Below are 72,089 nucleotides of genomic sequence, written 5' to 3' on the forward strand. Positions count from 1 at the left end.
TTAAAAAATTTGTCAATTAACGTTACCAATGGTATGTGTATGTGTGTGTATATATATATATATATATAATATTTCTTTTTTACATATATAATATTTACATATTATTTTTAATTGGATTTGTGTTATTAACAGCTAATTGCAATTATTTGTAATTATACTTTCTTTCTTTATAATTTTTAAATAGTTAAACAGTAATTCATAATAATGGTATGTCAAAATTCTGTCTCTAAACAGATTTTGGCTATTAATGTTTACCTTGTAACAAGCATTTTATGGAGCACTCTTATTTGTATACTTGTTGCCTATGCCTGTAAAAATATCTACTAAAATGCTGCAGCTCTGTCTAATCATAACTATTTAATCCAGACCCTTCCAGAGCCTGTAAAACTCTCTGTGAATCAAAACATGATTTTTCTAGTGTGATCATGTGATTGATTATATGGAACAATTTAAACCTTCTTCCTGTTAGAGTTCCTCCTTTTACCTAAAGTAAGGTCTCCATCCAGGAAGAGTCATGGCAATTCTTGTAACAGGAGTATCATATTTCTGCGAGTCAATAAGTATTCAGTATATTTCTGCTTAGTTGCTTTATCACAACCTGGATACCATGATACCATGTGTCTTAGGGAAAATACATTCCCACTTAAATTTCTTCCAATACTTTTGCTGAAGGACAGATAAAGCGCACATTACCATAAGGCCAGGGATTTTTGAAAACAGTTCGTTTCAGTGTCTTGTCAGAAACAACTCATTTAGCAATACTTCTGGCATGTGGCATTTATTCAGCCAGATGATTTTATACTCATGAGGAAAGAGAATTTATCAGTATTTACAATTTGATTTTTTTTGCTCTTGCCTCATTTAACTCTTGGCAAAATAGTTGTATTTCTCTACAAACAAAACATCATTATATACTTATAGCAAATCTTTTCTAACTCAACATTCTTCCCTCCACTTTTTTGATACCCACTGAATTAAACAATGATCCTCTCCCTTATCTGGCCCAGTCTCTTCACAACAGTGACATTTCTTCTGGTGAACCCTGTCCTTAAGGACTTGGAACTGACTTGAGAACCAGCATAAGATTTATCACACCCGCCTTCCTTGCCATCTAGAATCTGTGAAAAACAGACCTTGAACAGTGCCTGGAAGACAGTAGATGTACAACCACTATTTGTTAAATAAATAAATGTTTCTTTAACACTCATAAAATTTAGCAAGTAAGTTTAACTTTTAATAGAAACAAACTTAACTTCTTTTAAAAAATTCAAAACCTAGTATTAACTAGATTTAAAAGGTGCTTGCAATCTTGTTATAAGGTTGTTTTCTCTCAAAATACCTCTAGTCTAAACTAATCACTGACTCATAAAAACAAACATTTTATCATTGTCTTGACAATCCTTCTCTACCATATTAATACACTACATAAGAAGATACAATATTTGCAAATCTCCAGCCATTCAGAGTCTGTGTAAAATGTTTTCTACCTTCTATATTGGAATCTCTCCAACTTTTCTTAACTATCCAGTCGTAGCTCAGCATCGCATACCTGAATTCTAGTTTTTGCGGCAAGAACTACAGGACTGATACTTTTGTTGGATGGTTGGCGTGGTTCTTGATTTCCATTTCCCCCTGAATACTGTCTCTCCTTATTCACTTCAGTTACCAACTCTGCCAGGATGGGGCATTTTGTGCCTGAAGAGTTTTAGTCTGTGACTTTCACTCCAGGCTCTCACTCGACTTCAATAGGGCAGCTATAACTTTCAACTAATATTAGATCTACTTGATTTTCATGCAATCGTTTATTTATATATTAATTTATAAATTATTTATTTCCAAAAAGGATTTGAAGTACTTTATAGAAAATACCTACAGAAGTCCATTAAACAATAAAGGCTTGAGAGAGGATCAGAGTGTGCTATATTCCTCTTAAATTTATTTAACATTAAAAATAAACTGAATTCCTGTCTCCCACATGGAAATTCCAAAATCAACACTGCATGTTGTTGGCTGGAAAAGAGGAAAATTGGCATTAAAGAAAAACATTATCTAGTGATAATCATAACACACTTTAAATGTGTCTCTGTTTTTTATGTTTAATATTTTAATAGCATTTATAGGGAAAAATTAGAAGCATATTAGATGTGTTATTTCTGGGTTTAAAATTGTAGCAATCCTTCCGTCATAAAACATGCACTGTTCTTGGCACTGGCCATGAAAATATTGCCTAGCTACACAAAGTTACACCATTTTGAAAGCATAATGTTCATTTTAGTATGCCAATTTCAAGTTCAGAAGTTAAGATAATTTCATCAATTTCAGAACACATGTAAAATTCAGTTGGGTTGCATCCATACTTCCCACAACATTTGCAAAATAGTTCAAATACTGAAACTGAAATAACTTGACATTCCATTTAAATTTGGGTAAATTAATAACAGCAGAAGATTAAGGAGAGATAAACACATTGGCCAAATGCTATTACTCTGCTGTAGTTTTGCTTTAACTATATATTTATTTTCCTACTGGAAGACTATGTGGGATCTACGGTTTTAATCTGAGACCCCAAAAATGAGTTACCTCACAAAGTAATTTGCTTTAATTTTGAGTCTCAGCTGTATATTTTTAAGTGTGCAGAAAATAAATGCCTACTTCATGGAATGTTGTAATGATTAAATAAAATGTTACACAAAGTGGTTTTTCTAAATAATATAAAATATTAGTTGTAATAGTATTGTTCCAAGATTTTATTTTATTGTCATCTAATCTGATGTTTCCGGGGAATGGACTGCTATGGTTTGAATGTCCCTGCTAAAACTCATGTTGAAATTTAATTGCCATTGTAACAGTAATGAGAGGTGAGGCCTTTAAGAAGTGATTAGGTCTTTGAGGTGTCTAACCTCGTGGATGGATTCATGCTGTTATCCTGGAGTGAGTTACTTATCTCTGGAGTAGGCTTCTGTTGAAAGGATAAGTTCTGGCTCCCACATTCTCTCACTTGTGCAAGTACATGCGTACTTGCCCTCCCACCATGTTATGAAGGCCCTCACAAGATGGAGTCACTCAGTCTTGGACATGTCAGCCTCCAGAGCCATGAGCCAAATGTCTTTTGTTTCTAAATTATCCAGTCTGTGGTATTGTGTGTTATAGCAACAGAAAATGGACTAAGACAGGTAGTTATAAAAACTGTTTCTAAAAAGAAATCAAGATATTTACAAATAAGCAGAGAGAAAAATAATGTGAAAATCTTGAAAAGGTAAAATGGCATGGTATTTTTAAGAAACACATGTAAATTGGTGAGGCTAAAGAGAAGAGATTATAAGAGGAAGTAGTCTGAAACACAAATAGGAAGGTAAGCACCTTCATCCCATGCCCATTTATGAATGTTTCCCACATAAACACTGCATTTATCAACCCAGGAAACTGTTTGTTTTTCCCCTGCTCCTGGACTGCCACTGGAATATCTTTTCACCTCTAAGCCTGGGACTGGGTCAACCAAAATGTATTCATTGCCTACCTTTTCACTGAATGTCCACAGAAGAAAATGCCCTTTCCTATCTCTGCATAACTGCTGCGTTTTACTTTTAACTTCATCATATCACTTAACATACTCTATGTGTATAATTCTTAGGTGTGTGTCTATGGTCACTGTATTAATCATCTTCGGTTACTTATAATAAAATACCTGAAACTGGGTAGTTTGTAGAGAAATAATACTGTTTACAGTTTTGGAGGCTGGGAAGTCCAAAGTCCAGGGAACACATCTGGTGACGTGACTATAGCAATGCAGGGTGTCACACGGCAAGAATGGCAGAGCAGAAAGAGAGAGAGAGACACTAACCTCCTCACTGGTTCTTCTTTTTAAAGCCCTCAGACCATGACCATGACCACCATTAAACCATAAATGGATTTATCCATTTACTGGGGCATGGTCCTTGCAATCTAATCACCTCTTCAAGGCCCTGCTTTTCATTTACCATAACAGGATTTCCCACCCTCACCAGTTACAGTGGGGATTAAGCTTCAATGGGTTTGAGGGGACATTCAGCCCACTAGTCACCTTGTAAGTTTACACTTTTCTAGTATAAAGATGTAATTCCTAATTATCTTATCATTCTCACAACGTGGAATAGATCACCTTGCATGTAGGAGCTACACAAGGTATGTTTTTAAACTGACATTAAAATTTATAATGTGCATTATTGTTTTTGTTATATTTATTTAGTACATTTTATCAGTGCTGCATTATCCATAGGTATGCAGAATTACTATTCATCACTTAAAATCAGTGAGAGTGAATGGGGACTTTGCGAGGTATATTTGCTAATGTTCAGTAATATAGAGATTTTACAAGGTAATTTAGATATAGATAAATTATAAATATTCACATTAGTTACAGAGCAAAAGGTCTGACTTGTGGAGTGGGGCTACAAATCTGTAGAGGAACATTAGCAAGCTCACTTGCTTACACAACAAACCACATTCATAACTTTATTCACTGCAGTCTTGATATTTTTGACTTCTCTATCTTTCAATGAGTTTTGAACTCAGAAAGGGTAAAATAGGTGCTACAGTGACTGCCTTGAACCACAACAAGGACAACTTAGGTCCATACAACAGCTTCTAATTAGTAATTTAGGCTCTAAATCAACAACAATAAATAAATGAAATAGTACTTGTAGTTAGTTATTTTCAGAAACATGGAGATTCTTAATATATCCCATCTGATGCTATACTTATTAGTGGCACTGAGGGCTGTTTATAGGGGCATATTCATACTCCAAGAGGAATATTAGACAAAACTGCATGCTTACTAGTACCTAATAATATTTTATTATTGCAAGAAAGAAAAAATATTTGGGGTTTTATGAGTATATTTTCTGCGCGTGTATTAAATCTATTTATCTAACTTTTACATTTTAGTGCTGTAAAAAAATTAGATACTTATATTTATAAGGAAGTATTTTGTGGCCAAACATATGTAGATGCAAAATTCAATTTAGCCATTCAGTATCTTTTTAATACTGGGCAAATTAAAACCATCTCTCAGTTTTCTACTATGTAAATTATGTATAAGGGACTATTCATTGTGTCTACTTCATAATAAATAAATAGATAACTCATGGAAGTGAAATAAAGGCACCCTTTGGCACATAATAAATACTACATAAAATATTATTATTATTCTTGGGATTGTGGAAATTACAAATATATGAATACTGAAATAATAATGTTAGGTAAACAAAAAGAAATAAACACCAGATAATTACACATGGCATGTTACCTTTTTCTGTAATATCCAAAACAATTAATGCTAAACAAGAAATTGTTTAAATAATTTAAAAATCTGATTCAACTCCTGAAATTAAAGCAAGTGAATAAAGGATATAGCCAATTCAGAATTGTGTTTATGTGTGGATAGATGGGGACAGAACAGGAAAGGAGAGTACAGAATGCATAAATAATTGCCAATATTTTAGCCCTTGGAGGAGAGGACTAGAATATTGACAGAAATTGTGATTCATTTTGTTCTGTTTACCTGAGTTCCATGAAACTACAAAAAAAATATATGATTAAATTGCTATGAGGTAAAGTATATGAAAGGTGATTGGAAGGAGAATTTATAAACATGTTTTTAAAAATCTGTTTTACAAAGGGACAGACTCAACATTATATCTAAGTTATAGGTATGGACAAAGCCTCTTCAAAAGTCTCTAACAAGAGTATTGCAGCTGATTGTGCATAGTTAAAAAAAAAATTATAGATCAGTTACATGGATATTCAGGATCTGACCTGCTCCAGATTAATGATATTTTTGGAATTTGGATGCCTATCTCTGAAAAACTTAAAAACAGCATAATGTTCAACTGAAGCTACTTTGTCACAAAATAAATATATTTGAGCAATTGCAGTTCATTGCTTTGAAACAGTTCTTGCTTAACAAATCATATGGATAACTCTGAGCCAAAGGATTCTTTCTAAGAACAACATGATTTTACTGAACTTCTTTATTACAATCTGTGTTATACTTTCCAAACTATTTGAATCAGGACACTGTAGCATTACAAATAGAGACGTTGTAGCCTAGGGAATTCTTTTTTAATTGTTAAATGGCATATACATTTAAAATGAATAATCACAAAAATTATTTTTGAAGGTTTCCATTTTTTTTAGATGCTTATTGTACAGGATTTTCAAACTTGGCACTGCTGATACTTCTAACCAGAAATTCTTTGTTGTAAAAGGCCATCTCAAGCATTTAAGATGTTTACCAGTATCCCTGACCTCAATCCACAAGGAAGGCAAAATTGTTGGAACTACTGGAATGGACAGTGTACAGGTGAGTATAGTAAATGATTAGATTACAAGGTGACTCTGGTTCTGAGAAAGTTATTATAAGAAGGTTTATTGTGAGTGAGATGGGAAGAAAAGGAAGGTTTTAAGCAGAGGTTGGGGGGTTTATGTTGTACAGGCCCATGCTGGCTGCTGCTCTGTTGGTAATGGTTGGATGAGGGATCAAGGTCAAAAACAGGATACTTAGGAAGTATTGCAATAATCAGATCAAGCATTGAGGAGGCTTAAACCTGAGTTATACCAGTGGAGGTAATAAGAAAATTTTGGATTATGGATATATTTTTTAAATGAAACCATTTTATTTGCTGATGGGTTCGATAAAGCATATAAAAAAGGTTGACAAGTAAAACTCCAAAGTTTTACTATAGTAACTAATAGGGGCAGTTGACATTGTGGCGGTGGGGAATATCGTAAGTGGACCGCATTGTAGGAAGAAGATGAGGTGTCCAGCCTTGGATATATGTTAGAAGCGCTTGCTAAACTTCCAAATGGAGTTTTCAAGGAGGTTCAACATGAGTCTGAATGTCAGCATATAAACTGCATTAAAGCCAGGGTCTGGATGGTATAATCAACAGATGGGAAAGTTTGTAGATGGAAAAAAGGGTTGGGAATTGAATCCTGGGACTCTCAACCTTTAAAGGGAGGACGGGAAGAAGGACAAGAGCCAGAACATGTAGCATCTTAGAAATCAAGGAATAAAGTGTTTCAATGTCATACACTGCTTGAAATGTTTGTGACAGTTCATATAAGATAAGGAATGAAAATTCAACTTTAGATTTAGCATTGGAAGTCTTTGTCAAGAGCAACATTAACAGATTCTGTATTGATGCAAGTGAAAGCCTAATTAAAGTAAGTTTATGAGAGAATAGGAGCCAAAAATTTGAACACAGTGAGCACATGTCATTAATTTGAGGATTTTATTCTAAAGGAGGGGCAGAGAAATGGACTAGTTTACTTAAGGGGAAGTAGAATGATGAGAGAAGTAGAATGACCTTCCTGGAAGGTCAGACCACAACCTAAGTGACAGGTTCTGGACATGACCGGTGCCATCTTGGACGTGATCGGCACCATTTTACACACACTCAGCACAAACTGGCCACCAGCCTTTCCCTTACGAGAAACTCATGGTTTCTGAGAAATAGAAAGTCCTCCACACCAGCACCAACCCCTCCCTGATTGCGTCGGCCTTCCTTACAGTCAGATTTTCTTCTTTTAATAAAGCTTGATTGGTACCCGGCATTTCGGCTCACTTTCTTTCATTTTGGTGTTGAAACCCAGGAAGGGTCCTGGCCGGGACCTTCAGATGATCCCCTGTCTTGGTTTGATTGGCCCTCCTGGCTGCCCTTCCTGGACCTGCCAAACCAGATGCCTCCAGGACTCTCTCCTTTTTCTGTTTCAGACCAATGCATCCAACATTGGCCTCAATTCAGGGTGAGTCAGTGCATCTGTCCTACTGCTATAGTTTCCCCCGACTACTCTCTGTGACTACTGTCTACTCACTACAAAGCCCAGGTGCCTGGCCAAGGGAACCCCTCTCGTGCCCCTCCAGCTATTGGAGGACACTCCTCTAGCCGGTCGGTGGCCCCTCTCACTACTGCAATTGCAAAAGAAGGAGTACAACAACAAGGATGCTCCTTGGTGGCATTCTTCTACTATGACTGCCCGTTTCCTTTCTCACCCTTCTCATGGGATCCTCACAATCCAAATCTCCGTTCTCTACACCCTTGGGCTGTCTCCTAGCCAATTTACCCCTTGGCCTCCATGGAAAAATTAAACCTAAGCATCTCATTTCCTACTGTAGTCCATGCTCTATGCCTCTGGGCTGACTCCTGGACAATCTCTCAGCTTCCAAGGAGACATTAAAACTCAAACACCTCATTACAATGGATCCCAGTGGCCACAAGACGGCACTTTTGATTTAGATACTCTCAGAGATTTAGACTGCTTTTGTCACCAAAACAGCAAAATCGGAGAGATTCCTTATGTCCAAGCCTTCTTCTATCTCTGAACACGTTCTTCTCTCTTTCAGAATTGTCCTATGTCTCAAATTCTCCGAGCTCCAACTTGACCTCCCCTTCCAGACTTGGATCAATCTTTTGATCCATGAGACCACCTCCTTATGCTCCAGATCCTCTACCAGCCCCTTCAACTTTTCCCTCTCTTCCCCCTACCTGGTCTCAAGATGCTTGTCCTCAGCCACCTAACCCCTCTCCTTCTCCCTCTTCATCAGGTAACAGCCCCACCTCAGCTCTGGCTCCATTAAATCCCCTCTGTGAAGTGGTTTGGATGGAGGGAATTATTCAGGTCCGTATCCCCTTTTCTCTTTCCAATCTCTCCCAAATCGAAAAACAACAGGGATCTTTCCAGTCTGACCCAGACACATATCTTAAGGAATTCAGATATCTCACCCAGTCTTATAATCTCACCTGGCATGATATTTTTATGATTCTCACTACTACTCTGTCCCCTGAGGACAAGGAGCAGGTCTGGATAACAGCCCAACAACAGGCAGACGAGGTACATGCTCAAAATAACAGATGGCCCGTGGGAGCCATTGCCATCTCTTGCATGGACCAAAATTGGGACTACCAGGCCAGTCACAGGGATTGGAATCTCTGGGATAACATGATCACACACTTGATTTATGGCCTCCAAAAGTCTACTCACAGGTCAGTCAATTATGACAAGCTTGGAGAAATCACACAGAGATCCACTGAAAATCCCAGCAAGTTCCCAACCTGCCTTTCTGAGGCCCTACACATGTATAGACCCAAGCTCCCCAACAGGCAGGGCCCTCTTACATTCTCTCTCTCTTACATTTCATTACCCAATCAGCCCGACATTTGAAAAAAACTAAAAAACTTGAGGATGGTCCAAATATAACCCAACGAGACCTCCTCAATGCAGCTTTCAAGGTTGTTAACAATAGGGAGGAGGAGGAGAAAAAAGATCATTACAAAAGAGATCAGGCCAAATACCAACTCCTGGCATTAGCTCACATACCCCTAAGCCGGCTGCCTCTAGGGGCAAGCCACCCAAGAACTGCTTCAAATGCAGTCAACCAGGCCACCGGGCATGGGCCTATTCTAACATCAGACTCCTCCTGAGCCCTGTCCTCACTGCAGTCAGCCAGGTTACTGGGGGGGTTGACTGTTCCACTCACCAGAGAGGGAGTGGCCCAGTCCCCAACCCACAGCCTTTGGCTTCATGACCATCCTTACCAGAACTTCTTGGATTTGCCCAAGAGGAGGACTGATGATGCTCAGGGCCCAAGGCCCCCATGGAAATCACCACATATGAGCCCAGGGTGATTCTCCTCACAGCAGGTAAGCCGATCTCTTTTGTCATCAATACAGGGGCCACTTACTCTACCCTTCCTGAATATGCAGGACCAACAACCCCATCCTCTATCAGAAGAGTAGGGGTCATGGGATCAGAATACTGCCCACGGATTACTCAACCCGTTCCTGCACCCTACATCACACCCAATTCATACACAAATTTTTAATAATGCCTCAATGCCCAACCCCCTTACTGGGATGGGAGATTCTTTTCAAATTCAAAGCTACCCTTACCCTAAACACTCTAAATCCAGCTACAATACTCCTGCTACATGCCACCCCAGACCTGGGCCCTGAGGCTTCCACCTTCCCCTTCTCCTCGGATAAGGTTTATCCCATAGTATGAGACACTTCTTCTCCCTCCATTGCTAGGCACCATTCCCTTATCCTTGTTAAATTGTGGAACACCTCTTTGTTCCCTAATGTCCCACAATACCCCATCTCTAATAAACACCTAATAGGCTTAAAACCCGTCATACACAAACTCCTTTCCTATCATCACTTACAGCCTACCCACTCACCTCTTAATACATCTATACTTCCAGTTATAAAGTCTAATGGCTCATACCATTTAGTTCAAGACCTCAGGGCCATTAATGCAGCCATTTTACCCATAACACCAATCATTTCTAACCCCTATACTCTTCTATCCACAATCCCAACAACAACATGTTTCTTCCCTGTACTTGACCTCAAAGATGCCTTTTTTTTCTATCACCTTACACCCTTCCTGTCAAAACCTGTTTGCCTTCTTTTGCACTGATCCTGATACATGTCGTTCCCAACAACTCACCTGGACAGTACTACCTCAGGGGTTTTGGGACAGCCCCCACTTCTTCGGCCAGGCCTTAGCTCAAGACTTACTTGAACTTCCTCCAACTTCTAGCACTTTAATACAATATGTGGATGGCCTCCTCCTTTGTAGCCCCTCCTATGAGGATTCACAGGCCAACACTGTTGCTCTCCTTAATTTCCTGGCCTCCAGGGGATATCGAGTGTCCCCCAGCAAGGCCCAAATTTCTTCTCCTTCAGTTTCCCATTTGGGAGTCCACCTCACCCCCAGCAACACCAGAGAAATAATGGTGGATCTCAAGGGTCTAATTTCTGAACTCCCTCCTCCTACCACGAAGAGTGAAATCCTTTCTTTCTTGGGGCTTGCAGGGCATCTTTGCCTGTGGATTCCTAACTTTGGTGTGCTATAAAAACCACTTTATGAGGCACCCAAAGGGTATCCTGCCATTCCTTTAGATCCCACAAAGCCCATTCATTCTCCTTTCCAGAGATTGAAAGCCTCTCTCCTCGCAGCCCCAGCTCTATCCCTCCCAAACCTATCTCATCCTTTCATCCTATACATCACCAAAACCCAAGGGTTGGCAGTTGGGGTTTTGGGACAAGAGGCAGGAGATATTCTCTCCTCAGTTACATACCTCTCTAAACAACTAGACACCACAGCCCAGGGATAGGCGCCCTGTTTACGGGCCTTGGAGGCAGCTGCCCTTTTAGCACAAGAAAGCACTAAATGAACTTTTGGACAACAAACAGTGAAGACCTCCTCAGCCATAAGGCCAAGTCAATTCTCTCCGTTTCCTGCCTACAATTATTCACCTTACTTTCATTGAGAATTCCCAGTTTTCCTTCAAACCTTGCCCTCCCCTAAATCCAGCCACTCTCATCCCAAAACATTCACGACCCTTAGAACATAATTGTATGGAGGCTTTAGACCTCTTTCTCAATCCCTTTCCACACATTTCCCCAAACCCTATCACGTGGCCTAACCTACATTGGCCTCAGTCATCAGGCAAAGCGGAAAAAGCCAATCACCTCATAAAAACATACCTCACCAAGCTGTCCATGGAACTTCACCTCCCTTGGACCCAACTTCTCCCTCTAGCACTCACTCGCTTGTGAGCTGACCCCCTGCAAGCCCACAGGCCTCAGCCACTTCGAACTTATGTATGGTAGACCCATCACCCTCACACCTCTCCCTTCCATCTCATTGCCTTTAAGCCAGTATCTCCCTACTCTTTCACTTCTTAGGGAACAGGCCAACCTCCTGTTACCTCATCCTTCCCCTACCACCCCCTCAGACTTTAAACTGAGCCTGGGACAGCAAGTGTATATTAAGACCCAAATCCCAAAGCCCCTTTCACCATGTTGGGAAGGGCCTTATACAGCACTTCCCACCACCTGCACAGCAGTAAAAGTACTAGGAAAGGCCCCGTTGGTATCACTTATCCTTGGTAAAACTAGCATCTGAGACTTTACCAAAGAATCTGTTAACACCAAGCCAGAGGGGTCCCTCTGCTCAACCCCCAACCCAACATCTCCATACACTTCATCCATTTTAGGACCCACAAAATTGAAAATCTCCAGGACCTCCACTCTTCCCCCAATCTCAGAAGGATGATCTTTCCCCGGGCAATTATCCTCTCACACTTGCAGGCCCACTTCACGTCCTTCGCCCAGGAGCTGCTCTAAGACTGGTCCCGATTTGCCACCTCCAGTGTTGAAGACATCCTTGAGTGGGTACCTGAATTAGCCTGGCAGGGCACCCTCTGCAATTACACCTGCTGATAAGGTTACCCTCTACTCCTTTTTCCTACAATGCACCCTCTCAACCTCTCAGCCCCTGAATGCTTGCCTTTTCTCTTCCTCTTGCTTCTTTTCCTAACAGAGACATATGCCACACCCTGCTCACAATGTATAACCAAGGTCTTGGTGGGTGGAAGGAAACTTTCCAACCTCTCAGGTCTGCTACCCAGAATCCTCAGGGGAACCCTACAAGACACATTCACATCCCTGACATACGTTCCCACAACATGCTATGACCAGGCAACTGTCCTATCATGTCAGGGGGTAAAAACTACTGGATAGCTCTTTCCAAAGGGGATTCTTCTGGAGTCCAGTACCCCCCCCCCCGATAAAAATATTTCTGCTTCTCCCAAACCACTCACCTAGGCTATAGTGATAGGAAAGGACTTCAGGACAAACCGCATCGGACCCCTGACCATGATGGAACTTATCCTTCGTGGTCCCTGCCTCTTTTGGTGTTTCTCTAGTTTCTTACAGGAACGTATGCAGGCCTTCACCACTCAAAAGGTCACTGAATTCTTCATGGGAGGAAGATATCAGCCTCTCAGAATCAGCAACCCTCCCCTGGAAGAATACAGCCTCCCCACATGAAACCAATACCCCGCCAACTAATTGTTTTACCCGCCAACATAAATTTTTTATTTTTTCATGTCTTCGCCCATTTGCAGCAGGAAGTAGCTTCAGAAGAATGAGACTTCCACCCCTTTTCCCTTCTCCCTGTACTTAAAAGGTGGGAATGACAGGTTCCAGACTGACCGGCACCATCTTGGATGTGAGCGGCACCATATTACACACACTCGGCACAAACCGGCCGCCAGCCTTTCCCTTACGAGAAACCTCGTGGTTTCTGAGAAACAGAAAGTCCTCCACACCAGCACCAAACCGCTCCATGATTACATCAGCCTTCCTTACAGTCAGATTTGCTTCCTTCAGAAAAGCTTGATTGGTACCCAGCATTTCTGCTCACTTTCTTTCACAAGTAACTTGAACTTAGCAGGGGTAACTCCCTTTTGATTTTAAGTCTGGTCGTTGTGGACTAGTGCTGGAACTTACTCCAAAATAACGGCCTCCTATAACTTTTATTTAACAAGATTTTATAAAGAAGGTATGAATTTGCCCAAAAATGCAGGGTTAAAACATAATTTTATTGTTTAAGTATGCATATGGATATTATCAATAATAACCGAATATTTCTGTAACATTGTGACCAATAACTACTTTGCCATCAAGTTAATCATAAAAAATGAACATACAATCTCTAGACTTAGAAAAATAAAGATAGTTCATCCTTAATTTTGGTTCTCTGTGGCCATAACTTGTATTCATCCATGGAAGTTTTAGATATCACAAAGCAGCCTCTCTCGATAAGTCTATGATTCCCAAACCACGGCATCATTGACATGAGAAGCCCTTGGGTTTTCTTATCAACTTTATACTGTTAGAATTGAGTTTTCATAATCCTCACTTTTATTACTAATTAAAGCAGTATCTAGCAAGTCAAACAGAAGATAGTATTTGTCTCCCTTCTCTTCTCTCCTCCCTTTCTTTCTCTGGTTTCCCTTTTTTCCCCCCTTTTCTTTTCTTTCTTGTTTTCCATCTGCTTCAAGGAAGTTGACTTTCACTTTGCAGGGAAAGTAAAGGACTCTTGGATTCATCTGTGTTCCTATAAAAAGCCCAAGGTTCCTAAGGCTCTTGCCATATCAGGAGACTTAGATCTATAGCTATTTGTCTAGCTAATTACTTTGATCGTAAAAGATAATAGAATTTATCTCCTCCCAAGAAGAGCAAATGGTTACAGCCTGGGAATAAATTTCTTCATTAAAACCCCACGGTGTCAGGAAGACTGGAGGAGGCTGTCCTCCTAGGTATTTACATTTGAAGAAAGAAAGAGGTCTTGGACCCTGGAGACATCTCTAGGTCCTAAAAGCCCAGACCCTTGGGCCTATCTGGTTTCCATCAATACCTAGATTTCATTTATATACAAAAGGGCTGATTAAGGAGGAGATTTTTTTCAGGAGGGAAGAGGGATGGTCACCTGCTTTTCTTTTATAAACAGAAAAAAGACAATTTTGTTTCTCGTCCCTCACCTACAGGTTGTCCAGCTACGTAGGTAAGACAATTAACTTGGCTTTTATTGTATCACTCTAGGGGTAAAATCTAGGAGAAAAGAGATCAGCCTACTTATTTACTGTGAGATATTTAATAAGACATCTTTCTCTCATTCAGAACATCTCATGTATACATTCAGGAAAATTAATAAAAACTCAACACTCATGATTATATAGACAGGCTAAAATTTCTTAAGGACACTGATGGACTTTGGATGTGTTGTCCTCCCCAAAACTCATGTGGAAATTTGATTCCCAATGTGGCAGTGTTGGAAACTGACTGAGTCATGGGGGCGGATCCTTTATGAAGGGATTAATGCTCTCCTTAGGATAAATGAGTGAGATCTTGCTCTATTAGTTCCCGCGAGAGCTCGTTGTTTAAAAAGATCCTGGCACTTTCTCTCTTTCTCTTGCTTCCTGTCTCTCTTGCTTCCTCTTGCCATGTGATCTGCTTGTACCCGCCAACTGCCTCCCATTTCCACCCTGAGTAGAAGCAGCCTGAGGCCTGTGCCAGATGCAGCTGTCCCAGAATCATAAGCCAAATAAAACTCTGTTCTTTATAAATTACCCAGTCTCAGTAATTCTGTTATAGCAACACAAACAGACTAATACAGACACACTGAGTCATTGTTTCCTTTTATGTCTTAATCTTACACATTCAAAGGGGAGATTGCTAGAAAGGGCTTTGAATCTGTAATCTCATCTTGTAGCAGAATCTAAGCCTGATTCTGATTTTCCTTAGTGCACTATCTTCAGCTCAACATCCAGCAAATCTTTACGAAAGTGTTCATTACTTATTAAATATTATGATAAATTCTGAGTTTATATGAAAAAAAATCATGGCTGTTGACCCTAAGCTTTTGTAATAAATTAGGTTAGACAGATAAGGACCTAATTAGAAATTATGCAAAGTGACAAAAGCTAAGAATATGGATTTATGAAGAAACAATATGTTTTACTATGTGTTGGCATGGATTAATGAGTAACATTATCCTTAACAGAGAACATTGAAAATATCTCATCCAAAATCAGGTCTGTTTTCTTAACCCTCACCTGGCTGCCAAGGAAACTTCACTCCAGATTCTGTAGGTTAATATTTCTTTCCTATTTTGCTATACTGAAAGCTAAAGTAACAACCATAAATCTTTTCACTAAAATAAGGCATGTATTGGAAAGTCACAAAGATTTTAGGGTAGCCAAGATGCAATCCATTATTAACTGTAGACAGTAGTCAGAGCTCTGTCATCTTGGATATAGAATCACCCCACTCTTTTTTTCTGTCAATGTTGAGGAATCACCCTAGGTTTGGGATTTGGATAGAGAAGAGAATCAAACACTATTACCACTGATTATTTTTTGACAAGCACACTTGACTCCCCAGCATTCTTATTCCAACAGCTTTTGCTTTAGCTCAGTTGTAAAGGTTCTGATAATCTAAAGGACTGTAAATCAAAATGTCCACCAACCTTAAATCAATTTTTGACAGATCATGTAATTCAACTATTTCTTCCATCTCTAACAAATGAAAATTGGGATATTGAAGTCACCTAAAGTTCTGAAGCTGGCAGAACTTTAAGCTATATAGGGAAGCTGCTACCCACTCAGGCAACATCAAATTATGGGATTGATAATATGTGTCAACATAAGTTATGACAACAATTCTACAACAGATGGGCAGGCAAATGAAGAACATTATACTGTGAAGTGTGAAATATTAGGTTGAAAGTGCAAAGATGTACAATATTAAATGCAGTTAGATTCTGATTTATAAAGGATATGCATTGTTAGCCCAAGATTAGTCACCAAAAATAACTTTTAAAAGGCATAGCTCTGCCAGTTAGCTCAGTTAGTTGGAGCATAGTGCTGAGACCACCAAGGTCAAGGGTTTGGATCCCCAAACCAGCTAGCTGCCAAAACAATAATAATAATAAAAATAAATAAATAAAAGGCATAACTATGAAGATAATAGAGGAAATAAAATGGTATTCTAAAAACTAATAATTCACTCTTTACATAGCAAATCAGTCAATGTACTTTTTTTTTAAAGTCAATATCAAATGGAAAATGCTGCAGCCAAAAGGTGAATTTACTGAGCGTATATAGATGAATCCTTAGTAATTTCACAAAAGGTTGAATTATCTAGCAGCAATAAGGGCAGGGATGCAAATGAGACTCAAGAACAATAGGAACCAAGAGATTAATCAGGTCTAGCAATCTCTCTACCTGTCTTTGTCCCAGTTCCCCTGAATGTCAACTTTACTTTCATGATGAGGAAAGTTGTTGGAAAAAATTACCACTTCTCAAAGCAGCCATTCATGAAAGAAAGACCCTTTCCCAGAACAATGTGACAAATCATGAGGAAGTAATTGTAAGCACTTAGTTTGGATTGATGCTCACCCATGGACAAATTAGCAATGACCATTAAGATGGTGCCATGTAAAAGATGTGAAATTTCTAATGGGAACTGAAAAGCTGAAGTAGCAATAGGAGCAGTTCACAAAAATAAAGAAAAGGAAAAAGTGAGAGAGTATTATTCCATTCCTAGCGGGAAGATTGAGGTGAGTGAACCATCTGACAAAACAACAGTTATCTAGTACATGTACTAAAATGGAACAAACCACCAGTAAGACCCCTATTCAAGATCAGACTCTGTTACTTAATAGATGAGAGATTTTAATCAAGTCAAATTAACCATACTGGGTCTCACTTTAATAAACTGTAAAAAAGTATATTAAGACTTTCTCCCTACAAACCTTATTTGGTTATCAAGAAGATAAAATGAGAAAATGTTAGTAAAGGTTTTTTTTTTTTTTTAATAAAGAACCATAAATTTGGGATATCTTGATGTCATATTTTTATTATTATTTATATTAATTTTATTACTACTAGTATGCCACATGATTATTTATTGATGAATTGTCTTCTAAACACTAAAGTATAAGTTAAGAAAAATATTGCCCTCTTTAATTAAAAATTTGCTTGATCTCCCTTTAGTAGAAAAGTGGAGAAAATTAATCATGAAGTATTCACTTAAGCCATCAGAGAGACTTGGTCTGCACTTAAAATCACTTGGGCAATTGCAGTCATTGAAAAAAGGAAGAGGAGGAGGAGACTGAGGAGGAGCAGGGGGAACAGGAGAAGAAACTTACCCACAAATGCAATCATCAGGCTAAGAAAGAACTCTACAATTAAATGGAGGAAACTACAAGCTTCAACACTATGATAAACTTGAAGATGAGCTTAAAAGATGACATAAAAAACCATCTTCGAACTGATAAGCCAAATGCATTTTCAAATGGAGTAAAAAGACTAATTAAATCAGCTTCAGTTGTAGAACACTGTTAAATGTATTAAAACCATTCATACTTATGAGACACATTCATGACATTCTTCAAGCAAATTAACATTCCGAGAAAACAAAACCCAGGTTCAAATTTCAAAGGTCACATTAGCAGTTCTAGCTAATGGATTAGCAAAACAATTTCATAAAACAAAAAGGTATCATAAAACAATTGATATTTGAGTCAAATATGCTTTCTGATGAGGGAAAATTTTAAATTGGCTGATATGTAACTCGTTTGCAGATAAGAATTTAAAAAGGGTTCTGGTAATGAAGCAGAATAGTTCTTGGGAAACAATGTGATTCAAAAATATAAACTGACATGTTTTTTCGTGAGATACCATTTTGCCTGCCATGACAGTATGTTAACACAAAGTACAGAAAACATATTTATAAGCAAAGCTAACATTACATCCAGAGGGCATTCTTGACTCTTGGTACCTAAAAAGTGCTTCCTGAAAACAGTGAGTGTCAGTGGTCATGGATGGCAAATCTGTGAAGCAAAATGCTGCACTGCACCACCAGGACCTGCCATCAACAATTGAAGTCACAGAACAAAAAGCCAATGAATATGCATCAGTAGCAGTGTTAATCAAACAGAATATCCAGATGTATATTATGGCAAGTACAAAGATTGCTGATTAGCCAAACGTTTACCAAAATAGAGGCAAAGGCATCATGATTAGATTTGCACACACTCAGAAAACTTGGTTTTAGTCTAAATATGTTTCTCTTAATAAAATTCTGTGCAACTTTAAAATTTTTTTTGTCTTCCTCAAATGCTATTATGCCATGGTTGATATAATATGTATTATTTACACATTTTTTTTGGTACTTCATCCTCTTTCTTAAATTTTTGCACTAAAAGTGTTATAAGAATTAATTCCACAATGCAACCAATCAGTTATACATGAAGTAAAAAGGGATACCGAAAATTTCTTTTATTAAAGATATGTAACATTTTATAATGTTTTAATTAGAGATGTATTTCCAAAACTGTAGATTTGTATTTTAAATTTATTTTTAGTATCTGGTTTCTGTTTAAAAGATTAAAATTCCACGATTATTGTTAAAATTAGTATTTGTCGACTAATTATAATGTATCATGTTTTTGAGGTTTTAATATCATAATTACACCTGCTAATTTTAAACAAATCTATGATTGATGTGAAAAACATACAAAGAGTTACATACAAAGAAAGTAAAAGTATAAAGAAATGTATGGGAAGATGAATAAATTTAGAGACCTCAGTGTAAGGGAAGGACAAAGCAATTAGACAAAATATATAAAGAAAAAAGAATAATATACACCTTCACATTTTTTAATGTGTATACGTTTCTGATATACTCTACAATTAAAATTTTAAAAAGAAAACAATTGCTAAAAACTTCTCCTCTTCCACGTTTTTTTTTAAATATAAATGGTTTTTTTTGGGAGGGGGGTTGGTGTTTTTTTTTTTTTTTTTTAATTGGAGCTTTCTCTACCTAGCTATCCAATTTTAAATAGGATGGCCGGCTGGTTAGCTCAGTTGATTAGAGTTTGGAGCTGATAACACCAGGGTCCACGCAGCTTGATCCCTGTACAGTCCAGCCACCAAAAAGCAAAAACAAAAACAAACAAAAATACTAGAATCTCCACTTAAGACACATTGGACACACACACACACACACCCCTCATAGCCCCCTTTCTTGCTGTTTTCTCTATAGCTCTTAATAACATCTTAACAGACTAGAAACTCTATTTGTTTATTTAGTTTTTTGGATTAACCATCACTAGACTGTGACCTCTTATTGTATAATAAAAAATTTGTTTGGCTTTTGTCCCTGGTTCCCATCTAAGCCTTTGTAATTTCCTAACTAATGGGAGTGTGTTTATAATTTATGAGACCTTTGGATCACACCTGAGTTTATGCTAAGTAGAAGACTGAGAATGGGGACTGGTCACCAGAATGAACAACCATGTAATGTAATTAGAAGACTGGGGTTTTGAGCCAGTCCAACGCCATCCCTCCTCTGGGGAAGGGGCGGGGGGCTGGAGATTAAGTTCAATCGTGTAGCTAAGTATACAAACAGTTGTAACTAAACCCCAGTAGAATCTTGGGAGGCCAAAACTTGGTGAAGCTTCCTGGTTGGTGAACATGTCAATATGCCAGGAGCATGACACATTTTCTGCAGATAAGCCATACAAGCTATTACAATGTATAGCATTATAAAGCAGACTTTACAATACAAAAACTGTATGATGCCTTGGAATTACAAGGCTTTCTCTGAGCCGCCAAACTATGTTAATGACCAGCCTTGTGCTTTCCTAGAGATCCATGCTCTTCCTCTTTTACTAGCTTTCACAATATTGGTAATTATTTGTGTAATTTTTTATCCAGTCAAAATTATAAACTCTAAGAGGACAGACACCATGTCTATTGCATGTATAATTCAAACCACATCAACTATGGTACTGCTTACTGCATTTTGGACATTCAATAAATATGTTCAAGGGTATTTCAAAACGTTCATGGAAAGATTCCTATTATCTTTTAATTTTATTTTTCCATAAACTTTCTAAGGTACTCTCATATTTAAGTAAACTAGTAAAAATGATATACAGCTCACATCTCTCTTAGATTTACATAGGAGTCCACGTGGAATATTTGTCATTTAGAATGAGCCCTGTGAACTTCAAACAATTTTCCCTAAATATGATTCATCTTAACTGACCTTGTTGTAAAATTGTTTATCAGTATTTAAAAGTGTCCTTTTCTAACAAATATTCTTAGTGCTAGGTAGTTAAATACAAATTGTATGTTAAGAAACTACTTTCACACCAATCATTCCGGCATATACTGCCAATGGTGTCTAGGCTGAACCAATACTTTAATAACTTGTAATAAGTAAATTGCCTGAAATCTACGTAAGGTAGATGTATCACACATTTCTAAGACCTAATATTAAGACTAAGTGCTCAGTAAAGATATTCATTTAACATTTTTAATATTTATATCCATGTTGTTACAGTTGCAGTTCCAAAAATAATGTAGAAAAACTGAAGAAGTTATAATATAGCGTGGAAAGAGACAAAATTAATACTCAAATATTTTCATTGTCTTCTCCTATAAAAGTGTCAGGTTTTGAGGATGTAATCAACTAGAATGCAAATATGACCCAAATAGCATCTGGTCTAATGAGAAGGTCAAAGAAGCACAGTCCTCAGTCTTAACATTCCAAACATGAAGCATTTGGGAAATTTGACAAATTGGACTTCACATGCTCTCTGTTCATGACAACATTATCAATGAGGGAAGAAAATGGAAACATAATATTATATTATACTAACGAAGATTGTAACTGCGGTAAAAAAGGGAACATTTCCTATTCCAGTTTATTCTGGTTATTTTAAAATTTTTGTTCAGAAATGACAGAGCACCAATGAAAAGTAGAGGCCAACATACTTTATTTATATTAAATTGTAGTTAGTATGTTAGGCATAAACACATTTATGAGCATGAAAAGCATTTTTTTCAACTTTTTATTCTGATACAATTTTAGATTTATAGAAGAATTACAAAAATAGCATAGAGATTTCCTGTGTACCATTCATCCAGCTTCCCCTTATGTTAGCATTTTACATAATGACAGAAAATTTACTGTAACTAAGAAATTAATTTTAGTAAAATACTACTAATTAAAGTACAGAACTTATTTTAATTTCTCCAGTTTCTTCATTAATCTCCCTTTGTATTCCAGGATACAATCCAGGACACACATTACATTTTGTTGTCATCTTCCCTCAGTTGACTACAATCTATAACTGCTTTTACTTGTCTTTCACTACTTTTACTCTTTTGAAGATAACTTGTAAGATATTTTGTAGAATGCCACTCAATTTTTGTTGGACTCTTGTTTTCTCATAGTTAAATTGAGATCATGCATTATCAGGAAGGCTATCAGAGAGGTGATATACCCTTCTCAATATTTAACATTAGAGGGTACTATGATGTCAATATCCATTACTCATAACATTAACCATGACCACTTTGCTAAGATGACATCTTCCAAAAATCTCCAATTATAAAGTTACTATTTTTCCCTTTGTAATTACCAAATGTTTTGAGGAGGATATGTTGAGGTTATGTAAATATCGTCTTCCTGCTTAAATTTTTACCCTCTACTTCAGCATCCATAATTGCTCTTCTAAGGCCGGCCCGTGGCTCACTCGGTAGAGTGCGGTGCTGATAACACCAAGGCCACGGGTTCAGATCTTATATAGGGATGGCCAGTTTGCTCACTGGCTGAGCGTGGTGCTGACATAATTGCTCTTCTGGTGGGTTTTTCTCTATCCTTCATTCCTTCGTACATTGGAATCTATTTATAAAGAAAAGTTATTACTTATTCCTGTTTATTTATTCATAAAGTATTTATTTAAACAGGTATTCATTCATGAATATTTATTTGATTGGGAGGAATTATAATCTAATAGTATTGTTACTTATTTTGTTGCTCGCATTATTCCAAATTTGGCCATTGGGAATTCTTTCATGTTGGTGCCTGTATGCCTTTTCAACACTTTTTTTTTTTTTCCTTTTAGAACTTTCTTACTTTCTGGCACCACAGAATGTTCCAGGCTCACCTTGTATTTTTTTCTGTTCTTGCCCTGGAGCTCTTTTACTGCAGTATGTCATACAGAAACCAAGACCTGAGAAATAGGTTTGCTCATCGCTACAGCAGTGTCACTGCTTCTCAACTTTCTTAGTGGATAGAGCCGAGAAATACATGTCTATATGCTAACTTATCCACATATGCACACACACACACACACACACACACACACACACACACACACACACACACGCACGCACACACACACGTCCTGTATTTATTTCTCTATCTGCACATATATTTTTGAAATATGTGCATAAGTTTGTAATAACACATCTACCTGAAATTCAGCACTGCACTGTTCATTCTAGACTTCCCCCTTCCCCTTACTTATAACTTCTTTTTCTTTTAGTGAGAAACCTGTCTATTCTTGTCTATTTCGCATTTACTTATTATTTTCATCCTATGATACAAATAAAGTAGTTTCAAAATCCCTAAACCATACTCCTGTTTGAAAGAAACTTACCAACTAGATTACACTGTTTTTGTAGTTTCAGCTTCCTTCTTTCCCATCCTTGTTAGTTTAATTCTGCGATTTATTGTAATGCAGTTAGATTCATTTGTCACAGTCCCCATTCCATCTTTTTCCCCACAACCTAGTTGATTTTCAAAAATTAATATTAGATACAAAAAAAAAAATTATTCTGTCAGTTCGGACAAATGTAGCCATGAGCACTGTCTTGCACTGAACAGCATGTTCAGCCCCAAATCCTCTGTACTCTCTTTCTGTGAACAATTCTTCACGCTTACTTCCCAACTCTTGGCAATTTCTGATATACTCCTCTCCTCGATTTTCTTTTCCCAGAGTGTTACATAGATGGGATCACACAATATGAATCTTTAGATATTCTTTCATTTAGAAAAATACACTTAAGATTGTTCTATATTATTGTATGTACCAACAGCTTGTCTTTGGTTGTTCAAGTAGCATTCCATCGCATGGATGTGCCATACTTTGTTTGACTAGTTAGGGAACACTTGAGTTGTTCTCAGTTTGGAGAGCTATTCAATTTAGTCATATTTGAATCTACACTTTCCTTAAATATTGACTTATGTTGTGATGGTAAAATTGCAACCTAAAAGTATATATTCATAAAATGAAAGATAAAACTTCTAAGGAGTTATTTTCACTTATTTTATTAAAATATGATCCTGACCTGGCTTCAGAGCTACTCTGATCAAAGTTTAGGGGCAAACTTTCTGTGTTATTTCCCATTTTTTTGTGATAAGATAATTTAAGAACAAATTAAGATTCGCCCCTATGTAGTGGGAAATAGTTTAATTTTCTCAAGAAATATTGAACATGTTATAAAGACTATTGAAATTAATATTTATCATTATTTTATTATCTTTAATAATAAGGATTAGTTTTAATTATGTGGCTCATGTCTAAAAGTCAAATTCTCTATAAAATTCTGAATTGGTATTAAAAAATGTTCCGGTTCCTTTTGTGTGCTTTGAACTAAATATCTCAAATATTTAAATTCCTCTGTAAACCTATTTTATTCCAATTTCTTCAAACTATTTTGGGACTAGATAAGATAAGCTTTGTTCTCAAAACCTTAGCCGTTATCTGTCCTTTTCCTTCTAAGATTGCACTTCAGAAAATAAAAAGGATTTTTTAAAAGCTGGCTACTATTTTATAATGGAGCTGTTTAAAAACTTTAAAAATTACACTAATTGAATGGTTACAAGACCAAGAACTAAGGAAAGATTATTTTAATAATCCTTCCTTTATCTAGACATGCTGACATTTTTCATTCCATAAATAAAATTTTTAACTCATCATCATTATAATAAGGAAAAAAACTGCCTTTGTTAGAGGTTAGCTTTTCCCAACTTCAATTAAACTTCAGCCTGACTTTTGTGCATAAAGACATATACCAAAAAGATAACCCAATCACGTATTTTTCACCAACTTTGTAAGATTCCATGTTACTATTATACATTTTTTATGTGTAGTAAAAAGAAATTTGTTAAATTTTGCTTTTTTTGCACTTCCACTTTTAAAATGGATTTAAATCTATTATTAGTTTTATTTCCAGTTAATATTACTTAAAAATGATTAATCATGGTGTGTCAATTTTGTTAGACATAAACTTGAAATCAAGTAATACAGTTCTCAGGTTATACCAAGTGACCTATAGATGTTTCTAGCTCTGTATAAAGTGAAATGATAGCACATTATCTACTGGAGACTTACTGAACATTGCAGAATTTCTAAATTTATATGCTTTTTCAAAACTAGACATTTTTTTCCTTTGAAGATCCATTATAATCAAATTGTCTTTGGGTGTTGAGGGTAATATTACAGAAATTTTATTAGTGCCCCAAAGATTTATAATGCAATTATCTAAACTTTTACAATAAATTTAGATATATTGAATATCACTTAGCCTACAAGTTCCCTTAGGAAAATGCATTCTATTTTAGCTAAAATTAAACAATATGCAAAACCCCCTGAAATCTGAGAATTAGAGTTTATGGCATGTCTATTTTTGTATAACTGACATGAAATGGTATTGAGAAAAATAATTGACCATAGACAAGGAAGAATAATTAGATTTACTGTAAAATACTATTCATTCATCATGAGCTGAATAGTGAAAAACTCACTTTAAATTTCAAGCTGTTCATCTCTCATTTTTTTCTTTTTAAATGATATTGTAAATATTTAAACCAAACATTTTTAATACTATTGCTCTTCATAAGTTATTTACAATCAGTAACAATCTCCTAACATAATTTATTATTATCCACAATGAGTCTGAGAAATTATAATCAGCAATTACATGCTGATATAACCTGTGCTTAATTTCACTGGATACTCAACATGAACAATAAAGGTAATTATAAAAACTCTTCTTGATTGTAAGTTCTACCAAATTTTGTAGTGTTCACATTACTGTTTTCTGTACTCAGTAATTGAGCAAAATAAAGATAGAAAATAATTTCTGCTACCTAAAAATGATACTTTTCTGTTAAATCACTAAAAATATTGTAAGACAAGCCAATGTACTATAGATTGAATTTCAAGATTTATAAACTTTCTTAATATTCTTTTCAAAATACCATAAGTTGAGAATAATGCCATAAAAAAAATAACATTTTCCTTTTTACTTTATTTTATTTAACCTCAGAGTTCTGTTCTTTGGTATTATTTTCTGCTTATTTAATTTTGGTATTTGAAGGCCACTGTTTTTTCAATTGCTTTCAAATAAGTAATACCAAATCACAATTGTCAAATTATTGTTATAATTACAGAAATTTCCTGAAGCAACATCTCGGATCTCCTGTTTTTAGTCCAAATAATTTATAACTTGAGTGTTCTTATTCCTCCCATCTTAATGTTTGGGAATTTCTTGATAACTGGCAAATATTATCTCAGATTTATATATTCTTTCTCTGATGTTCTCTTTCAGCTCTATTATTCTGTTTTCAAAATCATCTTTTCTTATTTCTAAGCATCTTAAGCCTCCATTTCTTAAAGTTAAAAATATTATTCTAGATTCTTATATCAGGTAAGAAAAACATATATTTTGGGATGCAGATGATAGTTTTAAGTTGTTTTTGTATTTCCTGAGTTTCACAGAACAAGCAAAAGTGACCTTTTTTACACTGTAATATTGTTCCCCAAATCAGTGATTATGTGTTTCTATACTGAGAAACTTTATTATATGACTAGTCACTTTCCTAAATAAAGACAACATCACATGCTTAACCATAAAAAAATGACAAGAACACAACCCCCCCAAAATCAACCTTGCTCTTCAACTCTAGAAATCATTTGACTGTATTTCTGAGTTTCAAGTCTTTGTTATTTGACTTTCAATCTTAAATTTATTGTATTGTAATGAAATTCCAGTTTTCCTGCCTTTTCTGTGACTTCCATTGCCAACACACTAATACTCATGATCATTCCCCCTTCCCCTCTGGAGCAGAAAAGGAATATAGTTATTTCTCTTCCCCAAGAAGTTGTTCTTCAGTAGAAAGATATCCATAGTGGCAGCCTCAGGGCAGTTATGAATTACATAAAGAGTTCCTTTTGTACAAGAATAAAAGTTAGGATACAAATGATATACATTTAAGTATCTGAAAGTATAGGATCCAGGCTGGCTGTTAGCTCAGTTGATTAGAGCATGGTGCTGATAACCCCAAGGTCCAGGATTTGATTCTTGTACCAGCCAGCTGCCAAAAAAAAGGAAGGAAAAAAAAATCAGAATGAAAGTACCTGATGTTACTCTAAAGTTCAGATTCAAAATTGCTTTCACTTTGCTTCTACCTTAAATCATGCAAGCTTGCCTCAGTCCCACTCTCTGTGGAATAAGCAGTGACTATGTCACAGTTTCAAGGCAAATCATGAAGGAGCAAATTGCTTGAATTTCATCTAAATATGAGGAACCATCATCTAAATATGAAGAATTCCTGCAACTTGGTCATTTTTCTTTATGCCTTTGCTTCATATTCTTTTATCTCTTCCTCACTGAGTTCCTTCAGGTCAAGTGTGTATTCATCTATGATGTAAATCTTCTAAAGAGCTAAAGAGTGCAACTTTCAGAATGAACGCGTGCAAATATGAAGATATTGCTATTTAGATGGTGATGTATGATCTTCATAATTATAGACTATATTAATAAAGTGTTCAAGGATGTAATTTTCTTCATTTTCTTTCTTTTTTTTTAACTGAGACTTGAGTCCACCAAGGTAGCAAAGACTTAGCATTAATCAACTGAGTGACTTGACCCTCTCCTGTAGTGTTGTATCTGTATTCTTGGATTTTTAAAAAATAAATTGGCATTAAGAGGAATGGGCATTAAGGTCAGGACCTGGCACCAGCTGTGATTTATACAGTTCCATCTTCTCTTTGATCAGAATCTAGTCAGGTTACTGTTGAGTCTTCTCTCCTTATTCAAAGTCTCCTTTACATTCTCTCTCTTTCACTCTCTCTCTCTCTCCCCCCCAACCCCTCTCCCTCATGCTATTTTAAGTGCAAATAAATATCCTGTTGTTCTCACATACAGAGGCATCAGAAATCTCAGAGGCTCTCTGAGGCTCTCAGTCATAGTGAATGACCATTATGGTTAGGGTTTTTTAAAATTTATTTATTATTATTATTATTATTATTATTATCTTACATTATAATATGTTGTGGAGCAGTTGGGGGAGGGGAAGATAGGGTGGGCGGAGGTGGAAGGGTCAGGTGCGGTCAGGGCCCGTGGCAACCTGCTCATTCCAGCAGGGGAGCCCCGGTGGCTTCCAGTGGCCACTCCTTCCTGGCTGGGCTGGATGCCAACTTTGGGGGGTTGTCTGAGGCCCTTGGCACACCCCACCCTGGCTCAGGAGTCCAATGTGCTTCCAGCAGTGGCTCAATCGTTGCTGGGCTGGATACGGACATCAGGCATGGCTGAGGCCCTTGGTCCCCCACTGCTCTGTCTTGGGAGTCTGGGGCACTTCTGGCAGCATTGGAGACAAGGGCTGGCCACCTCTAGTCAGTCATTTTGCTGAAAAACATTTTTTATAATTTCATACAATGGAAAACTATAGAGCAATAAATACGATTAAAGAGCAACTACAATAAACCACATGAATGTATTTCAGAAACATAATACAGAACAATAGAAGCCGGGCACAAAAGACCGTATACTGCATGATTCCGTTTACAAAATTTTCAACAATAGGCAGAAGTAACCTGTGGCGTGTCAGAAGCCAAAGTACTGGTTAACTCCAGGAGAGGATATTAACAGGGAGAGAGAATCGGGAGTGTTTCTGAGATAATGATGCCTATTTAATATGGATTCAGGCCACCTAGGTTTGTTTACTTTTTGAAATTCACTTAAATGTCCAGATGCATATTCACAATTTGTACACATACACATATATACAAGTTAAACCGTATCAAAATTATTCATATTTTGTACCTAGCAGTTGGTGATCTTCAACATAGTTAGTTCTCCACATTTTTGACAAAGCATTTAAATCTACATGGGTGGAATAGAAAGAGTTCTATTCTATATTACAGTCAGAAATCTAGTGCTTGTTCCCTACATAAACAACTCACTCTTGCTATGTTTAGATGAATTTACTGAGGTGTGAAACCCTGTATCTAACACTCCTACCATCTCTCATCTTCATCTCTAAAATCTATCTTTTGCTTAATTTCCCCATACCTACTGTCACTTAATACTAGACGTAGGAACTGAAAATGAACTAATGAACTAATTTTATCACACACTGTTAGCTGAATCATGTCTTTTTACATGCTCTATTCCATGTCCTTTTCCTCTTCATTTCAGTGTTCCAAGTGATAGATCTTCCATATGATCCAGCAATCCCACTCCCGGGGAAATATCCAGAGAATTGGAAAACATCTGGTATAAGGCGTACCTGCACTCCCATGTTTATTGCAGCTCTATTACAATAGCTAGTCAATGGATCCGACATAAATGTCCACTAATGGATGACTGGATAAGGAAATTGTGGTATAAATACACAATGGAACACTACTCAGCCGTAAAAAAGAATGAAGTTCTGCCGTTTGCAACAACATGGATGAGCATGGCGAAAATTATCCTAAGTAAAACAACCAAGGTGCAGAAAGAGAAATACCACATGTTCTCACTCATAACTGGGAGCTGAATCCATAAAAAAAAAAAACAAAAAGAGAGATAGAGAGAAAGAAGAAAGAAAGAAAGAAAGAAAGAAAGAAAGAAAGAAAGAAAGAAAGAAAGAAAGAAAGAAAGAAAGAAAGAAAGAAAGAAAGAAAGAAAGAAAGAAAGAAAGAAAGAGATCACAGTAATACATTGAACTTTTAGAAAACTAGAGGTAGAAAAGAGGGAGAGAGAGGGGGTCTAATGAGGAATTGGTCAACGGACACAAAGAACAATTGCGTATTATAATGATGAATAAGCTAACTATACTGATTTAACTACCACACATTCTACACAATTATTGAAAATCAACATTGCATCCCACATGTATGTACAATAAAAAAAAATGAATATATACGTAGTTTTTTATTTGTTTGTTTGGTTGGTTTTGGTGGCTGCACAGTACAGGAATCCTAACCCTTGATTTTTGTCATAACACTGCTCTCTAACCAACTGAGCTAACCGGCCAACCCCCCAAAAAATGTTTCTTTACCTAAATTCCTTCAATGTTATTCTCTAAAACATTGCCCGTAATTTCTATGGAACATTTCAGGTTATTTGTATAATTCCCCAGATTTAAGAATTTCCTAATACAAAGAAATAAATATCTGCAAGAGGTAGTATTAATTTTTTTGAGAGCAAGAATAAGAGTAGAAAATAGCAGAATTGAAAAAGTAAACTTGATAGGACAGAAAGCAAGAGTTGTAGTATATTTTGAAAGAGGAGAAAGAAAAACAAACTCCTATGGCAAAGTTCTTGCTCACGGCTGTGGCAGTGAGGTTACTGGTTCATCAGATGCCTCTTCGGACAACCTGGAAATTTAAGATGGCCCCACAGACCAGGACTCCCAAAATTCCCAAGACTGTAATAAGTAATGAAGGAAACAATGCTTTATAACCTGTAAGAAAATTTAGTAGTTAACTTCTTTACAAGAAATTTTCTGCTCTTCTAATACACATTATTAGCCCTAGGTATAATATCTAACTACATGGAGCTAGTATGCTTCCAGCCTTCTTTTTTTTCCTTTTTTAAAAATTCTTCCTTTGCTTCTTTATAGCTTGTATTCCCGGTACAGAAGCTCCTATTTATGCCTGAGTGTTCTTTTAGAAATATGTTACTTGCCATTGTGCTATTTATAGTTTTTCTACACTTCCAAAAAAATCACAAAAGGCTTTGTATTCTGTGAATAAATTACAAATATCACTAACAGGAGAAGGACATATTTTGGGCTTTCAGCCCCATTTTGGTATTTAGAACACAATATGCACAAGACTGACATTTATGAGAATGCTGGCACTGTTTTTACCTAAAAGGTAGAATGCTCACAAAGTGAAACTGATTCTTTCGGGACAGCAAAAATTTGGCCTTCAAAAGATATATCAGCAAAGCACAGTTACAATGCCAGCAGTTTTCACCCTCTATGCTAAGTATTGAATTGCTTTTTTATGCTTTATTTTCTTTCTGCTCATGTAGACATTGATGGAATAGACCTTACTATTCTAAAACACTACCAACGTAAAATTTTTGGGTGACATTTTCTAAAATGAAATTTAACAGTAAATTCTACTATGCACCTTAGGAAGATTACTACATTTACTGAATACGGCAAGATTTACTATGCATACTGATGTGTCATCAAAAGAGAAACACTGAACTCTTTTCAAATAGGATGATTCTTTAGTTAAACTCTCATTGTCTTTTTCTTTTCTCTGTTTGGAGAAAGAATAAGACTAGAGGCATAAAAGTAATAGCTGTGATTAAAAATAAAACTTAAATATAATTCAAAATATAAGCTTTCAACACTATGTGCATATCATGAAGTACAATTTCTCTGAAGCATGCTGTCAAAGTGTAAACATCAGAGTCTAGGTGTTTCTTAAATTCACTTTGGATTGTATTTCAAGACAACCAAAATAATTACTTGCTGTCTTTGGATCTCAAACAGTAACATATCTTTTTTTCCTTTTCTACACAAAGAAGTGTTATGGGAGGACTATATTTTGAATATTTTTATAAAAATTATTTTTAAGAAGATATACAAATAAAATTCAGCCATTCATGTGTACATAATTGTCACTGTAATAAAAAGACAATAGTTAATTTTAACCTCCTGGTTATTTATGCAAACATATTTTCTGATCAATACCCTTTTTTCAAGAAAATATGCATGATTGGGGCACATTTTTGTCTTCTATGATCGTTTCTACCTACTAATAATTAGGCAGGTTGTTTAAGATTCTTCATAGTTCTACAAAGAGGTTGCATATAGAAATTACTACTGGTGATTAACTTGATGTCTGGCATTATTATCTCAACCTCTCCCTAAAATACTCTAATGATAAGGAATAATATGGAAACATAAGATAAAATTATAAATTAGGACTTAAAGAAAATGACATACTAGTACCAAAAATGATTTCTTAATTTCAATACGAATTAGATTAAGTAAATGGAAGAGACTTTATTCCCCTCAAAATTGAGGTTTATACTAAGCAGAAAACTTATCTCACTTGACTCTACCTTGTAGTGTGTACTGCATGACTGACTGCTCTTTTGTGAATCAAAGTTGTATTTCTTCCGTTAGAAACTTTCATCTTCCATTTCTTCAAAGGCTAAACTTCTTAGAAAATAACCGGGTAGAAGAGTAGGTTTGGGGGTTGGTAGTGACCCATTTTTGAATCTTGACATGTTTCCTCACTAAGAAGTATTATCAGAGGGATGAAAAGATGGGGAAAACTGGTAGTTGAGCAGCCAAAACCATCAGAAGAAAAGAAGCAAAAATGAAAAGATAAAAATATGAAATAAAAAAAATACTGAATGAGATGAAAACAACATTTGATATATTACTGCACTGCAAATGAACAGTATAATATTTAGGAACATTGGTTTAGTTAGTAATCAGAAAGACTTAAATTTTAACCCTTAATTTTCAAATTTCTGTTAAATTGGTAAAGTTATTTAATCTTTAAATGCCTCAGCTTCTTCTTTTTAAAATTGTGATAATAATATCCTTTTTCATACGGTTTTTGATGGAGGTACATAAAATATTCAGTCCAACATCAGGTACATTCAGTATATCATGGCTCCTTTTATTGTTATTTTATTTGTCTTAATTTATTTTTTAGGTGTTATGCTGTTGCAATCCAGGTTGTTGGGCATCTCCGGCGGCCGCATGGAACCCCAAGAGGTTTTTCCTTTCCCTAGAGGGTTGGGGCCAAAGGGATTGCCCTTTTCTTCCCCCAGGGACATGGGGTGAAAAGAGATTCCAAGAGATGGGTGAGCACGCCGCTGCGCTCCCAGATAGGCAACAAACACATACACATGCAGCGGGGGTTCTGTCAGGTAGTTCCGTTTATTGTAACACAAAAGATCATATTTATATGCATAACAAGTGGGGATTTCCAAGCTTAGGCCAATCCTTGAAAAGGTCAAATGTGCACATGCCTTGCCTCTCTATGCTTAGCCCTCCCCCTTAACTTCCCTTGGGTGCCACCTTTTATCCATTTAGGCCATCTGTTGTTTTTGCTTAGAAAAAGGGCACGGTCCCATACCTCCCCCTTTTTGTTTTAATAGAAGCCTTGTGTGGTTGTGTCTGTCTTAAGTTGTACCCCCCCATTAGGGGATCTTACCCATCGTTGACCATCCAACCAAGCTGAGGCTGAAAGAACCTGTATTGGTCTTGTGTGGTTGTGCCTGTCTTAGGTTGTCCCCCCCATGGGGGATCTTACCCGTCATTGACTATCCAACCAAGCTGAGGCCAAATAGGAGATTACACCTTGGTGTTAATTATTTGAAGGGCCAAATTGACCCAAGGGTCTTGCGGGTGTTGTTCATTAGCTACCTTTTCCACCACCTGGGTGAGCATGGTGAGGGACCCTAGGTTGCGCATTATAAGGGCCGTTAGCCGACCCCACATGCATGGAGGGCCTGTTAAGGCAGATATTAGAGTGGTGAGCCAAGGGGAAGTTCTAAACCAGCCTTCAAACCAGCCAGAATTGGCCCCTCTTTCCCTCCTATGTTTTTCTAATCCTTCTCTTAATTTAGCTAAAGAATCTTTAACAAAGCCGGAATGGTCTGCATTAAAAACAACATTCTTCTTTGAGGGCTGCACATAATCCTCCTTGTTGCAGAAACAGCACGTCCAAGCCCCTTCTGTTCATGTTTGGTTAGCCAGAGTGTGTGGAGAAGAGGGTGGACTTGCTTCACCAATCATGGAGAAGACCCCTAGCAGAAGATAAGCTTGCTTCATTCTGGACTCTCCTGGAAAACATAAGAAAGGTTTTCCTCAGGGTTGTTATCGCCCTGGGCAGTGGATGAGAACTTGAGATTTCTGGCTGGCACCCATATAGGGTTGGGCTCATTGAAAGGAAAAATACATCCAAATCCTCTGCCCATAGTTAAGAGTGGGTCGGGACCTCTCCATTGTCCTGAAAGGGGATCTTTCCATTGCACCTGAATGGCAGGAGGTGGGAATTGGGTTGACCAGTGTTTTTGGAAAGCAGTTATTGGCTCATGTTTTGGAAAATTTAAAATATTTAAGGTAAATAATGCCATCCCTAACTGTTGGTGGGGGCTAATAATTTCCCCTTTTTGTTTTAAAAGTTGGTTCTTTAGATTCTGATGATGACGTTCCTTATCTAAAAGCTAATCATAAAATCCCTTATGATCAGTGGTGATGTAAGCATCTGCCTGGCCAAGGACGTCTTGTCCTAAAAGATTAGCATTAAGTCCAGAAGCAATGAGGGGCTTCACCTCCCCAGTAGTGCCAACTGCATCTCTCCATTTTAACCATCCTTTTGATTCAAAAGATGGTGTTTCACCTCCTGCCCCGAGGATTTGAGGCCCAGGGACAACATCCCAGCTAGGAGGCACTTCCTCTTGGTGGAGGACAGTTTGATCTGCCCCTGTATCAATTAAGCATCGGGACCTTTTACCCTCAAAGGTGATGTCCATTTTTGGCCTTACTCCGGGGACTATCAGGATGGTCCAATTAGCCCTAGGCCCATTTGGCTGGTTACTTTTATGACCCCTTTGGGGCGACGGGGCTAGGGGTTGCCCCTGGCTTAGTTTAAAGGATTGCCATCTTTGTCAAACTTGGACCTACAGTCCTTTTTCCAATGTAATCCTTTTGTACATCGCGGGGGGGGGGCAAGGTGTGGTAGGGGTTTTATTGCCTTTAGCCTTGGGACATTGGCTTCTTTTTTTTTTTTTTTTTTTTTTTTTTTTTTAATTTTATTTTGTCGATATACATTGTGGCTGATTATTGCTCCCCATCACCAAAACCTCTCTCCCTTCTCCCTCCCCCCTCCCCCCCAACAATGTCCTTTCTGTTTGCTTGTCATATCAACTTCAAATAATTGTGGTTGTTATATCTTCTTCCCCCCCCCCCCCGGTTTGTGTGCGTGTCTGTGTGTGTGTGTGTGTGTCTGTGTGTGTGTGTGTGTGTGAATTTATATATTAATTTTTAGCTCCCACCAATAAGTGAGAACATGTGGTATTTCTCTTTTTTGGCTTCTAAAATGACCTTGTCTTCCACAATCAAAACATTGTCCCTTGAAGGGTGGGGAAGTATTGTTTCCCAAGGGGATCAGGGCGGTAAACGCCTTGAAGGCTTCGGTTAAGTTTTGTGTCTGAGCCTGCAAGGCTGTAAAGTCCTGGCTTGAAAATGTTGACTCCCTACCTCCTTGGAAGTGATAACCCACTTCTCCATGGATCGGTCCCTTAAGCCTGTGCAAGCCAACTTATGATCAGTGGTCATTCCATCCCATACAAGCATCTTAACAAACTGATCTCTGAGTGGGCTGGGGGAATTTTTCTTTGTATATTTTGCTCTACCCTAACAATAAAGGAAGGGAGGTCTTCATTGGGCCTCTGGGTTATTCCAGCAATTGGGGGAATCCGTTGGGCCCTCTGCGAGCTTTGCCCAGGAAGCTAAGGCGGCAGCCCTGACTTGGTCTTGGTAAGGAGGCGGGATTGCCGCCTGTTGGATTCCTGTACTATATTGAGCTGCAGTTCCGGAAACATGCCAAAGGTAACTGGGATGACAGGATTGGCTGCTTGATTCCTTTCCGCTTGGGCATGGCACTCCTCCTTATAAAAGGCACAGAACTTAGTAAACAAATTTGGGGGGAGGACTGCCTTACATAACATCTTCCAGTCCTGAGTGGTGCAGAGCTGATGCGCTAGTCCCTGATGGATAGTTTCTGCCCATGGAGAATTAGGGCCATCCTCGGCAACAGCCTTTTTTAGTTCTTTTAAATCCTGGGCTTCCCAAGGATACCAAAGGGCTGTTGCCCCTTGGATTAACATTAACAGGGTAGGCTTGAAATGAAGGTTTTAGTTGATCTATGGGATTTCTCCATGTATCTTCAAGTGGTTTGGGTTTACTGAAAAGAGGAGCTGAAACCGGAAAAGCTTGGGATTGTTTGGAAAAAGGCAGGAGTGGGCTTTCAAATTTAGCCCAATTGGTATTTTGGAGCAGACCTGCTTTTGACCCTGCTTTTCTTCTACCTTATCACCAAAAGGGGAAAGGTCGGGATAGAGCTTTGCACAAGGGGCCCCGTCGGCCGTTGGTTCGGGCTGTTGATAACCCTTTTCACTAATTGTATTGTCCTGTGCTCGCTCCTCAGCAAAAGCTGTCCAAATGCACTCTGTACGCGGGGAGTCTGAGTCGTCTTTAGTGCTAGGCTTAAAACATAGTTTAAGGGCGGATACAGTGGGATAAAAGCCTAAGGGTGGCTTGACTCCCTGGTGGACTTCCCTCTTCTGAGCCAGGGCCTGAATACGGTCCCAGGTATCATATGAGAACAAATCAGCCGAGAGCGCCCAAGGTGCTATAGATAGAACAGCCACCCAAATTGTGGCAACAGTAGCATCTGAAAGCTCTAACCCCAGACTTTTTAACAAATACTTTAGAGCCTTAAGAGCTGGATCACTGGGTTTCTCTTGAGAATTCCCCATGGCCAAAAACTAAAAAGGAGAAGACAGAGAAAGAAATGAAAGTAAAAGGAAAGATACCACCTTGAGGCCGTTGGCACTCACCCCGATAGCAGATTTCTCTTGAACATTGTTCTTCTTTCTGAAGCTCCGCACTGTAGGTCAGGACCTCTTCGTCGTCCATCTTTCAGGATCGTGTGGCATTTTTGGCCGTCCCCATGGAAAGGAAAAGGTGAAAGTGTTATGAGGCACCATCCTCACAGAGGGCACCAGCTGTTGGGCATCCCCGGTGGCCACACAGGACCCCAACAGGTTCTTCCTTTCCCTAGAGGGTTGGGGCCAAAGGGATTGCCCTTTTCTTCCCCCCAGGATGCGGGGCAAAAGGAGATTCCAAGAGATGGGTGAGCACGCCGCTGCTCTCCCAGATAGGGAACAAACACCTACACACATAGCGAGGGTTCTTCAGGCAGTTCCATTTATTGTAACACAAAAGATCATATTTATATGCTTAGCAGGTGGGGATTTCCAAGCTTAGGCCAATCCTTGAAAAGGTCAATTGTGCACATGTCTTGCCTCTCTATGCTTAGCCCTCCCCCTTAACTTCCCTTGGGCGCCACCTTTTATCCATTTAGGCCATCTGTTGTTTTTGCTTAGAAGAAGGGCATGGGCCTATACAGGTGACCAACAGTACTGGAAAGTTTGCCAGTTACTGAGGCATGAGCTATGTACTGGATACATCAAATTATTATCCAGTTGAACAATCAAAGAAAAGGGTTCTGCCAGGATTCAAGTAGACAGATAACAGACCCAAAGAATATCCAAGTTCATTCCTGTAGGCAATCCGGGATATGGCGAAGTGTCCTCAATTTTGAGGAAACATTTCTGTAATGGAATCAAATAAGGTAAAGGAAAATTCACACTGGATGTATGTATCTCTGACAACCTATTGAAAGGATAAGGGGAAAAGAAAAAGATGGCATTCTTAAGGATATAAGGATACATTATCTCTCAAAACAGCAGCCAAAACTATCAGAAGAGAACAGGCAAAAATGAGAAGATAGGTACAAACGTGAAATTAAAAAAACACTGAAGGGGATGAAAAGAAGCAATGACAAGATGTGGAAATATAAAATGAAATAAGAAAACATAAACCCACAAAAAACAGCTGACACTAAGGAAAATTAAAACTGTGATGTAATGGGAAAAATATAGAAACTTCTCTGAAAGCAAAAACATGAAAAAATAAAATTAGTAAAGAAGAACATGATAAATTATTTTATTTCATGCTTTCTTCAAATGTGTATTGTTTCTTTTTCAGGAATGGAAGCACATCTATAAACAAAGATATTGCAAATAATCTCCACCCTTGAGGTGCTTATATTAAGAAAGGGAGAGATGGAAAATAAAATGTACATAATAAACTATGCGTAATAGCTTATATAGTATATAAAAAGAGATTTTAGAAGGCAACATTTGAGTAAATTTCATTCAATGTAAGTAAGAGAGTTAGCACGCAACTATCTACGTAAAGAACTTTCCAAGCATAAGGAACAATCAATACAAAGCCTTGGGCTGGGATTATTCTTGGTGTGTTTAAAGAAAAGCATGAGGCCTTTATATAGTTGGAAAGAAGGAGGAAGAGAGTAAAAGAGATGTGGCTGTTGTAAGACTTTGATAGTCTTAGCAACGACTTTGGCTTTCACTTTGAGTGACTAGAGTACATTTGAAAGTTTTATAAAGAGGAATGATATTTAAGGCATCTGGCTGCTGTGTTCAAATAGGATAGAGAGGCAATCTAGATATAGTCTGAAGTCAAAGCCAACATAACTTCTTGACATACTGTACATGGCATCTGAGAAAGTGGAATAGGAGTTGCCGTCAACTGATAAGGAGAAGGCCGTAGGTGGAACAGTTTGGAGGAGAAGATCAATTTTGGCCACGTGGAATTTATGATTATTTTTAGACATCCTAGTAGGGGTATGGAGTTGGATATTCAAATCTGTAATTCATATTTAAGATGCAGATTGACAATTGTGCAATATGAGTAAATAGGCAGTATAAAAAGCATGGGGCTGGATGACATCACATAGGAGTGAATGTAGATAGATATTTAAATTCCAACTAAAGAAGCTGGGTGACAAAGGTTACGGGTAAAGAGTGATGAATTTGGGGTTGACAGTTTTATTTTTTTCCCCAGAACTTTAAGGATATTATTTTACTATCTTCCAGCTACTATTGTATCTAATGTGATGTCAGTGGTGATTGGGGTTGTTTGAATCACTCCACTGCATGAAATGTGTTATTTTTCTCTGGTTGTTTTCAATATTTTCAGTTCATTTTTGGGTTTGCAGCAGTTGACCATAATGTGCTCAGGTGTGGTTTCTATTTTATTAACTCTCTGTGGTATTCACTGAGTAATTAAATATATAATTTTATGGCTTTCACCAAATTTTGGAAAATTTCACCATTGAGTTGCCAAAAATTTCATTACCTCTCCTCTCAATTCTAGGACTCTGGTTATATATGTGCAAGAATATTTGATATTATCTCTGATGTCCTAGAGTCTATCATCATTTTTTCTATCTTTTAAAAATATCTGTTCTTTAGATTAAATGGTTTCTGTTCATTTATCTTCAAGTTTGCCAACTTCTTCCTATGTCCTCTCCATTCTGCTGTCAAACCATTTAGTGAATTTTTATTTCAAATAGTAAGTATGCTTTTCTTTTTTAGAAATTTAATTAAATTTCAGAATTTTTAATCTGTCTGCTGAGATTTTCTATCTTTTGCTTTTTGGGGCATATTTTTATTACTGTCCTTGAGCATAGTAATAATAACTAGTTTAAAATTCTTGTGTACTAATTATGATATCTTTATCACCTCAGATTAATTTCTAAGTATTTTTCTCTTACAAAGGGTTGTGTTTTATCCTTTTTTAAATATGTTAAGTAAGTTTGAAATTTATTCCTAGACATTTTTGAAGGATATGTTGTATGAAGTCTGGATTCTATGCTACTTTAAAATTTTTCTGTTTTAATTAGAATACAACTAATCTGGGACAGGAAACTCATCTAAAGCCATTCATTTCTTCCAAGTGTTGACTTCTTTCTAGCATCTGCTTTTGTTCATTCTCCATGGCCTTCACCTGTCTACTTCATTGTTGTTGATGTGGTTTTTATTATTATTTTCAGTATTTAAATTTGTTTTCTGTGAGAAGTTTAGCTTGATAGGAGCTATTTGGCCATACTGAAAGCAAATGTTCAATCATTTGCCTTCCAAGTCTTATTTTTAATTGTAATGAAAGCCTTACTCTCCTGATGAAGACATAAAGGACTGACCAGGAATCTTGTCAATCAAAAATATACGCAGCAGTTATTACTAATCATACTTGGTGATGGAAGAGAGAAAAAGATTTGGCCTTCCAATAGACCATGCCCCTCTTTATTAATATCTCCATTGATTTATTTATTCAATACATGCTTTCTATATATTTATCTATATGCTTAGGATACAGCTATAAAAATGATAATATTTATCCTTATGGAGCTTACGCTGGAGAAGAATGAGAGAAATATGAAACAGTAGGTGAATGAGTAAGACAATTGTTTAGTATGAAGATGATAAATGTCATGTAAATTAGAAGGCATAGAAGTACAAGTATGGAGGAGAGTGATACTTCTGTAGTTGTGAATAAGGTGTTATTTCATTGAGAATAGGGGTGTCAATTAAAGTTATAACAGAAATGAAGTGAGTTAAGCAAATAGACATCTGGGATCCAAGAAGGGGAAACATCGAGTAAACATGTTCTAGGCATGAGAGGAGTGTAGAAACTGCTAGGAGGTCAGAGTGTCTAGAACAGAGTGATTCAGGGGGGAAGCAGTAAAAATTGAGGACAGACATGTAAATAGGGAGAGAGATTATGTAGACCTGTTTGCACATCGTATGGAAATCAGCTTTTACAGTGAATAAAAAAGCATTGGAGTGACATTATCTAAGCTAGATATAGGATCAAATTGGTTGCTGTATTTAAATTAGATTGCAGCAGAGAAACGTGGTAGGAAGCTGTCAAAGCAATCCAAGTTATCTGCATGGGGAGTCATATGAAGCTTTTACACAGTAAATGGAAAGAAAGTTCAAATTATAAATACATTTTTAAAAGTAGACACAAAAGGATTTTATGATGATTATGTGTTGGATGTCAGAAAAGCAGAAGGGTCAAGGTTAGTTCCAAAATACCTGTCTTGAAGTAATTTCGCCAGTTGAAGCTTATTAAAGAATATTAAGATGGAGCAGGTTTGAGAGAAGAATATCAAGCATTCAGTTTTGGACATACTAAGTTTGAGAGGTCTCATTAGGCATCAAAGTGGAAAGAATGGATAGGCAGCTAGATATGTAAATCTGGAGTATGAATCTAGACTTATGAATCACACAAGGTGTGAGTTGGAGATATAAATGTGGGAGGTATGTGCAAATATATTGTATTCAAAGCCATAAAACTGGATGTCAAGAGTGAAGGAAGTCACAATCTTGAGGAGGATGACTTTGCCCTGGAGCTCTCCAACATTAACTCGTTAACTCAAATTAACTCTCAACATAAACTCCAGCAGTAAGTCCTCAAGTTAGATCTGAGCCTATATCAAACACAACATGAAAATCACTGATTTGTGTAAGATTCTCATTTTAGTCATGAAAATACTGAAAGACAAAAGGATAAGATTATTAAATGATTTATCTAATGTCAAAAAATTGGTAATAGAACTAAGTGACCTACCTAACTGACTAATAATTTTAAAAACTACTTGTACAATAAGAGAGAAAAGGGTAGCAAGTATTTCTCATAAAAGACCTCAAAGGATAAATGTCTCTGTTTATCAAAATATTAATTATAGAGTCTTTCCTTTGTAAATTCATTAGGCGCAGACTTTGAAAGCTGAAAGATGATTTGCTGAAAGATGCTTACATATAACTAATATTCTTAAAAAAAATTCAAAACTACCAAACTGAGGGAGTGTGAAGAAAGTGCCATGTGTGAATTCAACATCTTTCATCACATACTGTTAACTGTACTTTTGTCAAGAACAGAAGAAAAGAGAAAAGGAAATTTTATTGCAATTTCAGAGGAAATAATCCCTGTAAAGTCATAGCCTTTGGTGGTATAGTTGAATTTTATAGAAACATTTAATGAATTTCTTGTAGACTTCCATGATTGAGCTCCTAATTTCCCCTTTTATGTATTAGATTAAAATATTCTGCCATAAAATATTTTGTCCTGGAATACAAAGTCAAAATAGTTTACATATATATGGGAGCTTTTATATTGAAGAACTGCAAGAATATTTTGCAACTTTAAAAACATATTTTACACAATGTTGGATTTCAGCCTCTATTAAGTCACTAGACATTACTACCAGGCAGCACTTCTCAGACTACAGAAAAACAAGTATTGTGTACTATTTAGTATACCAAGATCCTAAATATATGGAACATGTTAACCATTGTGCCTCGAGCAATATGTACCTATTAAATTGTAAATAATAATCTTATTTTGGGGAGTAGATATTTGCCTCTAGGAGAATGAGTTTGAAAGTAGAAACTAGTAAATAATTTTTACTCTTTATTGGATAATTGTGTTGTACTCTTGAAGTGGAACACATGTTTTCTATGCTCTTCCTACCCAAACAACATAATTTTGTTTATAGGGTTCCGAGATCAACGTTAAGCTACTAAGGAAACCATGAAGCAACTGATGACTAAACAGCCATGGAAAATGATTGTTTGGAACCATCCCTACTTACACTTCAGTAGTATCCTATTGGGAAGCGATTTCCCCAGTAAAATGACTTCTCTGATTTGCCAATATTTTTCATAATTTCAGAATAAGCTCTTCAGTATTAATGTATTTTATGATAGTTCTTCTACATTAGATATGTCAATTGATGGGAACAACAACTTTCAGAGAATTATATCCAAAGTGCAAAAGGAGAAATCTAACTTATAGCCTTCAGTTTGCCTTCTTGATGTTTACAGATTCCTCTAACCAGAGACCATACCTGTGGTTGGGAGTGCAATGTCACTGCGTTTAGATCCTCTTCCACTGTTCAACCCAAGTACTAAAGTTATTCTGTCTTTACATAACTTTTATCTATACATTTATCCTTCAAGAGGACCTCGTCTCACAGCATGTTCTCATTATCTCACACGGCCTTTCCCAAGGCACCATTTCTACTCTTATTTTTTAATGTGGTTCATAACTTATGCTTCCATGTTTTTATACAGCTGACCCCTCAAGTTTCATACTGAATTCCAAACAAAGGGGATGCACCAAAGTAGGAATTGTTTTTAATACTATTGTTCTGGAGTCTTTGAAGAATTAGGTAATTTTTCACAATTGAGTTATTTTTATCTCACATAACGTTTGCTTAGTAGCACATGTAAAAGAAAATGAAGGTGTTTTTCCTTCTCTGCTTCCAAATTGTGCCACATGGAAAATAGGCATTGTGAACCAGAGTGGATTTGAAGTAGATAATATGATTAAGGTTCTTACTTGAATAGTTCTCAAACAGGCCATCTAAGATTACAGTATTATCCCTGTTTTACAGGTAAAATAACCGAGGATGATAAAATGTAAACAAATTACAAAAATTATATAACATAGTTAACATAAAAAAAGTGATAGATTCTGGGACTATAATTCATATTTTGTCCTCTGCTCCCTTCTATTTGTTTATTTTTTAATTATGTTGCCACTTATATTTTTGTTGTTGTTGTTGTTGTTGTTATGTTTTTTTTTTTTTTAATTTTATTTTGTCGATATACATTGTGGCTGATTATTGCTCCCCATCACCAAAACCTCCCTCCCTTCTCCCTCCCCCCCACCCCCCCAACAATGTCCTTTCTGTTTGCTTGTCATATCAACTTCAAATAATTGTGGTGCCACTTACATTTTTACCACATATTGTTTTGAAAGTTTTCAGTTAATCTTGTCATTCATATCATGGACATATGTCTGAAACTTAGCATTATATGTGTGTGTGCATGTGTGAGATAAAATAGATAGATCTTATGGTGTCTTTAACATTTTTGTTAGTTATTTTAATATTAGTAAAAACTTAGATACCGTTTAGTTCAAAACCCCTGTAACTGGCTAAGTGATGTGACGTTATTAGGGCCACTGAGGATATTTACTGGCTGATAACAAAATCTGTCTTTTGGTGTTCTTGTTCTTGGTAAGTGCTTTTTTATCTATTGCTATGATAAACTTATTTTAGAATATTAAAGTTACAAAGTTGCTTTACTTCTGTGTTTGAAATCTAAGTGAAGAATGAATATAAAAGCCAGTTTCACTTATGTTCTGAAAAATAAAAGCAAATTCAGAATGGGAAAACAACAAGCAGGAGACCTGAAATATAAGAAAAAGCAGTACAGAAGAGAATATGTTAAAAATATAAAATAAATGAAGCTTTTACATTTACTTTCAGATAAACTTTTAGTTTATATTTGCTAATCTGCCTGAATTTCTTGTATTGTATTTCACCACTTTTGTAATTCTTATATGTATTTAATGTAGAGTGACAGATATTTAATTCCCTTAGTCAACAATATTGCCTTCAAATCAACTTACGTATCATATGGCCCAACACATTACACAGCTCAGTTTTTTTTTCCACATAGCAGAAACTCAATATTACCTAGCATTGTTGCTCTTAATATATATTTTAGAAAATGAATGAGTCAATGAGTGAATAAATGAATCACTAAGCTGATTGTTTCTGCCCAGTGTTGTTTGAGGTAAGTTGCTAGCACTACTGATTGAGACCATTACTGATTTTATTTTATTTTTAATTGACAAATAGTAATTGTGTATACTTATGGAGTACAATGTGGTGTTTTTTATATTTATATATTTCAGAGTGATTAAATCAAGATAATTAACATATTCTTCACCTTATATACATTCTTTTTGTGTGTATGCTGAGAACATTTAAAATCTACTTTTAAGCAATTCTGAAATATGATCACTACTGAATTATGATTGCCAGCCTCAGCTGGGCACTTAGACATGCTTGGTATTTCTGTTTAAATCCTACCACTCCCTGCGAATTCACTATCCAACTTCCCTCCCTCTTTTTTAGCTAATAATTAAGACTCTATTGTACAGTAAATACTGGTCAGTAAACGTGATCTTCCTTAACTTTCTTTTTTATTTTTTTTTCATTGTACATATTTATAGGGTACAGTTTGTTGTTTGAATACGTGCATACATTGTATGATGATCTAATCAGAATAGTTACCATATCTATTATCCAAATATTGATCGGTTTTTTCATGATTGTAACATTCAAGAGTCTGTTTTCTGGCTATCTCGAAATATACAATACAATATTATTAACTATTGTCACCCTAGGTCACCAAAACTTGTTCTTCCTATCTAATTGTAATATTGCAACTTTGTACCGGTCTACCAACCTTTACCTTTCCCCTTCCCCTTCCCTTTCTCTGTCACTTGTAACCACTATTCTATTCTCTATTTCTCTCTCTTTTTAAAAATTTATCTTTTTTAATGACCCATGCTGATTGTATATATTTGTGGAATACAGCATGATATTTAGGTGCTGTATGCAACGATCATGTCAGGGTGCTTAGTAAATCCACCATGTCAAACATTTGTCACTTCTGTGTTAGGAACATTTAACATCATCTTGACTAACTATTTCAAGATACACAGTACTTTGTTGTTAACTGTAGTCTCCCTATATACCATAGAACACTAGATCCCATTTTTTCTTTCTCTCCTATATTATGTATTCACTGACCACACTCTCCCTGCACTCTCCTGTTCCTTCCTCCCAGCAGTCTCTAGTAACCACTATTCTGCTCTTTACTTCTATGATATTAATTTTTTAGCTTCCACATATTAGTGAGAACATGTGGTATTTCTCTCTCTCTCTCTCTTCCTGGCTTATTTCATTTGATATTATTTTCTCCAAGCTCATCCATGTTGCTGCAAATGTCAGAATTTCATTCTTTTTTTTTTATGGCCGGGTAGTACTCCATTGTGTATATTGCCACATTTTCTTTATCCGATTATCCATGGAAGGACATTTAGATTGGCTCCAACTCTTGGCTATTGTGACTAGAGCTGTGATAAACATGGGAGTTCAATTATTCCCTTGACTTGTTGATTTCCATTCCTTTGGGTACATACCCAGTAGTCGTACTGCTGGATCGCATGGTAGTTCTATCTATACTTGTTTGAGAAATCTCCATACTGTTTTCCATAATGGCTTCACCAATTCACCGATTTACAGTCCCACCAATAATGTATAAGAGTTCCCCTTTCTCCTCATTTTTGCTAGGGTTTTGGATATTTTTTGTCTTTTTGATAATAGCCATTCTAACTGGGTTGAGATGATATCTCATTGAGGTTTTGATATGCATTTCTCTGATGATTAGCAATATTGAACATTTTCCTTAAATTTCTTACTTTCTCTCCAAATTCAGTTTTATAGCACAGTATTTCACTGTATGAGTATACTTCAATTTAGTTATTCATTATATTGTTAATGGACATTTGTGGTATATATCATATATATATAATACAAGTAGTATGTACATTTTTATATATCCCCTGCTGTTCATGGACAAGAGTTTCACTAGATCATATACCCAGCATATAGGTCTCTGGGTCATAGGATATGCACAACTTTATCTTTGTGAGATAATGCCAAATTGCTTTTCAAAATAGTTGAACCAGTTTGCATTCCCACTAACAGAATGTAAATGACTACATTGCTCTTTATCTGTACCAATATTTGATGTTGTCTCTAATAATTTTGTAAATTTTACCAATATGATGGTATGAAAATTACATCATCTGCTTTAAGTATACAATTTTTCGATTGCTAATAAAATGCAGCATTTTAAATATATACACACATATGTATAAAATTCTGCTTCCTTCCTCTATAAAGTGCCTGTCCCTAATTTTCTTTTGTCTTTTTATTGCTATGTTGACATTTTTAATATAATATGGATACTTATCTTTGTAGTTTTAAACATTGTAAATATATTTTTCCAATTTGTATTTTTGCTACTCATTCTCTTTAGGACATTTTTTGATGAGTTAAATTCGCAATTTTAATGTGGTTCAGTATTTAGTAAATGTTTTCAATATCAAATTATCTTCTTGTTAAATGACACTGTACTAAATTCTACAGCTATACAATGAATCTTGAAATTTGATAAGGCAAATACTCCATATTTATTTCACTTTATGAATGCCTTGGCCATAGACATAGACTATAAATAGTATTTTGCTTGTCCACATTAGTTTTACATTCAGATTGTTACATGCACACACACACACACACACACGCACAGTATGTTGAAATTTTAGGATTTTGTTTGAAATTGCACTGAATCAGTAGATAAATGGAGAGAGTATTAATATCTTTACAAAGTTGAATATTTCAATATTCATAGATATTGAGTATCCTTTTCTCAATTTAGGCCTTTTAGAATGTTTTTCCACACATACACACTCTCTCTATATATACATATATATACCCACACACACATTTATTTTAGAAACAGTTCATTTTAACATTACTTTCAAGGAAATAAATGTAAATTTCACTTTCTAACTTCTTTACTGTTAATACATAGAAATACAATTGATTTCTGCATATTGACTTCATATTTAATTAACCTGTTAAACTTATCAAGTTGAAACACTGTATCTGTAAATTATTTAATATTTTACATTTAATCATGTTTCCTGTGATCAATACTTATTTACTTCTTTTTTTCCAATCCCAGTACATCTTATCAATTGCTCATGCATTATAGAATGCTAAGACCATTAATACAATATCAAATAAAAATGCAGATAGTACCATACCAACTTTGTGATCGCAGAAAAAATTTGTTGTTTTGTTTTCCTTTTAATTTTTTATTTTAAATTATGAAATTGACAAAAAAAGATTGTATATATTCAAGGCATATAATATGATGGTTTGATAAGCATATTGATTAATTATCACATTCATATTAATTAACACATCACCACCTATGCTGTACAGTAGATTCTCAGAACTATTTTCATCTATAACTGAAACTTTTTACCCTCTGACCAACATCTCCCACTTCTCCCATCCCCAGTAACTTGCAAACACTTTTCCGCTCTCTGCTTCTATAAGTTTGACTTTTATAGATTCCACATATGAGTGAGATCATACAGTGTTCATCTTTCTGTGTCTGGATTATTTCGCTTAGCAGAGTGTCCTCCAGGTTCATCCATGTTGTTGCAAATAAATGATAGATTTCCTACTATTTTATAGCTGAATAATATTGCACTGTATATATGAAGGTACTTCAAAAAGATCATGAAAAAATTAAATTAAAAGATAATACCCTAAGTAAATCATTGTGCAGTATATGTATGTATTGAAACAACATACTGTACCCCACAAATATGTACAAGTAAATGTTAAAATAGTTTGAAAACATTTTTTTAAAGATAATGCAGATCTTTTCGTGAACTTTTTGAAATACCCTCATATATGCCACATTTTCTTTGTTCATTCATCCATTGATGAACATTTAGGTTGCTTCCATGTCTTAGCTATTGTGAGTATACTATAAAGACATCATGAATTTATGTGGCATTTTACAACGTGCTTTTTTCTTCATCTATTAAGTGATCACAAAATTTTCTCTCCATTCTGAATTTAAGTAATTACTTTTCCACCTGGATTTCTATTATTAATGCCCTTAAGTTTCTTAGATTCCTAGAATTAAACCACCATAAACATGACATATTTTCCTGAATTTTGTTTGCTGATATTTTGTTTCAGAGTTCTTCCATCTATTTTTAACAATGAAATTGGACACAATTCTTTGTTATTAAGGTTATCCTGAATTAATAAAAAGGGTTTGAATGCCCACCACTCTTACCACTCACTCTCTTCTATTATCTGAAGAAATGGACTAAGATTAGTGTTAATTTTTTTTCTCAAATATTTATAATAATTTACCAGGAAAATGACCAGAGGCAGGATTTTCTTTGTAGAAAAGTTTGGTTTTGATTTTATTTTTTTAATTGTAGGTTTCAGTCTGCTTATGATTACAGCATCTTTTGGATTTTTAAAATTTGTTCTTGTGTAAGTTTTAGTGAATGTTATTTTCCTACAGATTTAGAAATTATATTTATATGACCAAATTTAAATTACATAGTTATTCAAAATAGACTTATAATTTTTAATGTCTATAATCTGTAATAATATCCAATTTTTAAAGTTCTACATTGGTTTAATCTCTTCATCAGGAGGGATCAGGTCTAATAATGTTTTATCAGTTTTATTAATCTTTTCAAAACATCAGTTTGGAGCTTTATTGATTCTATTTATCGTATATTTGTTTTCTATATCCTTAATTTCTACTGTTTTTTGTATTAATACTTTCCATCTGCTTTCTTTAATTTTAATTTGTAGTTTTTCCTACCTTCATGAGAAGGCCGTTTTACCCACTGATTGTTAACCATTCTTTAATGATATGTACATTTTAGCTTACACATTCTCATCTATGTGTGGTTTTAGCTTCAACCAAAAGCCTGCTTTGAAATGTTGTACTTTTTTATCATTTTAAACTACAAATTACTTTCTAATGTCCAATGTGATTTCTACTATAATGTACGGGTTATTTAGTAAGTTAATTCTTACTTTCTTCACATATGTGAATTTTATAATTAAATTTTGGTTGCTGATTTGTAGCTTACTTGCGGAATTTGCAGAGGATGTACTGTGCCTGAAACTTATAATTTGATGAGATTTATTTAATGTCTCAGACCATGTTCTATTAGAGTATATTACACATCATCACTTGAACAAGAATTGTACTCTGCTGTTGTTAGGCATGAAATTTTCTGTATTAGATCAAGTTTAATTTTATTTTTTAAACCTTTTTTTAGGATTATTGTCGACTTATTCTCTCATTTACTGAGTTCTATAAAAATCCTTCTACTATGATTGTGAATATTTTATTTCTCCTTTTAATTATGCCAGTTTTTCTTTCTTTATGTTCAATCTATATTATTCATTCACTCAGTATAAAATTTAGAATTATTATATCTTCTTGAGAGTTTAACATTCAATCATTTAGAAAAATTCCACATTATCTCAGTAGTCCTTATTTTAAAGTCTATTTTATTTGACATTTCTATAGCTAAAACAACTATATTTATTTTAGATCACGTTGGAGGTATATTACCCTTTTACTTTCAAACATTCAGTGTTCTCATATTTAAGATGTGTCTTTTGTAAGCAGCATAATTCTTAAAACCAATATGGTAATCTCTTACTTTAGTTGCACCTCACATATATGTTAAATAATTGTCTGGGTTTAAATCTGTCATTCTACTCTTTGTTTTCTAATATTTCTACCTATTTCATGTTCTTTATCGCCATTTTCTCATCTTCTCCTAGGTTAATACTGTATTTTTATTTTTACTTTTCCATTTTTCCCTCTTAATTCATTCATTATATATTCTTTTACTCTTGTTTTATGTGGTTACCCTACAGTACACCACTTTCACTACTGACTTTTTAGAATACGAAATAAATTAATACTCTTACCCTTTCATGAACAGTGAAGGACTTTTTATAGTATTTTAACTTCAACAACCTCTCCTGCCATATTTTTTTATGGATCTCATGTATTGAATGATTGGTATGTTGTAAAGCCCATAAAATATTTCTTTGTTTATTTTATAAAACCACATATTTACACTTTTTGTTGATAATCATTTTTTCTTAAATATCTTTGGTTTTATCTGCTATCAATTTCTTTCTGTCTAAAGAATGATTTTTAGGATTTTCTTTAATGTGTCTCTACTGCAAGTGTGTGATCTATTTACATTTTATCTAAAAATGTCTTTATTTTGTATAGATTTATGAAGAATGTTTTTAGTATCAATATAATTCTAGGTAGGCTATTTTCTTTCAAATAACCCTTTCTCTTCTTGATTGTTTCTTTTGAGAAAGTATTATCAGTCTTCTTGCTGCTCCTTTGAAGGTGTTCTATCTTGTTTTCCTCACTGTTTCTCATACTCTTTCTTCCTTTTGTATCTTCAGCAGATTTATTACAATGTATCAAATACAGTATTATTTATATTGATCCTGTTTGGCCTCCACTGTACTTCTTGTATATTTACCTTGATGTCTTTTATCAATTTTGGAAAATTCTAGGCTATTATCTTTTCAAATATTTTTTTTTTCCATTCTCTCTGACTTTCCTTGAGCCCTTTTATTATACACATGTTAAGAGTTATCACTCTAATACCATTTTTTTAATCTTTTTTTTCTCTCCATGCTTCAGTTTGAATATTTTCTTGTGACTTTCTATGGATCAAATGTTCTTGTCTCCCCAAAATTTATATGTTGAAGACTTAATTCACAGTGTAGTTATAAGTGGAGGTGAGGTCGTTGGGAAGTAACTAGCTCATGAGAGTAGAATCCTCACGAATGGGGTTAATAAAAATAAAAAGAGACATGAGAAAAATGATCTCTCTCCACCATGTGAGGACACAGCAACAAGGCAGCCATCTGCAAACCAAAATGACGGTCCTCACTAGGAATCAAATCAGCTAGCACCTGGATCTAGGACCGTCACGCCTGCAGAAGTGTGTGAAATAAATGTTTGTTGTTTAAGCTACCCAGTCTATGGTATTTTTGTGATAGCAGTCCAACTGTCTAAGACAGGACTAATTTTTTAGTTTATTAGTTCTTTCTTTAACTGTGTCTTATAAGCTATCCACTGAGTTCTTTTTAGTTACTGCATAGGAAAATCATAAGGTACTCATCTGGTCTTTTATTTATTTATTTTTCATTCTCTCTCTCCCCCCTTTTATATTTTACAGTTCTCTACAAATATTTCCATCATATGTTTTATTTCAGGAATACTTTCAGTTATTTTAAAGTCTATATCTGATCATTACAATACCTTTTTCTCTTGTTAGTCTGTTTCTTTTGTCTGTTTTATCTCTGGTTTATTTCTCATAGGTTTTTATTTTTTGACATGACTGGCAATTACTGTTGAAGGTTAGAACTTTTAGGTGTAACTAAAGGTCTTTTTAAAAAACTTTCATAGAGAATTTACTCTCTATTTTGGATTGCAGTTGATGTAGGAGTATATCTCTCATCTAAGTGGAACAAAGCATTCAGGTAATGTGAATCTCAGCTTGAGTCTTTGTAGGGACTAGTCTATTTCCATTCTATCCTCACTCATAGTACTATCTGGGATTTCAACTTAGGAATTTTTTCCAGAAATTCCCTTCCTTTGAGGACCCTGAAGTCCAGTTTTTTGATTTGCACTTCCTCATGAGGTTTCTGTTTCTCAATCTAACATTAACTGCTTTGGAATTTATAAATACCTCAAGGGACTGAATGTTGAGATCTTCTTTTTGTAATTCCCTTCATTTCAAGTATTTGTTGCAGTGAAAGTTGTATAATGCCTCAGTTAATCAGTTTATTTATTATTTTAGGCAGATTTTTAAGATTTCTGCTCATTTATTTTTATGTGAGAATATTTTTGCAACATAAAAGACATTCATATTTATCCTGTGGTCTCCAATTTTGTTCCCCGTCCTGTGCTAAATCAGAGCTTTGTCTACTGGTATCTATGTTCCACAAATTTATGGCAATTGATATGATATTTACCTGTTTCTTTGACTACCATCAAGTTAAAAATAAGTAAAAATCTATTACTAATATTTTTGCTTAGTTATGGCTTAAAAATGTTTCTTATATCTTAGTTTATTTAAGGATTTATCATTTTGGGTTATATATTTTCTTCAATTCTTTTTTTCTGTAAGGTGTTTGTCAAGGTATACTTGCTATATTGTTAGAAACAGAAGGACATTTTAAATATATTACTTATTTTGTAAATAACAATATCTTTGTAAAATAAACACTGATTGTTCTAAAATCTTAAAAGTAGTAGCTAAAATCGAGAAAAAAAATTGCAACATATTATCCAAGGAATTTATATTTATGGGAGATATTTCTGGACTTAAATCAGGAAGTAACTTGCATAATATCAAATAATTTTAAAAGTGAGAAAGGATATGCTAATTTCAGATGTGTACATCTAATATGAGAATGTACTTTAAACTTTAATTTTAACACTTTATTTTTTGATGTTACATTTGGTCTTCTTTTAAATATGTTTTGGTGATATTTCATACTGTTTTGCTAATTATTCATGGTTTCTTTTTATATTTTATTTCTTTAAATGTATATTTTTATTCTGCCTCTGATGATTACAATATCAGAAGTTGGTGTGGATCTGATTCTACTCCTGTTTTTTATTTTTGCTGGGTTTCACTCTTACTAATGTATTTTTCTTTGATTTTACATTATTCAATTGTGTTTCTAATTATTTTATTTTTATCAGTTATGATACTTTATGGTCTAGTTCGACATATCTTCCCCCAAAGAGGACTTGCATTTGTTTCTGGCAGATAGCTCATGCCACTAACATCTGAGAATACTTTAAAATTTTGGCCCCACATGTTTTCACAGTACTCAGTGTGAGTTTGAGTTGATGACCCCTTTAAAGGCAAGCCTTTAGTTATGAATTTTCAGGTGAGATTTCCATTCCTTTACTTAAGTATAAAGAAAAAGAAAAAAAATTGAATTCTTATTTCTCATGTAGAATTTATTGGAATTAGATAGTGAAGAAGCTGCTATGAAATAATGGAATTATAAAAGTAGAGATGTGAAAAAATATGTGAAAAAAACTTAGGTGCTTTAAAGGCAATATACTATGCATTAGGACATTTCCACTTTTAGTATTTTTCTGCAAAAGTACTCATATATACATGAGAAATACTTAGCTTGTCGGACCTTAAAAACTAATGCCACCTTAAGTGACATTACACGCGGCACCATTATGGGCCCACAAGGGCATAATAACATGGCGGTCTAAGACGGCGCTGGGAGGAAGTAGGGTGGCAGTGTCTGCGGGAACCTTGCCTTAGCCCCTATTGGCCAAATATGTGCTTCCGCGCTCCTGAACACTGCGTGATTGCAATAGCTAGGCACTGAGACAGGATGCATGCTCTCATAACCTTTAAGCTGATTGGAGGATGTAAAAACCTCCCTTCCCCATTTGCCTTTAAAAGCAAGTGCTTGTGTGATAATAAACGAAACTGCTCAACAGAACCCCCGCCGTGTCTGAATGTCCTTTAATGGGCTGGTTGGGGCCAGCGGCTGTGCTCACCTCTCTTCACGGCTCTCTTCCTCTGTCTCCTCCCAATGGGGACTGGAGGGAAAGAGGAATTCGGGCCATTCGCTTGCCCACCAGAAGGGACACCTAGGGAGAGACTGATAACGAGGCTAGGGCTGTTTGGGTCAGCCGCCGGCCGACCCAACAGAGTGGTGCCCCGTGTGAGGCATTTTTTAAAATTTGTGGGTAAAAGGCGAGTAAGTGAGGCCCCCAGCTGATCAGTCCTGAAAGAAGGTCAATGAAGGGTGACCAACCAATGGAGTGGCCCCCACAACCGCAGTTGTTGCCATGAAGCAATCCACCTGTGTGTCAGGGTGAATACCATAACAGGGGGAAGTCCCTGCACTTCTCTGCCCTGTTGCTTCCCTTTGTCCCTTCCTCACGGGGCAACATGGGAGGCGTGTGTGGAGAGTGATGAGACAGCCTGCAAGGCTGTAAAGTACATGTTAAAAAGCAGAGGCCTAGAAATATCTGACTCCACGGCCATCAATGCCTGGCATCATGTGGTGCAGGTGGCCCCTTGGGCACCTTCATCCAATTTGTTCTTGTATGAGACTTGGGACCGGGTTCAGACCCTGGCCAGAAAGAATGAGATTAGTCACGGGCTAGACCACCCCTTAGGGTTCTACCCAACCATCTCTGCCCTAAAGCTTTGCTTTTGTCCCGAGCATCAGGAAGGGGCAGAAAGGGATTGGGCACAGTTCGATGAGGAGAGAAAAAAGGAAACAAAGCTGCCAATGCAAGGCCCTGAGCCACTGAGTGATACCTATGCCCCTACCCTGTACCCTCCTCTCCCGGCATACTCATCCCGCCAGAGCCTAGCTGAAGGAGAGAAGGGGGCACCTGAAGAAGTGGAGGAGGCTATTCCCCCTTTAAAAACACCCCCAGGAGAGCCACAGGCTTTTCCTGTCACGGCTCGCTGGGAACCCCCAGCCGTCCACAGCCCTTGGGCGGAAGCGGCCCCTCAGGCCTATTCGGTCAACATTGCACCCGGTGGAAATAGGCTGGCTGCTTGGTACCCTTGGGAACCTCATGACCTTAAAGAGCTGAAAAAGGCTGTCGCAGAGGATGGGCCCAATTCCCCATGGGCAGAAACCATCCTCCAGGGCTTAGCACACCAACCATGCACAACCCAAGATTGGAAAATGCTCTGTAAGGCTGTCCTCCCCCCAAACTTGTTTATCAAGTTCTGCGCCTTCTTTAAAGAAGAGTGCCATGTGCAGGCAGAGATAAATCAAGCAATAGCATTGCCCAATGCCACTCTGCAGGGTCTAAACCCTAGCCAATGTGTACGTAACCATAATAAAACCAACCCCGGACTAACCTTCCTGCAGGTCCTTGGCAAAGGTTCCTGCGTAGGTGCCAACAAACCCTTTTGTAGCAATGTGGCAAATCTCACCACCCCCAAAAACCCGAAATAAGTGGACCCGAAACAAGCGGGCCGCAGGGGCAGCTGCAGTGGCCATCAGCTTCCTCTTGGGAGTTACTGGAGCGGGTACCGGGACCACCGGAATAGCATTGGCACATCAACAGGTAGCTTCCCTTAAGGAGGCAGTGGACATAGATCTTGGCCACTTGGAGGTGTCTGTATCACATTTTAAAAAATTGCTAACATCACTTTTTGAAGTTGTTTTACAGAAACGACGTGGACTAGACCTGTTGTTCTTACAGCAAGGAGGATTATGCGTGGCCCTCAAAGAAGAGTGCTGCTTCTATGCCGACCACTCTGGAGTGGTCAAGGATTCCCTAGCTAAGCTTAGAGAAGGATTAGAAAAGCGAAAAAAAAGAATGCAAAGCCAATAGTAATTGGTTCCAAAGCTGGCTTTCAAGTTTCCCATGGCTCACCACCCTGCTGTCCTCCTTGGTGGGCCCCCTCGCCATTTTCCTTGTCTTAATCATCTCGGGCCTTATGCCATTCACCAGGTTGTGTCCCTTATAAGGCACAACACCACTTCTCTCATAATGCTCATCCAGGTGGTAGAGGAGGTGGCCCATAATGAAAGCCCTGACAGCCCTTGGGTCAATATGGCCCTTTAAAAAATCAACACCAATCTCTAAGGCTCTGCCCTGCCCCCACTTGGCTGGATAGTCAATGATAGGTAAGATTTCCAGAGGGAAACAACCTAAGACAGGCACAGCCACTAGAGGGAATGGAGGCGAGGCTGGGAAGGTTAGCCGCCTCCAGCTGCCTTATTAAAACAAAAAGGGGGAGATATCTGGCCTTAAAAACTAACGCCACCTTAAGTGACATTACAAGTGGTGCCATTATGGGCCCACAAGGGCATATTAACGTGGCAGCCTAAGACTGCACCTGGAGGAAGTAGGGTGGGAGTGTTTGCGGGAACCTTGCCTTAGCCCTTATTGGCCAAATACGCGCTTCCGCGCTCCTGAACACTGCGTGATTGCAATAGCTAGGCACTGAGACAGGATGCATGCTCTTGTAACCTTTAAGCTGATTAGAGGATGTAAAAACCTCCCTTCCCCATTTGCCTTTAAAAGCAAGTGCTTCGGGCCGAGCCCGTGGTGCGGTGCTGGGAGCTCGGCGGTGCTCCCGCCGTGGGTTCGGATCCTATATAGGAATGGCCAGTGCACTCACTGGCTGAGTGCCGGTCAAGGAAAAGACACACACACACACACACACACAGAAAAAGCAAGTGCTTGTGTGATAATAAACGGAACTGCTCGACAGAACCCCCGCCACATCTGAGTGTCCTTTAATGGGCTGGTTGGGGCCGGCGGCTGTGCTCACCTCTCTTCACGGCTCTCTTCCCCCGTCTCCTCCCAACAGGGACCAGAGGGAAAGAGGAATCCATGCCATCCGCTCACCCACCAGAAGGGACACCTAGGGAGAGACTGATAACGAGGCTAGGGCTGTTCAGGTCGGCCGGTGGCTGACCTGACATTAATTGTTTAGAGAAAGTGGAGAAATATGTTCACATTACAGACAGAAGTTAAAATTTGTCCTATACTGTCTATATCGAATAGCGAGGCACATAGTACTGGAAGATAGACATATATGATTACACTGACTGTTCCTTGTAATTTTTAAAACAACAATGAAGAAGTATATGTAAGTTTGTAGAAAAAGGTACTTCAGCAGGAGATAAAGAAATATTGAAATAACCTTAAGTATGAAAATTTATAAATGGACTAAAAATAGACAAAATATTTCATTAAGAAATCTTTGTCATTTAGAATGCCATTTTGGTATACTTTTCATTGTTGTTTGCATTAATGAGACTGATGTCCTTGAGTTTGAATTGTATCTAATGGGATGAAATTCCTTTGTATGTAGGAAAAACAGATTTTATAAAACATAGCAGTCATTTAATAGGCATCGAATTCAATATAGAAATTTGTTTATATTTTTCTAATAGTTTTTTATTTTTTTAACTAGCAATATATAACCATTCAATAATATACAAATCTGTCAAGAAACTCAGCAGGTTGCTTCAAAGTAAAAGTCCTAGACATTAAAGATAGAATGGGGCTCAGAGTAAGTGAGTTGAAAATAAAAATAAAGTTTTGAGTAACAAAGACTTTAATTCCCAGCTGGTCATTCAATGAGGTTAGGCTACTCACTCACTGACTGATGACCTCTCCTTCCTAGTGATTTACTTCTGTATATCCTGAAAAAAGCCCAGGATAAATTCAAATACTTTGAATATACACACACGCACACACACATATATATTTACTTTCACTAAGTGTTAATTAACATCAAAGAAAAAAATAGAGAGATTTTATCTACTCCTAGTGATCAGTCTATGGATCACTATAGACGTTTATTACTCTCTGCCTGTCGGGTCCACCACTGGTGGACTCGAACAGCCCTAGCTTCTTTCCTTTCGGTGGGCGAGCGAATGGCCCTGATTACTCTTTCCCTCCTGTCCCCTTTGGAAGGAGATGGGGGAAGAGAGCCATGAAGAGAGGTGAGCACACCGCCGGCCCCAACCAGCCAGGTTAAAGGACACTCGGACGCGGCGGGGGTTCTGTCAAGCAGTTCTGTTTATTATCACACAAGCACTTGCTTTTAAAGGCAAATGGGGAAGGGAGGTTTTTTACATAATCCTATCAGCTTAAAGGTCAAGGGCATGCATCTTGTCTCAATGCCTATCTATTGCAATCACGCAGTGTTCAGGAGCACGGAAGCGCGTATTTGGCCAATAAGGGCTAAGGCAAGGTTCCTGCAGACACCCCCACCCTACTTCCTCCCGGCGACGTCTTAGGCTGCCACGTTAATACGCCCTTATGAGCCCATAATGGCACCACTTGTAATGTCACTTAAGGTGGCGTTAGTTTTTAAGGCCCGACATCTGCCAACAAAGATATGCTACTTTCTTTTCCAATCTGGATGCCCTTTATTTCCTTCTCTTCTCTGATTGCTCTGGCTAGTACTTCCAACACTATGTTGAATAGGAGTGGTGACATGATCCTATATATCGAACAGCCTAAAACCTCTACAAAAAAACTGTTGGAACTGATAAATGATTTCAGCACAGTAGCAGGATACAAAATCAACACACAAAAATCAATAGCATTTCTTTTCTCCAATAGTGAACATGCAGAAGGAGAAATCAAGAAAGCCTGCCCATTTACAATAGCCACCAAAAAAATAAAATACTTAGGAATAGAGTTAACCAAGGAGGTGAAAAATCTCTATAATGAGAACTACAAACCACTGCTGAGAGAAATTAGAGAGGATACAAGAAGATGGAAAGATATCCCATGCTCTTGGATTGGAAGAATCAACATAGTGAAAATGTCCATACTACCCAAAGTGATATACAAATTCAATGCAATCCCCATCAAAATTCCAAAGACATTTTTCTCAGAAATGGAAAAAACTATTCAGACATTTATATGGAACAATAAAAGACCACGCATAGCCAAAGCAATGCTGAGCAAAAAAAATAAAGCTGGAGGCATAACACTACCTGACTTTAATCTATACTACAAAGCTATAATAACCAAAACAGTATGGTACTGGCATAAAAACAGACACACTGACCAATGGAATAGAATAGAGAATCCAGAAATCAACCCACACACTTACTGCCATCTGATCTTTGACAAAGGCACCAAGCCTATTCACTGGGGAAGGGACTGCCTCTTCAGCAAGTGGTGCTGGGATAACTGGATATCGATATGCAGGAGAATGAAACTAGATCCATACCTCTCACCGTATACTAAAATCAACTCAAAATGGATTAAGGATTTAAATATACACCCTGAGACAATAAAACTTCTTAAAGAAAACATAGGAGAAACACTTCAGGAAATAGGACTGGGCACAGACTTCATGAATACGACCCCAAAAGCACGGTCAACCAAAGGAAAAATAAACAACTGGGATTATATCAAACTAAAAAGCTTCTGCACAGCAAAAGAAACAATTAAAAGAGTTAAAAGACAACCAACAGAGTGGGAGAAAATATTTGCAAAATATACATCTGACAAAGGATTAATATCCAGAATATATAAGGAACTCAAACAACTTTACAAGAAGAAAACAAGCAACCCAATTAAAAAATGGGCAAAAGAGCTAAGTAGGCATTTCTCTAAGGAAGATATCCAAATGGCCAACAGACATATGAAAAAATGCTCAACATCACTCAGCATCCGGGAAATACAAATCAAATCCACATTGAGATACCATCTAACCCCAGTTAGGATGGCTAAAATCCAAAAGACTATGAACGATAAATGCTTGCGAGGCTGCGGAGAAAAAGGAACTCTCATACATTGTTGGTGGGACTGCAAAATGGTGCAGCCTCTATGGAAAATGGTATGGAGGTTCCTTAAACAATTGCAAATAGATCTACCATACGACCCAGCCATCCCACTGTTGGGAATATACCCAGAGGAATGGAAATCATCAAGTCGAAGGTATACCTGTTCCCCAATGTTCATCGCAGCACTCTTTACAATAGCCAAGAGTTGGAACCAGCCCAAATGCCCATCATCAGATGAGTGGATACGGAAAATGTGGTACATCTACACAATGGAATACTACTCAGCTATAAAAACGAATGAAATACTGCCATTTGCAACAACATGGATGGACCTTGAGAGAATTATATTAAGTGAAACAAGTCAGGCACAGAAAGAGAAATACCACATGTTCTCACTTATTGGAGGGAGCTAAAAATTAATATATAAATTCACACACACACATACACACACACACACACAAACCGGGGTGGGGGGGGAAGAAGATATAACAACCACAATTATTTGAAGTTGATACGACAAGCAAACAGAAAGGACATTGTTGGGGGGGAGGGGGGGAGGGAGGAGGGAGGGAGGTTTTGGTGATGGGGAGCAATAATCAGCCACAATGTATATCGACAAAATAAAATTTAAAAATAAATAAATAAATAAATAAATAAATAAATAAAGTTAATTCACAAGACAAAAAAAAAAAAAAAAAAAAAAAAAAAAAGATATGCTACTTTCAAGATAAAAATCAGAGGAAAGAAAAAATGCATATAAAATTTCCTTTCCCAAAGTAAAGGACGAATTTTAAGTGTAAAAACTTGGCTCAACTCTTTAAAGGTAAATCAGCTGCTAAAAATAATGTGCTTCTTTCCATGCATAATTTGTAAGAAGGTAGGAAGAGTTTAAAAAAATAAAAATAGAAACTGAACTTTTAACACATTTTTATGTTAAATGTCTCCCTAAAATTTATAAGAAAGAGCAGGTGATAGTTATCTTTAATTAAAGCACTATTAGAATTTTATCTTACTGAAATGTTCCAGGTTGTTTGAAATTTTAAATATATGTTAAAAATACACCATTGACTTTCACACCAATTATTTTTAGGAACTATTATATCTAGAGCAAAATTAGAGATGAGTTTTTTATGTATAGGTATGCCAACATGGAAGCACATTGTACTTATTATTAGTGTTTTATAAATCAAAAAATATGTATAATTTTACTCTTTACTGAAATAAAATTCCAATTAAAAAGTGTATGATCAGTATTTGTGATCTAATCAAATTGTATCAAAAAAATCTGGGTAATATGAATTCTATCTTGAAGTTGTATGAGAACATTGTTAACTAATACCCATTAATAATATGTGATTCAACAAGAAGGCATCATTAGCAGAGGCAATTTTAGCAACCTGTAAAGACAGGCAATATAATGTATATAAATAAGTAATAACTTAAATTAGCAACAAATGTAAATAATATTTAATTTTTTAAATTTTTTGAGATAATTCATTATATCAAAAATGTTATTAAAATTATAATCAATAAAACTTTGTCTCTGGAAGTTCACAGACTCAGGAATTATCTTTGCAATGTATTTTAAAGGAATTAATTTCCTTGGGCAGAATTGTCATCATGTGCTACCTACTCATTGTCTCTATGCATCGAACAAATTCATAAATGCTTTTAATAATAAATAGGAAAAATGGTAAGAATTTCTCATTACTGTCTGCAAGTTTTGGTAGTAGTTCAATTACTGGGTAATAACAAAGACCTATATAATTTGGCAGGATGGAGAAAATAAAAAGATTTCGATACTTCAGGTAAATATCATGCAAAGACAACCATCTTTAGTAGTAAATATATGACCAGTACAGTAGTGCACTGAATTAAGCATATATACTTAATATATCTCTTAACTGGAGACTATTGGGGCATTTACTGGTACCATGTTAAATTTACATATTAACTTCGTTAGAATTGACAACTTTTTAAAAAATGTTGTCTTCCTGTCTGAGAACAATGCATGTCCTTTTATTCTTCAACACTACTTTTGTTACTCTCTGCAGTATTTAGAATTTTTATTATGTGATAATCTTGTCTGGACCTTGATGTTATTATAAATGGCTCTGGCGTTTTGTCTTAAAGTAAGATGCTGACTTTTCTGTTATTTACCAATTTACTTATTCATTATTTGTTTGTTTCTTTGTTCATTAATTTTGTGCAAGGGCTGAGATGATTCTTATGGATATAGCAAAAGTACCACAACCCAGGGAACAGAATTTCTAAACAAAAATATCCTAAAATTGTGGGAACAAGAGACATAATCTGTAAGTGAGTCACTGGAATGATGGTAAAAGGGCTCAATACTATTTCCACATTTCAATTCCTAGACCCGTTTTTCTTGCTGTTTGGATTCAGCAATTTACATTGACCATTTTTTCAACATATTATAGGTATATTTTTTTAAATTTTAACTTTTTACTATGAAAAATTTAATATATTTACAATAAATCTGGCTATAGCAATCAACAACTCAAGGCCAATCTTATCTTACCAGTACCCCCCACCCACTTTCTGCTTTTCCTCTGGATTTTTTTGAGTAAATCCCAGTATCATAGCATTCATCTGTATGTATTTCAGTATGTGTCTCTAAAAGATAAGAACTTCTTTTATAAAAGACATAACTGCAGTATATAGTCACATTTTAAAAATCAATAACAATTCCTTAATATAGTCAAACATTAAACATGTTTAAATTTATCCAATTCTCTCCTCCTCTTTCTTTCTTACAACTAATTTGTTTACATCAGATTCCAAAGTTCTGCTTGTTGCACTGGTTGCTATGTCAGCTGTCTCTTGTTTCTTTTAATCTATATTGTTTCAACTTGAAGGGCAGGACTCATAAATTGTAGTGTCAGTCCAAAGCTGGCATCTTATCTGAGCCATTAATAACCCATTCTGTATTGGTCCATTTCTGTTACTTATAACAAAATACCCGAAATTTGGTAATTTATAAAGAAAATGCAATTTATTTCTTATAGTTTTGGAGATTGGGAAGTCCAAAGTCTAGGGAAAACATCTGGTGAGAGACTAATTCCTGGTGGGATGACTCTACAGCAACTTAAGTGTCCCATAGTGAGAATGGGCTAAGCAAGAGAGACACCAAACCTTCTCACTGCTCTCCTTTTAAAGTTATCAGAACCAACTCATTACTCCGTGAGTGGATCAATTCATTCATGAGGGCACAGTCTTCACTATCTAATCACCTCTTAAAGGCCACACCTGTCCAATACCATAACTGAATTGCCTACTCTCTTAACACTCTTACAATGTGGGTCAAGTTTCCAGCACATGAAATTTGGGGGGACACATTTAACCCATAACACACTCCAATTTTTTGTAAGACTGATTGTTTCAAGGCAATGGAGGATATGATAGGACTAGTGGTTCCCAATGCCACACTTTCTTCATATAAAATGTTATATGCAAATTTCTATGTTTGTAAATCAGGCATTTTATTTGTAAATCTGAAAACACTGAATAGTGAGCTGTCCTGAAGCACTGTGAGCAGGGAAGATGAATACTTGTCTAAAATTGGTGTCAATTCCAATAAAGATAAATGGTTTTCCTTTCCAGGATGGAAGAGATCCAATGTATTCAACTTGATGTCAAGTGGCTATATGTTTTCCATCTGTGATGGTATCACGGCAATGGCTCAGTTTTGGTCTCTATTACTGGAGGAACAGATATTCAAAAGAAGCAGAAGCTACATCAGCTTTGGTGACAGGGAGTACATACTTTTGCTCCCAGGCTTAGTTTTGGTCATTGGCACTATAACTACTCTGTTCTTTGTTCCATTTGGGTGGAACATTTGGGTGGGCAAGGGCAGAATTTCTCTAACATCCATTGCTCATGTCATTATGTCTACCCATTTTGTTTTATTTTGCTTTGTTTTAACTGATGGTAAAAATTGTATATTTTTCTTGTATATATTGCCTACCCAATTTTCAGAGTCTCCTACAGTGGATACTCTTTTATGGATATTGACATGAGACACTATGAGTTTTACACACAGTGCACACTCACATAGGTCCATTGTACATACACTTCTTCCCTAAACAACTTAGTCTCTGATTTTCCTAATTCTATGCCTTCAGGCTCCTGATCAGTCAGCCATGGCATTCTATATATCTTTCCACCAGGCCAATATTCCCTCCACCCAATGTAGACACCCAATAGTACTGCTCAAATCTCTTTAAACTGGGAATTTTTCTTCATAATTCACTATTAGAGCCCTCCTTGAGTGAGGTTGTAGCATAGCAGCAGTCAATTTTTGGCTTTCACGATTATATCATGCTGTACTGTTTTGCATCTAAGTCTAAGATTTTTCTCCTTTGTCTGCTGGTCACAGGGAAACATTCACAGGGCTTTTGTGTATAGGCCAGGGCTACACTTAACACCTGGGTTTCATTCACTTTGCCATGATGTATTATATTTATATACAGCTGGCTTCAATTAGTTCACATATTATCTAAGAATTTTCCAGCGATGTTCGTCAGGAATATTGTTATGTAGAATTTTTTTTCTGTCAAGTTTCTGCTTTTGGTATCAGAATAATGCTGGCCTCATACAAAGAATTAGGGAATATTCTATTTTTACAAATTCTGGAGACATTGTGTGGAACTGTTACTTTTTAAAAAATATTTGGTAGAAGTCATCTGGGTCTGGTCTTTGTTGGAAAGTCATTAAACTGAAAACTCAATTTTAGTACAAGATATAGGGCAATTTGGCCTTTTTATTTCTTTCAGAGTAAGCTATGGTACTACAGTTTGATTTTTCAAGCAATTCAGCCATATAAGTTTATTGTCACGGAGTTTACTGTTTTGTTTCTTGTTTTTTAACCATACCGTTATCCTTGGGGTCTGTGTTGATGTTCTCGATTTCTTTCCTGGTATTTGCAATTTGTGTCTTCTCTCATTTTTGTAGTCAGGTTTATCAATGTTGTTGATATTTTCAAAGAAATAGGTTTTGTTTCATTTATTTTCTCTATTGTTTTTGTTTGTTTTTGTTTTTGGGCAGCTGACCAGTAGATGGATCTGAACCTTTGACCTTGGTGTTATAACTGCACTGTAACCAACTGAGCTAACTAGCCTGTTGTTTTTAGCTGTCAATTTTATTGATTTTTGTTCTTTATAATTTTCTTCCTATCCTTGCTTTGAGTTTTTTCTTTTTTTATTCCTTAAGTTGGGGGCTTAAATAATTGATTTAAGATCTTTATTTGTCTCTAATATCAATATTTAATGAAATAAATATCCCCTAGACACTGCTTTAGCTGCATCCCCAAATTTTTAATATGCAATTTCATTTTTACTCAACTAAAATATTTTCTTTTTTTTCTTATAATTTCTTTTTTATTCATTAATTATTTAGGAGTGTTTTGTTTAATTTCCAAATATTTTGGGCATTTTTTAGCTAGCTCCTTTTTGTTGACCTTTCATTTAATTCCATTTTGCTCCTGGAACATACATTAAATAATTTCAATTCTTTTACATTTTGAAGTTTCATTTTATGGAACAGAATTTGGTCCATCTTAATGAATGTTCCATTTGCATGTGAAAATATGTACTCTATTTCGTTGGGTTCTATAAATGTTAATTAGATCAAACTGGTTGATAGTGACTTTTAGGTCTTCTAGATCCTTCTGATTTTTTCTGAAGTTCTGTTGTTAAGTTCATACACATCTATGATTGTTATGGCTTCTTGGGTAATCAATACCTTTGTCATTATCTACTCTTACTTATTCTTGGGAATATTTCTGTGTTGAAGTCTATTTAGTCTGTTGTTAATATAATTATTTCCACTTTCTCCTGATTACTGTTTGACTAGTATATATTTTTTCATCCTTTACTTTTAATATGTCTTTATATTTAAAGTGTGTATTTTGTGTGTTAAAATAGAAAGTTCTAACTTTTTTTAAAATCTACTCTAGTAATTTCTGTGGTTTAAAAGGTTTGTTTAGATTGTTACATATATTGTAATTATAGGTATGGTTGTATCAAAATTTGCCATCTTGCTAGTTATTTTATATTTGTTCCATAACTTCATTGTTAGATTTTTACCTTTTTTTCCTGATGTCTTTTTAATTAATTATTTTTAATATTTCACTTAATCTCCAATAATTTTATTATTTATTCTTCTTAAAGTTGTATTGGTTTTCTTAGTACTTACTTTTTTAATCAATCAGAGTCTACTTCCAAATAATATTATACCACTTCATTTATAGTTTAAGCATTTTACAATATGCTATCAATTCTTTCCTCACAATCTTTATGCTATTCTTATTACACATTTTAATTATACTTGTGCTATACTACAGCAATGACTATTTTGCTTTAGAGAGTCAATTATTTTTACATGCAGTTAAAATTTTTAAAATAGGAAAATTTCTAGTAAACTTTTCTCATTTTGTTTCTATCACTCTTTACTTCTTTGTATAGATCCAGGTTTTTGAGTTATCCAATTTCTACTGACTGAGGAACTTTCACTAGTATTTCTTGTAGTTCAGGTCTACTGGTGGCAAATTCCCTCTGTTATCTTTTGTAAATGAAAAGTATGCTGTAGTGTTTCTCATTGTGCCCTTGTGTGTAATATGTTTTGTACCTGTGACTACCTTAAAGAATTCTTCTTTTTCTTGGATTGTGAGCAGTTTATGTATGATATGCCTAGGTTTTTGTTTGTTTTGTTTTTCAGTCCTATTTGAAATTATCTGAATTTCTTAGTTATGTGAGTTTCACTGTTATTAGATTTGTAAAGTTATTATTTATTATTTCCTCAAATATTTATTTTGTTCCATTCTCTTCTCTTGAGACTTCAGTTACATATATTAGCCTGTTGTGAGTCCATCAAAATAATTCTTTTCTCTGTTTCTATATTTTTTATTTCTAACATTTTTATTTGATTATTTCATCTGATTTTCATCTCTCTGCTGAAATTACCTATCTGACCTTGCTGTACATCTTTTCCAGTAGAGACTTAACATAAATGTTGTTATTTTAAAAATTTACAATGCAGCTAACATTTCTAAGAGGTCATATCAAATTCCTTTTTATATTTTTAAATATTGAGCAGGATATTATGTGTTTATATATGTAGAAATTTGAAATGCATGCTCAAAATTAGTGTTGACTATTATTGCTTTCAACAAAATTAAAACAGTGCATTAACATTGTAATTTTTAGGTACTAATAAAATCTCAGTTAGTCCTAACACTTTTTTATTTATATAAAGCAAAGAAAAATTATATGTAAAATTAATTATGTGGCTACTGTGTATCTACTTAATCTGATTTTAAATTGACAGCAGCAGCATCTATCAACTTTGGTTGAATATAATAAAAGATGCCAAAAGATAGAATTGGTCTGAAATGCATTTATATCATTTTTTTTCTTCTGGTTATGAACTATAAATAAGAAATTTAACTACAAAATGTAAAAAATCAAATATATTTGATTTGATTATGAGCCTTGATTTAACCAATTTTCTAGAAATGGATTCACTACACATTTTATAATTTTTTTTTACTTGATTGGGGAAAATAAATTGCTCAAAATACTGGGATCAGACTTCCTTCTGAAGGATAGTGCACTCACAGCACTGCAGTGCTTTATCTCTGTTACCAGGGAAATGTCCTGGCATAGAGTTTGTTTGCAATTTCATTTTTATTACTCGAAATATCTAAGTGTTATCTTTAAACATACAGCCTTGAGCTTGAGAGATTGTTTTATTTCTTATATAAAACAGGAAAGAATAAAATGAAACTTCATATTCTATATTTTCTACATAGGATATATGATCAGTGAAATTTGAATGCATTAGCACAGTAGTAATTTTCCATTTTGAACCATCTAGAAGTGCCCAGGGAGCTTAATATGCCAGAGGGAGCCAAACATTTTATTCTAAGGTAATACTTTGCAGTTGACCATAAGTATTCCACTTATCATTTCTAGTTCTTATCTTTTTCTCTGGGAGAAAGAAATAAATTTTATTATGGTACTTAAATCTCTATTAAGCATCTCTGGAAGGTAAGGCTATATAAAACATGTATATTCCAGCCTTTATATTAATTTGCTATAATGATTGCTTTTTTTATTACTTTTAATTTTAATAGATTAAAAGTCAACATAATAAGAAAACACAAATATTGTCCTTTCAAAATATGATTTGTCAAGTTATATGAAATCTTTCTTCCTATTAAGTAACAATCCTTTCAATCATGAAAAATTCTATTTTTACTACTGATGAAATCCTACATATAAATGAGGACATTGCATTTGCATACTATTAACAGCTTAGCTATAAAAAAGGATGCTTAAATGGCACCTTGAACTTCATTGTCCTCTGCTGACTCAAGAGATTTAGAGTAATGTTGTTAAAATTAGAACATATGACAACTTGACCACCTTAGCAAGAACTCTGTAACTATTCTTAGCCAAGAGTCACTAAAAACATACCACTTAAGACCTGAGAAAATCCTACAGATGCTAAAATATAATGGTGACTGAAAAAGTAACCCAGAGGGGGGGGAAAAAATGATTTAAGGGTAGATGTCTGATGAATTCTTCCTGCTGTAAAACATTTTTTACTATTATATCTATTTCTAAATCCTAAATGCTGGCATTTTCAGCACAATCAACACTAGTTACACCCAGCACTTATTATCGTATTATTTGGTAAACACATCTTGCAAACACAACCACTCACCCTCTCATCATCTCTGAAAGACAGGAACTTTAGTTTTAAAAACTATTTTGCAGATAAAAACACAGGCTCAAAGGACAAGTAACTTGTTCAAGATCACCCAGTTGGAATCTAACACAGTAGTTTTCCACAACATCATGTTTCATTTTAAAATTAGAATAGAAATAATGTAAAAAGGTATATCCTCTACCTGAAAATAAGCTAGCAATTTTGAAGGACTCTTTGACAGTTTATTTAATTCACTCCTCATATCTACTGTCACCAATCACTGTTATTTTTTCCCTTGAAATATCTCTTAAATGTGTCCTTTTCTATGTATTTCCATCACACTAATTCATGTCCCAATCTCAGAACACCATAATTGTTTCTCCTTGCCTCTAGCTTCAAATTCTTACCCTGTCTGCTGAATCCTTCTGAAATATCACATTCACCAAATAGCTCCTGTGATCAAATATCTACAAAATCTCCATGGTTTCTGATACAGTTTAGATACATCATTATGTCTCTCACAGTAATTGATGGAATTATTCTCATGACCTCCAAGCTTGCTGCCTTCTTATGTATGTACCATCCACTCAGTTCCTAGAGTAATCTTATTGACAGGCAAATTTGGACATGCTTTTTTTCTGACCAATGATTCAGTGACTTCCAAAGATTAGAGGTTAGATCCAGTCTCCTCTACATAGTGAAGGGAACCCTGATGTCCTGCTGGCCTTTTCACAATTGCTCTTTTGCCCCAAGATTTGTTTGTTGACCACTGTGCATTTTCTCATATTGACCTTTTTACCTGGAATCTTTTATACTCCTATTTTTCCATGTGTACTTACTCTTCCCTACCCAACTTCTTTACTCTGCTACCCATCTCATTTTTCAGAGTTCAGCTGAAAACCTATCTACTAAATGAAGCATTTCCTGCCCAATCCCCACATCCCAGAGTAGATTGACCATATTTTTTGATATTGAGGAGAAGTTCATTTAACATAAAATTAGTCATTTTAATGTATGCAATTTAGTGTCATTTAATACTTTCATAACAGTGTGCAGCCTCCATCTATATCAACTTCCTAAATATTTTCATCACTACCCAAAAGACCTCACACGTTAAGCTTGTGCATTTAAATAGTGTCATATTTAAGAATTCATTGCCAAATCCAAAGTCATGAGGATTTAACGCTGTTTTCTTCTAACAGTTTTGTAGTTTTAACTGTTGTATTTAGGTCTGTGATCCATTTTTAATTATTTTTGGCATGGAGTGTAAGACAGGGTTCAAATTTATTCTTTTGTATGTTGATATCCACTTGTATATGCACCATTTGTAAAAGAGCTATTCTTTACCTATTGAATGGTCTTAGTACCATTGTTGTTGAATTGGAAATAGATGTATTAATGGGCTCTCAGTTCTATTCCATTGGTCTATATGTGTATCCTCATGCTAGTAACACACTCTTTAGATCACTGTAGCTTTGTAGTAAATTTTGAAATCTGGAAATGGAAGACCTCCCACTTGCTCTTCTTTTTCAAGATAGTTTTATCCAACGGGTCTTCTGCAATTCCATATAAATTTGAAAGTCAGATTTTCCAGTTTTGCAAAAACAGGCTACTGGAATTTTAACAGGGATTTTATCTAATCTGTAGATCACATTGGGTAGTGTTGCAATCTTACCAGTAGTAAGTCTTCCTATCCATGAACACAGATGGCCTTTACTTAGGTCTTATTTAATATCTTTCAGCAATGTTTTCTAGTTTTTAGTGTACATGTCTTTCACCAGCCTGGTTAAATTTACTCCTAAGTATTTTATAATTTTATATGCTATTCTTAATTAAATTGTTTTGTTAATTTTCTTTTTGGATTTTCTATTGCTGGCATACAGATGTACAACTGATTTTTGTATGTTGACTATACTAAATTCATTTATTGGCTCTAATAGTTTTTTTGTGTGAATTCTTTAGGTTTTCAACATATAAGATAATGTGATGTCCAAATAGTTTTACTTTCTATTTTTTTTTTTAACTTAGATTCCTTTTATGTCTTTTTTTTTGCCTAATTGCTCCAGGTATAACTAGTAGTACAACAGTGAATAGCAAAGTGGCAGAAGTGGGCATCCTTATCTTTTTTCTGATCCTAGCGAGAAAGATTTCAGTCTTACGATATCGAGTGATATTAGATGTAGGCTTTTCATAAATTCCCTTTTTCAGGCTAAGGAAATTTCCTTCTATTACTAGTTGGTTCAGTATTGTGAATGCATGTTGGATTTTGTCAAATAATTTTTTCTGCATTAATTGTGATAATCATGTTTTTTTTCTTTCATTCTGTTAATGCTGTTTATTATGTTGATTGATTTTTATATGTTGAACCACTCCTATATTTCTGGGATCAGTCACACTTGGTCATGATATGTAATCCATTTAATACTGCTGAATTTGATTTGTTAATATTCTGTGGAGGATTTTTGCATCTATATTCATCAATGATGTTGGCCTATAGTTTTCTCATGGTGTCTTTGGCATTGATTCTAGTTTACTTCCACTGTGGTCAAAGAAGAAACTTGTATTATATTTATCTTCTCAAATTTATTCAGAACTTTTTGTGGTCTAACATATGGTCTATCCTGAAGAATATTGAAGTTTCTAACTACTGCTGTAGAACGGTTTAATTCTCTCTTTCAGTATGTCAATTTTTACTATATACTTTTTATGATTCTCCTTTTTTGGTGCATATACATGAATAACCCTTACATCTTCTTGATGATTTGACACATTTATTAATATATAATCCTTTTTGTCTCTTGTAATAGTCTTGATTTAAAATCTATTTTGTCTGATATTAGCATGCCCACTCAACTATCTTTTGGTTACTATCTGCATGGAGTATCTTCTCCCATTCTTTTAATTTCAACATATTTGTGTCTATACATGTAAGCCAGTCTCTTAAAGATAGCATACAATTGGATTTTTTCTTTTTTAATCCATCTTGCTGATATTTTCCTCTTAATAAGAGAGTTTAATGATAAAGAACGTTCTTCTGTCATTTTTCTGTTGCCATTTGTTTATTCTTTTTATATCTTTTTTATTCCCTAATTTTTTTATCCTAACAGTTGATTTGGACATATCTGTGGGATATAGAGTTGAATATCAATACCTGTGTGCAATATGTAATGTTCAAATCAGGATAATTAGTATATTCAACAGCATACAGTGCAATTTTTCTTTGTGGCCCTTTACCAATTCCTTCCTTCCTCTTCCCAACCCCCCACTCCACCTGCAGGCAACCACCATTCTATTGTCTCCTTTTGAAGGTTCAATGTATGATTGTGATTGTTGTATCTTTCTTTCTTTTTCTTTTTTTTTTTTCTTGTTAATTTTTTAGCTTCCACTTATGACTGAGGACATGCAGTATTTCTCTTTCTGTGCCCGGCTTATTTCACTTAACATGGTTTTCTCTAAGTCATCCATGTTGCTGCAACATTTCATTCTTTTTTATGACTGAGTAGCATTCCATCATATAATTATACCACATTTTCTTATCCAGTCATCCAACAATGGACATTTAGGTTGGTTCCAACTCTTGGCTATTGTAAATAGAGCTGTGATAAACATGGGAGTATAGGTATCCCTTTGACATGATGATTTCCTTAGTATACTGGTATATACCCAGTAGTGAAATTGCTGGACCATATGGCAGTTCTATCTGTAGTTGTTTGAGGAAATGCCACACTGTTTTCCATAATGGCAGCACCAATTTACAGTCCAAACAGGGTAGGAATGTTCCCTTTTCTCTGTATCCTTTCCAGCATTTGTTGTTCTTCACCTTTTTAATAATAGCCAGTCTAACTGGGGTGGGGTGATATCTCAGTGTGTTTTCAATTTGCATCTCCCTGATGCCGAGTGATATTGAACATTTTTTCACATGTCTGTTGGCCATTTGTATAACTTCCTTTGAGAAATGCTTATTCAGCTCCTTTGCCCAGTTTTTAATTGTTTTGTTTGTTTGTTTGTTCTGTTAAGTTGCTTGAGTTCTTTGCGTATCCTGGATATTAATCCTTTGTTATAAGCATGGTTTGCAAACATTTTCTCCCACTCTGCGAGTTGTCTTTTCACTCTGGTAATTGCTTCATTTGCTGTGCAGAAGCTTTGTACTTTGATATAATCCCTTTTGTTTATTTTACCTTTTGTTTTCTGTGCTTTGGGGGTCATAGTCATAAAGTCTTTTCCCAGTCCTATTTCCTCAAGTGTTTCCCCTATGTTTTCTTGTAGAGGTTTTATAGTTTCAGGTCTTATGAGATTCATTCCATTGGTACAAGGATGGCTCAACATATGCAAGTCAATAAATGTGATATATCACATCAACAAAATTAAAG

This window comes from Cynocephalus volans, chromosome 6 (genome assembly GCF_027409185.1).
Source record: "Cynocephalus volans isolate mCynVol1 chromosome 6, mCynVol1.pri, whole genome shotgun sequence".
NCBI lineage: Eukaryota > Metazoa > Chordata > Mammalia > Dermoptera > Cynocephalidae > Cynocephalus > Cynocephalus volans.